Genomic DNA, 72089 nt, shown 5'->3' with positions numbered 1-72089 from the left:
TTGCATATCCCTGTCATTCAGCATACGAGAAGTATTTGGAGCTGCCTTCTTGTGTTGGTAGTAGGAATGGCAACGGGTCAGGTTCGGGCCGGGTTTTTTCATACTCGGGCCTGACCCGCGGGCCAAGACCCGGAACCCAGACCCGGCCCGATTATTAATCGGGTTTTTTTCCCGGGGCCGATACCCGCCCCATCGGGCCCCACGGGCCCCGTGGGCCCCGTTTATCTTCTTGGGCCCAAATCTAGCCCAACAAAAAAAAAATTTTGAAGCCCATTAAATTTTTTTCCTAGATTCAAGCCCATTCAAGCCATTTAGGGAGTTAGGGTTACAAATCTCAAATGTTCAATGATATATATATAAAAGGGGGGGGTTTAGTAATTTAACATAACCGGGTTTTTATCCGGGGCGGGTTTCGGATTTTTTTATAAAACCCGAACCCGCTTCGGGTTTTTTTTTTTTTTAAACTCATACCCGACCTTATTCTTTATCGGGCCGGGTAAAATCCGGCCCATTAGGGTCGGGCCGGGCCGGGTATCCGCGGGGCGGATCTAAATTGCCATCCCTAGTTGGTAGAGGAGAAAAAGCATGATTTACGCAAATCAAGGAGCAAATTTGGGCAAAAATGCAAGAGTAGAAAGAGAAGATTCTGTCTCAGGCTGGAAAGGAAGTTATGATAAAAGCAGTAGTTCAATCTATACCTACCTATTCAATGAGTGTCTTCAAATTACCTGTTGGTCTATGTAAAGATATTGAAGCAATGATCCGGAAGTTTTGATGGGGGGTAAGGGGAGACAAAAAAAAAATCCATTGGGTGAAGTGGAGTACTCTTTGTTCGTCTAAGTCAGTGGGTGGAATAAGTTTTAGAGATATTCAGAATCTTAACAATACTCTTCTTGCAAAACAGGTTTGGCAGTTATTACATCATAAAGATTCTTTACTTTATAAGGTCTTTAGCGCAAAATATTTCCCTAATAGTAGCATCTTGGAAGCGCCGAGCGGTCCTGGTGTTCAGGTGCGTTGGTCTCATCCTCCAGAATGTGTTTTTAAGGTGAACTTTGCTGCTGCTTTGTTTGAGAATATTGGTGCGCAGGCATTGGAGTGGTGATTCGAGATTCAAAAGGTGAGATCATTGAGGTGTTATCTTAGCGGATTCCTCTTCCTTTTTTGAGGGAGATGGCAGAAGCCATGGCAGCATATCAAGCAACTCTTTTTGCGCAAGAACTAAGTCTCTCTAAGGTGATGATGGAGGGCGATTGTCTTCAGGTGGTTTCGGCTTTGAATTCTAGGGTCAACTACAACACTTTGTATGGGAATGTGGTTGAGGAGACACATCATCAAGCTTGCCAATTTCATTTTTGTAAGTTTATTCATGTGCGTCGAGGTGGGAACAAGTTAGCTCATGCCCTCGCAAGAAGAGTAGTTTCATCTGTGGATTTAGATGTTTGGGTAGAAAAACTACCCTTTGATTTGGAGAGTGTATTCCAAACTGATATTTCTTAATTTATAATAGCTTACCTTTTTCTCCACAAAAAAAAAGGTGAATTGTTGTGTTAAATATCAATATTTATTTGTTCCAGTACCTAGTCACCACTAAAGTCGGACAACGTATGGAGTCAGGGTTTTGTTTTTTATAAAACTAACATGAGGCACGAGATTGAGACGAATGCCGCTCATGTTACCTTAAAAAATAGTACTAATTAATGCAAAATAGGTATGTGAAGAAGGCAGAGAAAAAGAAGGTGAAGGTGTAAGAGGATGATGATGAGGCATACCTGCATCCAATCCCTAGATCAAAGAACCCATTGTGAAAATTATACGAAATTGATATCCAAATTAAGATGCTGAAAAATCCCATTTTTTTTCTTTGATTAAAAGTTTTTTTTTTTTGAGGAAATAACAATATATAAAAAAAATTTATCATAACAACCTAACAGTTTAGTTTGGTTTAATACCAAAATGTGGATTGATCACAAAAAAAAAAAAATATATATATATATATATATATATATATATATATATATATATATATATATATATATATATATCTATTGTACGTATTACTAATTAAACCAATAGATGATAGACATGTGAGTAAATAATTATATTTTTGTACTTGATATCTTAAAGTTCCAGAAAAATTGATACTGAACCATTTATTTTTAAATATTGGTAATACTTTTTTTGGTCCACATTTGTGGAGAATGATGCCTGTGTTGATGTATATGAATGCATTATTTTTCACACACATATAAACATGGATAAACATATTTGTATACTTATGTTTGTTTTTCAAATGTATATTGCATGTGTAGTAAATCTTCATTATAATATAAATTATATATCAACTTTTAGACTTGATTTTTCTAAAAAAATGTCTAACAAAAGGTTCTCACATATGAAAAATAATAAATACATAAATATTTAAATAAGTATACAATCAATTTAATGAAAAATATCAATTACCCTTGAAGTTCATGTCATTGTAAAGAATAAATCTTGAAATCATTGAATCATATCATGTGAACTTCCTCTAAATGAGATGAAGGTAAAATGGTTTTATTTTTGTCAATTCTCATAATAATATGAAATGATGTGTATAACAATATGTTCTCACATATGAAGTAAGTAAATAAATAAAAATATATATATATAGACACAAAATTAAGATGTTATAAATTAATTCTTTTCCTAATTTAATTTAACATACTATGGTTTAAGATGATTGGTGAATCTATGATTTTTAAATCCTTTTAAAGAATTTTTTCATAGGGAACAATGACGATTTAATTTAGGGTTAAAATTTACAATGACTCAAGAAAAAGAGTTAGTCACATTTATGGTATAACAATAGAAATTAACCATACGGGGTAAATTGCTAACGAAACCAAACTTCAGGTTATAAAATCAAGTTTTTGAAATTTTGGAGTGTAAAATCCAGTCAACTCCAAACTTCAAGGGTATAATTTGCAATTTACCCTAACTTTAAAGTTAAAATTGAAAATAGTTTTTGATTCAAGATTTTAAAAAAAATTAATTTAATTAATTAAAAAAAAAAAAACTAGAATTTTATTTTTATTTTTATTTATTTAAATGCTAACATGGTATTTTTAAAAATCAAATAAATGATTATTATTATTATTTTATTAGCCACGTTAGCATCTAATATGCCAACAGTGCATTCCATCTGTCACGTAAACAATTTTTATTAGTGAAATGATAGTAGAGACCAAAATGGAAATGGTTTTCAATTTTCAGGGACTAAAATAGGTGAGTCTAAAAAATAGAAACCAAAACTGGAATCAACCCAAAATATGGGGACCAAAAGTGAATTTTCGCCTACTTAAAACACATAATATTAGATTGATAAAATCGTTATTTTTTAAAGTACAATCAAACATTCATACAAATCTTTAATCTTAAATTCTCATAATGTTACTAAGACTCTTTTACCATTAAATATAACACATGTTAAATCAAATCAAATATCACACATAAAGACCAATAATGTTACTAATTCCATATTTCATCTAGAAGTCTTTGTTAGTTTTACATTCTTTTCATTTGAAATTGTTGGTTGTATTAGATTCTGAATTTCATCCAAGAATTGGGGATTACTAGATTTAAAAAGATTTTCAAAATAAGTGAAAGCAATCTCAATCTCTTGCCTGCAATCCAGCTTCCGGGCCTCTTTTTTCAAAAAGCCTATGGCATTTCCCCTTCTCTAGCTATTGTGGTAAGGTGGAAGAATCTTGTATTGAGATATGGGGGAGGTGAGGCACTTGATTCCAAACTTTTGCCTCCCAACTCCGAAGTGTTTCTTCTCTTCTTTGTAATTCTTGTTATTCTCTTTCAAACTCCACCCCCTCTCTTCTTCTATCACCAAAATCCTACTTTTGCAGTGCACCTATCAACTCCTTTAGTATTTGTTTTTTGGATTGAGTCAAATACACTTTGTCTAGATTCTTTGACTTCGTTTGTCAAAATAAAATTGGAGGGAGCCCTAGATCTTCATTTTCCAAAGACCCTTTGAATTACAATTGAGCTTCTACTGTCCCTAAACCAAGTTTTCTAAATAAGACTTGGCTATTTTCTCAAGTACACTCCAAAAATAAGATCCAGCTATTTTCTGTTCCTCTATCTCGGATCTTTACCCCACCTTTGCCTCAGTGCTGGTCTCAAGAATTTAGCTTGGGTTGTGTTTAGACTCTCTGAAAGCCAGCCCACAGGGATTGAGAACTGTAGGTCATAATCTTATCTTATCAAAGTTTGGGTCTAAAAGGGACTTCTTGGGCCCAATCTGATTCTTTCGGCCCGGTTTTAGTCTGAAATTCAGTACCCATTCTGCCAAAAGCTTCTTCCTTCAACCCATGGTTTTTCTTTTGAATTTCATTCGGATAGAAGAAAAAAAAAACCCCTATATTTATATCCGAAAATAAATTCGTACAGATATCAGTTTCTTTTTTTCTTTTCAAATCAAAATATAAATAATAGCACACATACATAATTAAAGTTTTTATTTTTAGTTGTAGGTCTTGAGAGTGAGGACTAAGGCAGGTAATTGCCATCTTGCGACAACCAAATTTTATCAAATTAGTAACATGTTTGATACATTGTAATAGAGTTTATAACAACATTCTTATTAGGTTCAAAGAAATATTTTCTAAATTTAATATTTGATTCTCTATTCTATTTAAATATTATTTTTTCTAAAAATAAATAAATGTTTTTTCCCTCTTCCCTACCTTTACACCTACGCCACTCACCCACCATAGACTCACCTTCAACACCACCACCATCTTCACCATTATGTGAGTATGTATAACTCGAGCACATCACCAACACCATGAATTGTCCACCACGGTTCACAAATTAAGCCAATAATCTCCACAGCCACATTGCTCTTCTGGATTGATTTTGTTTTATATCTGGAAGGGTTCCCAACATAAAGAAGAAAAATGTAAATAAAAAATGAGTTAATAAGATTAACTAAACTTAAGTGTTCCCCTCAAAAAAAAAAAACCTAAACCTAAGAGTAAATAAATAAATGTTTGTAACAACTGTGAATACAAGGGCAGGCAGACTTAATTACCATATCTTACCAAAGCGGTTACATCAACAATTGTGTTTAAGTTCACATGGTTAAGCATTGATTGAACTTGCAGATAAACAAATATAACAAGACATAAAGGGTGAGTTTATAGAATTTTTTGGTTAAGTAATGAAGAAAGAAATAAACAAATGAGCCATTCCTAGAAGCACCACCATATACAAATTCAGAAACATGCAAATTTCCATTGGAGTAAGCATATATTTACATAAAAAGCCTCCAAACGGTATTTTGTATGCTGAGAAGCTATTAAAACTGACCTTCAATGATTTTGTAGAGAGCCAGAGAGTACCATCAACTATTTGTAAAAATGGGTCCTGATTTAGTGTTTATTTATAATTTAGTCATGCTTCCCCTCCAAAACTCCCTGCATTGTTATAATTGCATCCTTTGTTTTCTGGAGGATATTATATTGTCTTCAATGTGTGACCTCTGAAGGTCATCTTGGGAAAAAGTGAGGCAAACGGCTAGGCAAACTGGGCAGCAGTAGCATAGTGGGAAGAAGCCAGCCGTCTCCAATGGCCAAAAAGCTGCTTGGTTTCTTCGCTGCTAGACCGGTTTTCTTTACCTCCACGTACTAAGCTACATAAATACTGAGCATTTGTAGGCCCCGTACTTTGGACTATCCTAGAGAATGCACTTTCTATTTAATAGAAGTTCCTCTGGTGTATCATATTCTAAAACCTGAAATCAATGGTGCAAAGTCTAATTTGATATCAGAAATAACTGGAAGATCAATATTTAAGTTATCATGAAATTTGCTAGTTGATTCTTGAGTTAGGAACACTTATGCAAGAATAGCATTAATGAGGACATACCTGACCAGCATCAAGCACAAGAATTCGATCCGAGTCAATGATTGTATTTGGTCTGTGAGCAATAATGAGCACTGTGCAGGATTTATGACCTTAACACAACTCAAGTGAAAGTACTTTCTGGTTAACATTGGTTGAAGCAAAATGGCAACTAAAAATGACCCCTTGCCTTCAACTACACCTTTTCAAAAATGAAACTGGAGTCTAGGTATTAAATTGACTAACAAAATTTTTTCAATTTTGTTTCTATATATATAAATTGGTTTATATGTTTTTATATGATGCACATATAAAACTAGTTTCAATTTTATATTATATATAGATTTGTTATGTATGTATTTATTATATTGTTACAAGTTCTTTCACTAGAGTATCATTCAAAGAACAAAACTGATTAATAATTGATGGAGTTGGGTTTTGGTTCAAATCTTTTATGGAGATGATGGAGATTTTTAAAAGACGAATGGTGTAAAAGAAGTGGTAATTTTTTATAAATATTTTTTATTTTTTATTTCTCTTATTGTTATCATTATTTTTTATTTATAAGTTATACATGCAATTTGAGTTAAAGTTAATCAAGAACGGACAAGTCTTTTATTATTATTACTTTTTATTTTGATATTTTACTTTCCTTATATTAAAGAATTAGATATTTATACCTCATATCTTAATTTTCCACCAAAAAAAAAGAGAGAGATTAAATCCTTCGATTTTAGAAATTGTCAATACTCCTTTTGGTCCACACATTTGTGGAGAATGATGTTTATGTTTGTGTTTGTGTATGTGAATGTATTTATGTTTTTCACATGGAAATTCATTCACATATAAACTTGCATATATTCGTTATTGTAATGAATAATTCTTGAAATCATTGAAACATATAACATAAACTTCCTACATAAGATGACATAATTTGTACCTTAATTAAAATCTGATATAATTTTATTTAGCAGTAAATATTTGGAACAATCATTTGAATTGAAAATCATAACTGTACATTACATCTTGAACAATGCCTATATCATAGCAAAATGTCTCTACTCCACTTAAATGCGTGACTTCTTTGCCTCAAATCATTAGATCGTTATTATAACGAATATCCTTGATATGTTATATTATCTGTTTATTGTTATGTTTACATACTCCAAAATCTTCATATTCATGTATTATTACAAGAGTTAAAGTTTTAGAAATCTCACACATAACCAGCAAAACCAAATAATACTCATAACCAACAGTAAAAAGACAATTTATGACCCATAACGACATGAGTTCCAAACCTTTTGACTGAGTATTTAAATTTGAGTAACAACCCTTTCTACAAACGAATGCGAGGCCCTTAAACAAAATTTAAATGTCTTAAATTTCTAAAGCATGAGTTAATCAAAATCCTTAAAAGAAGCTAAACCTCCTATTTATTTTAATAATTAATTTAGATTAATTATTTTTCTATATTGGTTGCCCCGGGGTCAACAGAGAGGTTTATCATGTTAGATTGTAAGCTCTTTGAGAAAGGGAATTTAATAGTATGTACAGATTCTTTGTTATTTATCTACAAAGTAGCCTGTATTGAGTTTAATTACCTTAGGAGTTTAAATGCAATCAGTCATAAATTTGTTGTATGAAAGTATGAAGAATTTACGAATTTGGCTTCTTTTTTTTTTTTTTTGCTTACTAAATCACTTTTTCCTTTCATTGTATACTCCTTTATTTCCTAACAGGAATTAGAAGAGAGATGGACAATAACATGATAACCATCAAATTTGAACTCCATCGTTTTAGTTATATTGTCCAAAAAGAAAATGTTTACTATGTATTTTAAAATGTTAATCATTAAGCTAAAATCAATATTTTTCACACAAAAAAAATTCTAAAAATGGTTGTAGACATATAAATCTACGAGATATTATAAGGAAAACAAAAACAAAATTAACATATTTATAAACATATAAATAATGATAATTATATTTTGTTTCTTATACCTCACTTCCTTTAATTTGGTGGATTCCTACTTATAGGTTGAAGTTAATTTGAACAAAAAAAGAAAAACAACGTGTATATACGTGTGTGTGTGTGTGTGTGTGTGTGTGTGTGTGTGTGTGTGTGTGTGTGTGTGTGTGTGTGTGAAATAGATCATCAACCTTCTACTTACTTCTTTCAATAAACTTAATGACTGATTCTCACCATGATTCAACATAACATAAACTTTATTGGGAAAAAAAGTTATATCCTAAAAAAAAAATTACTATACAATATTAAAATATTTATTATTTAGGTAACTTGGGGGAATGATAAAGAGAGATATTGGGGTTTGGGGGAGAGAGAGAGGCAAAGCACCTAAACTCAGAAGTCAGAACGACAATTGATGGGGCTGGATTTCGCGTGAAATATTTTATGGAGATGATGGAAATGGTTTTAGAAATGATGAATGGTGCAAAAAAATACATATACATAAACATATGTGCATACTTATGTTTATGCTCCTTATGTATATTGCATGTGTAGTAAAAGACGAAATTATAAATCAACTTCTAGATTTGATTTTTCAAAACATGTGTAACAAAAGGTTTTCGCATATTAAAAATTATATATATATATGGACTAGTAAAATACTTTTTTTAATTTAATTTAACATACTATGGAGTAGTTGTTGCTTTGCTCTAATTGAGCCACATTAGAGACCATGTCATTATCATTTTCCTTTCTTAATTATTTTTCATATATTTATATTAACATCTACTCTTTTAAGGTGAATTAGAAACTCCATTATTTAACAATCAAAATATCATATCTTTTAACTCTTCTTCTTATAACTAATTTCCCAACTTAATATTACAATTTCTTCTTATAACTTATGTAGTATGTACTTACATAAATACTTGAGTTTAAAGGACTTGGGTATATACTTAGATGGTACTCGAGTTTAAGGAACTCAAGTACTGTGAACATATAACTCGAGCTCCTCAAGCTCAAGTTCAAGGTGGCATTTTTAATTAAAAAATTTCAACTCAGCCACCTCTAGGTGGCAAAACTTAAGAGGAACTCGAGTACTAAAAAGTGGTAGATTGCTATATATTTTTAAAACAGTAATAGATTACAACACTTTTTAGAAAATAAGTGGTATTTGGCAATTTTGGCCTAGCTCTTGTGCATGGACTCAATGGTTTATTTTCTTCTACTCCATCATTCTCTACACCTTTAAATTCATCCCATGGTGGTTGTTCTTTCAAAGGAATTCCCTTAATCAGATTCTCTAATTCTTTCTTAATTTATATTAGGAAAAGTTAACCAATTCCCTAAAGGCATTGATTTATTAACTATTTTAAAAAAATTATAAAGTTTTTTTTTTCATAAAGTGATATTAAAACTTTCCTAAAATGATCTATTAATAAATGTCCTAAAGGCATCTATTAACCGAACTCATTGACATAATGGCCCTTAACCATCTCAATCAACTATTTTGAAAAATCATATCTTTTTTCATTCTTGGGTTTTTTTTTTTAATGTTTTTCATTTTTTTTAGTTAGTTTTCTCTTATCTCATTCCCCGTTACCAATTTCTCAATCTCTTTTTGTACAGTATCTGAATTGGGTCCTGAAGAAGACACAAGCAAAAACATAGTGAAAGATTAAGAACGGAATTAAAAACATAATTGCTTTGTTTGAGTCATCAGACCTTGATTTGTTGCCATGGGATCATGAGTAACTTCAAAGCCGGAAACTTCTATGTGACTATCGGCTGAGCAAGGAAGATGAAGTTTTTTTTTTTTTTTTTTAAGAAGAGGAAGATGAAGTTTGAATAAATAAAATTATTTTTATTTTTTTACTTTTAATCCTAACTTCAGATTGCAAATCTAAATGCACAAACTCTTTTACAACATGATTCAACAACCAAAAAAAACACTATTTTACAATATGTGTTAGAAATTATTTGTAAGTGCACAGTTGCACCTGGCCCCAAGAACAGTTTCGGGCTCAGCCCAATGAGCCTTAAACAATGTAATTTGTAGAGTGTGGGCTTGAAACCCAGGTTAGAAGTGTTTGAGGATTAAATGGCAAGCCAAAGATTATAAACACTTAAAAACAACAAAGAATACTATAAGTCAATCTGCTCGGACGTAAGCCGAGAACTGTTCTTATATTATTTCTCTCTCTCTTTTTCTCTTTCCTTTAGGTTACAAAGAGGGGATCCCCTTTTCTGTCTTAGATTGCTCTTTAAATACTACTCTTTTGAATACTTTGTACACGTGTTGCCTCACCTCCCCCTTAGCTTAGATATTTCTTTTCTCAGTGCCTTTGAATAGTAACCAGAAGTTTCTCTTCCACTGTTCAGGTGTCACTTCCCCATAAATGCGGCCAGGGTGGTAGGTGCAGGGTCTTTAATGTGGAGGTGGCAGCCTTTATCTTTGACATTTCTTCAACATCGGTGCTTCTGGGGCATTCTAGGGTTTCCCCCTTTTAACCATTGGCTTTAACCGTGTCATCCCCTAATCTTTACTACGAAATCCCGAGTTCTTCGGTGTCCATCCGAGGGTAAGTTCACCCTCGGCTGGATCCTCGGATCCTCGGCATATGGGCCGACCCATAGTACTAACAGATTCTAAACCCAGGAGCAGGTCGGCCTTCCTTAACACGGCCCAAAAGGCCCACATTCTCATCAGGATCTTTTTGCCCCCCACATTATTGATGTGGCAAATTTTTACTAATCTTCATCTAACTTACAACAAACATTATTTTTTTACTTATTAATAACCACTCACCATCATATAGCAGTTTCTAAAAAAAATGGTGGCTTTAGCATTTTCCTTTTCCTAATATAGTAAATATTTGACTCGGCTGATTATGACATATGCCACTCTTTTATTCAGAGAGGTGTATTGGGAAAAATTTACAACATTAAAAGTACAAACTAATATGCTACTATTATAAAAGAAAATTGCTAAATGTACTACAAATTTAATAATATATAGAGCTTAATTACAAAAAAGCAATTTATATTTTCAATTTTTTTTATTAGACAAACTGTCATTCATATCTATATTTATACATTACTAAAAACTGAAGCGTAACATTTATTGTTGCTACGCTCCTATTAAGCCACACTAGCAACCATGTTATTCATTTATTTTTTATAATTTCTTTTCTCTATTTAAACATTTCTTCCCCTTAAGTTAAAAATAAAAAAATAAAAAAACTCTTCTTCTCCCTATTAGTTCACACACCTACTATTACACTTCTTCCAACCTTTTCATTTTCTTTTTGCCTCTTTATCTCCCAACTACTTTATTGTTATACTTCCTTCCTCTTTTTTAATATTTTGACTCTTCTTCTACTCATTTTATTTTGTATAAATTTGATATCGTTTTCTCATTCCATCCATATTTTTCCCACACTGGTTTTTTTTTAATATGTATTTGGTATTATCTTCTTCTTTTTTTCAATATCTCATCAAAAAGTCTTCTCTTTCTCTTTTTTAGTTTTGGTTGAATTTTAGTTTGGGTTAATATGTAGTTTTTTTGGAAAAAGGAATTTGAATATGCTTACCAATTGTTTTGAGTAATAAATTATTCTGAAGCCTATTATTTATTCCTTTAGTTTCATTTTAATTTTGATAAAATAAAATTGTAATTTTGTAATGAGTTTTGATTATTATAATAATTTTCTTATTCCTTAAGAAATGGAAATTTTGAATAATAATTTTAAAACTTATAAAGTTTAGTTGTATATTAAATAAATATAATACACTACAATAGAAGTTAGAAGAATATGGTTCACCTTAAAAAATATTAATCAAACATAATAATAATAATAATAATAATAATAATAAATGATATATTTGTAGAGATAAAAAGATAAAATAAAAATAAAAAACTTGTAGAAATCTTTTTTTTAATAGAAAATACTTCAAGAAATAATTACTTTTTATATATTACATCTCATTACATAATATATATATTCCCACGCGATGCGTGAGTCTGCAGCTAGTATTATATCATTTATATGGCACCAATTAAAGTCTGGTCACTAGGTACATTGATCAAATTGGGCAGAGGCTGAGGAAAAAAAATTTCAATCAAACTGTCATTGATGGGTTGGAAACATTCCAAATTGTAACCAACCCAGCAACTTCCAAAGCCAATAGTTTGTTTGAAAACGGTTTTGACTTGGCGGATTGGACAGGATAGCTTTAGTTGTTTTGTACACAAAAATTTAAAAATCATTTTACTATTTATACTATTTATCATTATGTATGCATGCAAATATGTTGGCAAAACATAATTTATATTTCCTATTAATATTTGTAAATCATAGAGTTAAAAAAGGGGGAAAAATAGAATAAAAAAATAAAAAACTTAAATTTGATATGGAATAAATTTACTAACGGAAGATGTATACATGCTAATTGGTTCAGGTCTTAGCGGTTTTTAAAAGGCTCAACCCGCCTGCCACCCACCTAAACCATCGCTCTAACAGTTAAACTCACCCAACCCGTTTGGTAATCAATATCATACCTTCGTGGGTTGGTGCAGGGTGGAGTGGATTGGACGGATTGAGTAAGTAGATGCATAGGCGGATGTCACATCAATTTGCAAAATTTTTTTTATAGTAACTTTAAACAAAAACAAAATTGACATGGGGGACTGGAGTTTTGGAATGGTTTCTGATTGTTGATAAACATTTCACTAGAGGAGCCTCTTGTAGGAAAATGAAACAAATCAAAACTTGCCAAAAGTGTACTTTAGTCAATCATTTATTACCTTTGCATGAAAAACTTAGAAGCTACATTCAAATTTTATTGGAATGATAATGAAACATTGCACCAGATAACAACATCTGTATAACCAAAAGTTTACAACAATAACAAGACCTTATTCCCAAAAGCTGGGGTTGGATATGGATCATCAAGACATAAACACATTAATTGGGATCAGCCACATATTATTCTACATAAATGGTTATAAGATATAGCTGTCTATACTCTATATTACTGATTCCTCCTCTCAATCAACAAGACATTGTAAGTATCAAGTTGTTGTCATTGTCCCTACATCTCAACATGATCCCAATCTAAAGATCTACCCTCAAAATCATATTCTAATTGTTGATGCTGGTCGTGAGCTAACCTGCTCATCACAGCAAGACCTGCAACAAAAAACTAATATTAGAGAAAAGCATATGTGAAAATATTTATTCTTCAACTATCAAAATTTTCCAACCAATTAAGAATTCCAATAAAAATGTCTTCTAGAGTAAAAAACAAAAGGAAACTAAGTTTTAATAATATATTCTCCATATTTGGGAAAATTCGATTCATCAAGATCATAGAGGGTTCCCAAAATAATGGAGAGGGAAAAAAAAAGATTATCTAAACTTAAGAGCTAAAATATGTTTCAACTATTGTGAATACAAAGGCAAAAAGACTTAATTAATATATCTTACCAAAACAGATACATAACAATTGAGTTTGAGTTCATATGGTTAATCATTGATTGAACTTGCAGATAAGCAAATATAACAAGACATAACTGCTGAGAATATAATAATTTCTGGTTAAGTAATGAAGAAAAAAAAAAAACAAATGAGTCATTACTAGAAGCACCATATACAAATTCTGAAACATGAAAAGCTTCCATGGGAGTAAGCATATATTTACATAAAAGCCCGCAGATGGAACTTGTGTATGCTGAGATATTAAAACTGACCTTCAATGATTTTGTAGAGAGAAGACCACCATCTATCTGTAGAAACCTGGTATTGATTTAGTGCCTCATCTATAACTTGGTCATGCTTCCCCTCCAAAACTCCCTGCAGTGTTATAACTGCATCCTTTGTTTTCTTGAGTATATTGTTGTTGTCTTCAATGTGTAACCTCTGAAGGTCATCTTGGGAAGAAGTGAGGCTAACAGCTAGGGCAAACTGGGCAGCAGCAGCCCAGCGGGACAAAGGCAGCCTTCTCCTTTGGCCATCTAGCTGCTTGGTTTCTTCTTGACTGGACTGGTTTTCTTTACCTCCGAATACTAAGCTACGTAAATACTGAGCATTTGTAGGCCCTGTACTTTGGATCATCCTAGAGAATGCACTTCCTTCATTTGATAGAAGTTCCTCTGGAGTATCATATTCTAAAACCTGAAATCAATGGTACATAGTCTTAACTGAGACCAAAAACAAATGAAAGATCAATATTTACATCAGCATGAAATTTGCCAGCTGATTGTTGTGTTTGGCTGCTCAATCTTATTTTATGGATCCTATAAGTTGCAGGGTTAATATTCTATAAACCCAAATATTCCTATCAAGTAGGAACACTTTTGCAAGAATAGCCTTAATGAGGGCATACCTGACCAGCATCAAGTACAAGAATTCGATCAGAGTCAATGATTGTATTTAGCCTGTGAGCAATAATGAGCATTGTGCAGGATTTAAATTCTTCACGAATAGTTTTCTGGATAAGCGCATCAGTCCTAACATCAACAGCTGCAGTTGCTTCATCAAGAACAAGAATTTTTGATCTTCGCAACAATGCTCTAGCAAGACTTAACAGCTGCCTCTGTCCAACACTGAAATTTTCTCCTCCCTCTGAGACCTTGACACAACTCAAGTGAAAGTACTTTCTGGTTAGCATTGGTAATACTTCTTTTATTTCAACGTACTATAGTTGAAGCAAAATGGTAACTTAAAAAAAGACCTCTTTCCTCTAACTAAATTTCTCACCGCATGCATTTTCTTTATATCTTTTCATAATGAAATTGGAGTCAACTAGACACTTCAAGCACCACTTTTCTTTATCGATTTTATTTCTTTCAAATATTTTTATATGATACACATGTCGTAATGGTTTCTGATATGAATTTATTATTCTTTTCTTATCATATAGAAAGGTAAAAAAAGACAAGTCAGTGAATGATTGGAATCTTTACTGTAATGAGGTAGCTTATTAAACTCAGGATTTCCACTGGTCATTTGCCTGTAGTTTTTATCCCCAAACTTAGAGCTTGTGTAAAAGACACCAATCTATCTTCTTCAAAATTCTGCGATTCATCCAGCCTACAAGACTACAATCTGACCTTGATCTCTCACCCTAAGAACCCTAGAATCCCTAGAATAGAAACGCAGCACAATGCACCTATTATTAGCCTCCAAATCCACAGCCATATCTGTTACAATTCATGAACTACTGTTAACATCCATGAACCAGATCTGCTTTCATCCTTTCCTTGTCTTTTTTTGAACTACCTTATGACTCCATAAATAAACCTCATTCCAACCTATTTTTCCAGCCTTTTCCACCACAAACCATTGCCTACACAATCCAAATTTCCCACAAATAACTGCTGCCAGGAAAAATTCCAGCAACCAAAAATTCTAATGTCATACAATTTAGCCCTACCATTGTTTGTTCTATATTACAAACTGTTGGTAGTGACAGGTAACATATCAAGGGGATTACAAGAAGTTTACAATCACAATAACTTGGAGTGCAATCAATGACCCACATTTAGGATGTATCCTAGTACAAAACAAATCCATTTTTAGGTTCTAAACCCTAGAAACCTTGATCATTAAAATTAAGTAAGGATAGTTGGATACCTCAGAATCCAGACCAAAACAATTCTTCCTGATGACATCCTTTAGATTTGCCCTTTCTAAGGCCTCCCAAAGGTCAGCATCATTGTGCTCACTGAAAGGATCGATATTGAAACGGACAGTTCCTAGAAAAAATAAGATAACCATTATAATGATGTATTTCAAATTTGGAAGTTTTGTGACCACATAATTTTTAAAATCAGACACATTAAATTTCATATAAACAAAAGTTTGTTTCCTAATTCAGCCAACTTGTGTAAACAGTTTGGCTGATTGCAACATGCATATGCTGAATACAGTTGGAGCACTCCTAAGTACAAAAAATCAAAACATAACCCAAGAACAAGAGAAAGAAGCATATACATAGAACCATATGCATCTAGACATACAAATGCAAATGCACCAACCCATGGGAAAGACACACTAACTCACTTCATATGTCATTAAGAGGAAAGCAATCAAATATGCACCATATGATAACCATTCAGTTCGCACATAAATATTTCTGAAAAAACTACCACAAATACATTTGTATGGCCATAAATAATAAAAATAAAAATTACAGAAATAGGAAATATAATCATTTCAAACCATTTAAAAAGCAATATAAGGCTGCCTAAGTATGCATACCTGAGAAAAGAACCGGTGATTGTGGTATGATACTAAGAACGTTCCGCAAATCTGTTAGTCCTAACTTACCAATATCACAATCATCAATCAAAATTCGTCCTCTTTCTGTTTCTACTATCCGAAATAATGCATTAAGCATGCTAGACTTCCCTGCACCAGTTCTGCCAACTATCCCTAGCTTCTCACTTGGAGGAACTGTAAAGGACAATCCATGCAAGACAGGAGGAAGTTCAGGCCTGTAACGCATGACAACATCCTCAAACACAATTGTTCCAGATGAAGGCCAGCCAGGTGGGGGACGGTTGCTTTCAATGATAGCTGGAGCCTCAGAAGGCAAATCTACATATGTGCCAACACGCTCAACAGAATTTAAACAATTTTCAGCCCTACTTGCTTGCCTCAGAACGCCACTTAATAGACTTGTTATATTTAAAGAATAACTGAGAAGTAGACCCATTTTAGATGCAAAAGCTACCCGGTTTTCCACTCTTGCATTCTGCAAGACAGCAAAAGTTGCTGTCAACCAAATCATGACGCCTCCTAATGTTTCCAACCTTATGGTGAGCCAACGATTTGAACTAATATTCACAAGAGTGAATCTGATATTATTGTCCATAGACTTCCCATTGATGTTGGCCATCCGATCATATGCCTTATATGCACGAATGGATGACAAACCATTTAACGCTTCTCCAAATTGTGCATAAACAGGAGATCTGGTAATGGAATCCAAGCGTTTCACTTCACGGGATGTGCTCTGTAGTAAAATATATACGATAAAAATAAATGAAGTGGAATAGGAATATGGTGAGGTGAGGTGTGGTGAGGTGAAATTATTAGAAACATAGAATATATATATATATATATATATATATATATATATATATATATATATATATATATATATATTGCTTGCTAACAGTTAAATATTAATGTACTAGTATGAACACAAGTTTTGTACCCAGGCTTGCACTTTCATGCCAATAAAGCTCTTCTTCGGAGGCTAGGTGCTATCACATTTTTTTCCACCAATTTTTTTGTCAGAAACAATTTCACAGGATAAAGGGAAACAAATTTACTCAACCTAGGTGATAATGTAAATAGATGGTTTCCATCCTTCTTCTGGTACGTGCTTCCGACAGGGTAGATTGGGTTTACATAGTCCTTGTTGTATGGATAATTTAATTTAGGAAACCCTTAACATGCACTAAAATGAGAAAATGAATATTTCCATGACAATACCCTAAGTGGCTGATACCTAGTGATAGAATCTCTCAGCATTAATTCTCAGAAAATCAGAATCTCACGTCCAAACAATGTCAAACATGTGAAAGAGCAAAAGACAAAATCAAAATGGTATACTGAACCTACCTGATAATATAGATAGGCTGCATAAAACAAGATCAGAAGTGGCATTATGGACCATAGCGATATTGTGCTTACAGTGCCAATCAGAACAAAAGTTGAAAGAAGCTGCCACACTTGGCCCAGAAACATATTTATAAAATTGGCTACATTGCGATCTATATCACCTAGATCCTTTGCAAACCTATTGATTATCCTTCCAGTTGGATTAGTGTTGAAGAATATCATTGGAGCTCTTAGAATAGAATGTAGCATGGCATCATGCAATCTTTTGGCACCACGAAGACTTGAAATGATCAACCAATAGGAGTTTGCAAGTGTCACAGCAACCTGAATCAGTAAAGGATGAATAAGCCTTTATAATATATACCAATCACAGATGTATTAATATTTTTCTTCTGGTTCATATTATACTTTTTAAGTTATTCTAAAATATAGAACAAAGAGAAAAGGGAAAAGATAATGTAGTTCTTTCTTCCTCCTAAACATCTAATATGTTTTCTGCCACTGTATTGGGTTTATTCATATTTCATACTGGTATTTCTTTTACCTGTCAAGACTAATATATTTTCATTGAAAGAACTTCAGATCCTTGGAGAAGTTGAAAAACAGACAGTAGGATCAAGATGGGAAAAAGGATAATTTACTTGCCAAAAAAAAAACATTTTCCAATTATTTAGTAACTGCAGACACACCTGCCCAAATGAAAGAAGGGCATAAATAAGAATGTAGTAGCCAGGTCTGTAACTCTCAGAAGTACTTTGATCTGTCCAAAAACTTAACCATGTGCTACTTAAAATTCGAAGACCTTCTGTTAATAGATAGCACATAAAGAGTATCATAACAACGCAAATGCCTCCTAGTGCAGTTTTGTACCTGCAGATAGGACCAAGGCAAACATATCACATAAAATGACTGACAAAAGAGGAAAAAAAGTCATAAAATGACAGATTAGTTTATATAAACAGTAGCTCTGGGAAAAGAGACTCATGATGATTGGTTAGTGGCTGTAATCAGGAAAAGTACATCCATGGCCCTTTTAGGTAATCCAGAAAAGAGATTGGTCTAATAATGGCAGAATGGTTCGTATTATGCATCCAATCACAACCCAACTCAATAACTTATACCATAGCAACTTGGGTTTGGCCACATGATATGTTTTCTGACATTCTTCTCTATTTGGAGCTGCATAACTGAAAATTTCTAGTTCATGCTTTCTAGCTACTGCTGATCCAGAAAAAGAAAAGGCACTAATTTTTTTTTAAGTTGGCTACCTCATTAACTTGTTTAAATATATTTGTTTTCATACAAGAATCGATATATGTCCTAGGAAATGAGTTCAATGTGAGATACCATTTTCTGCTTCGGACTTAAAAAAAGCATAGAAGCTGATTGGAATTGGGTTTGGAAGGCTCCAGGGGAGAAGTAAAATCCCAAAATTAGCATACATCTGCTACACGTTGCATAATAGAAGTAACACATATTTATTCTGCAGGAGGCAGATAAAAATTTCTCCTCTCCTACTTCTCCCCATCCTATTCATTCTGTTTCTTTTCTTTTTTATGACTCTTTTATGTATACATATGTACATACATCTATGTATCAATATGTATATATAAATATATACATACACGCATATGTGCACACATAATTCTTTGCCGCCTTCATTACTGGACCCATATGCCACACTTGTAAGCCAGGTATCTGTCACTAAACTATGTAATAATTTTAAAATTTTCTGGTGTATGTCTAGCATGTATTGAACATGCTGGAGCTTTTTTGTGTCTACACTGATATTACTATTCAGCAAAATATTTCCAATTAGATTAGAGACCAATGGTTTCTGAATAATGTTCTAGGGCTGATATATACGGGTAAATGCCAAAGGTTGTATGTAACAATATTACAGAAATTAACCAGAGCATAGAATTGTTTTATCTGTTACTTGGATTATTATTTCTAGGAAAATTCAGGATCAACATTACAGATTTGGGTTTATTCCAAGAAACATGAAATTTTTTTGTTTACACTCATGTAGTATCCACCTTGTGTTCAATACTGACATAGCTTTTTCCATAAGTGCATGTTCTACATTGAACGAAATGTAATATTTTAAACATTGAGTCACATCAAGGTCCAAATTAGACTAGCAATGGCTTCACTGCCATATCTGGATTATATTAGGGTGCTCTAGAGTTCATAATTTAGAAAATGTAAGGTGCAGAAAAAGGGATTTATAAATTAGTTTTGTGCTAAGTTTTGTTTGTTGTTGTAGCAGAAAGACCCAACAAAAAAATTGATGATCTTCCATAATTTTGGAAATTATCAAAGTATTAAAAGTTAAAACTATACTACCTCATCAAAACGTTCCAGCTAACAACACCTGTTTCTCGTTCTTCTTGCTTGATAAGCACAGATTTCCCTCCTTTCCCTTTCTTTTTCAGGCTTGCATCTTTTGGAAAATCATTTTCTAGCCCATTGACAGTTGGTTTAGTGCTTTTCTGATCATAGGTTTTGTTGTCTTCCTTTTCATACTCTTGTTCTTCCATTTTACCAGCATTTTCCATTAGTTTCTGGAATAAAACACCATTTTTTGATAGCTCCTCAAAGGTTCCGTCCTCTTTGATCATGCCTTCAAAGACCAGGATAATCCTATCCACTTGAGGCAGAAAATGTAGCTGGTTTGTGACAAGAACCCGGGTTTTCTCTCTCAACTCTTCCTTTAAGCAGCTATTAAAAACCTGGAAACAACTATGGCTTGAAATAATACAATATGGCTTCAAGAGCATATCACTTTTAAAGATTTTGGTGGAAAAAATATTAATTTTCAAAATTTAAAAGAACAAGAAAGCAATAAGACTGCATAAGAAACAAAAAAGTAGAGAAGCAGATTAAGAATCTCTTCAGTTCTCTGCTTAGCCTTTCAAAAGGATACTGATTTGGGTGTTGACTCCTAGGCTTTATCCTTCTTCTCGTCTTTCTTTTTATTCTAAATAATCCTAAGTGTTGATTCCTAGGTTTTTCTCCTTTTTTTTTCTTTTTTCTCTGTTTGTTTCAACAATAATGTTTTCTAGAAAATGAGTTATTTTCCAAAAAGTATTTTCTATAAAATTATCTCATTTTCTTATGTTTGGTAGCAACCTTAAATGAGTGAAAAACAATCTCCTCACTTTCCTTATTTATTTTGCTATGAGATAGAGTTGCTTTACAAAAAAATTTAGTGGAAAACAATCTCTAAAAATAAGTCATAATTTTTTTGTTGACCAAAAATAGTTTTTCATTGAATTTTTTTTTTTTTTTTTTTGACAAAAACTGGAAAATACAGAAAACTATCTTTACAGAAGGTTTTCTATCAAAACAAATGGAGTGTATTGTTTCCCGCAAATCCCTTGGAGAATTTGGTGTTGCATCAGATTTTTTTTTGCTTAAGAAACAGGGAAATTGGATTGACTTCAAGTATTTCAGAACTTTATTACTTTCAAAATTAATGGTGTATCTTTATCTCAAGGAATTATAATTATGGCAATATACTAAGTAGGAATACAAGTAAATTTAAGGTGATCTTATACCACTTAACAAAATATACTACCTGTCGAGCAACATGAGCATCAAGAGCACTTAAAGGGTCATCAAATATATATACATCGGAATTGGAATATACAGCCCTAGCCATGGAAACTCTCTGCTTTTGCCCACCACTAATATTCACCCCCCTTTCACCAATCTCTGTGAAATCATGGCCCTAAGAGAAAATATAACAGAAAGATATAATTTCATTAATAGGACTTTTTTTTTTTTTTACAATTTTTTGGGTTTATTAATAAGAAGTAAATGTAAAGATATGACTTTTTAAATTCACTTAACTGGAAGTAAGTCGAGATCATGCTGCATTGCAGTTACATCAATAGCTTTCCAGTATCGTGTGGGTTCAAATTTTGAGCCAAATAATATATTTTCACGTACCTGAAAGAATGAATTTGAAAGTCAAGAGGTTGCATGGTAGTAAGAGATAACTGCGAGTAAAACACAAGGAGAACTTCAAAGCAGTAAGTAGATAGGACATGTAATATCAATAAGAATATAAGCAAGCTGCAACTCACTGTAGCATTGAAAATCCATGAAATTTGAGGTACATAGGCGACAGTTCCTCTGATAATAACACTTGAATCTCCCACAGGTGGCAGCTCCCCTAGCATTGCCGATATTAGTGATGTCTTTCCTTCTCCGGTGGCACCAACAACTGCAACTAAACTGCCAACTGGTATGTCCAAATTGATATTTGATAATGTGGCATTATCTGCCTGTATAGGATAGGAATGTTAAGAATGCTAATACAAATGGGAAAGAAGCACATTTGAGAGTCAACAAAGTCTAACATTATCACAAAAATGAGAAAAAGTAATGGCAATTGGCAAGGGGTAATTTGGTCTTTGTGTAGAGATAACACCTTATGGAGACTCAAATTGAGTAGTTAGTATAATCTATACGGACAACACTTAACACACGAAGCTAAAGCCTATGAGCTTGGGCCAAACTATGTTATATTAACTACTCGCTCCTCATTATTATTTAATATGAGACTTCACTCACGTGTGTATGGCCAACCATCTCCCCCTCACATGTGAGTCATTACCTCTCTGTGGGCCACGAACAATTTCTACTAGCTCCCCCTTATCTATGGTCAGCCACATGTATTCTTTTCTACCATCCTATTCTATCCAAAGTTATACTTTCTATTACCTCTCTAATTGACATGTCATTTATTATTATTTCTTCTAATGTTATTTTAGGTCTTCTTCTACCTTTGTTCGTTCCCTCACCTTAAATGAACTCACTGCATTTCACCGGTGCATTAATGCTCTCGTCTACACAAGACCACACAACATTTCAAGTGACTCTTCCTCATCTTTTCATCAATATGTGCCAACCCTATTTTTAATTGAATTTCCTCATTTCAAAGCCTATCTTTCCTTGTGTTTAACTTATCCAACTTAACATTATCATTTCAGCTACATTAATTTTATGAACATATTGCTTCTTAACAGCCCAACATTTAATACCATAGAGCATAGCAAATTTTATAGCATTCTTAAAAAAATTTCCCCTTAACTATAGGTATTCTATAATCACATAATACTCTTGATGCACTTCTCAACTTCATCCACCCTACTGTTATCTTATGATTCACTACCTCTTCTAGCCATGCATCTTGTTTACCTCTCGTTTGACATGATTTTCCATATTGAGTACTGAAACCCTAGTAGAAATGTGGTCCAAATGAATGAACATATTTTTATATAAACCATAAAAAGAAAATCTGACATGATTACTAAAAGTACGAGGTGTTTCACTTAAAAAATAAATACTACTAAAAGTTGACCTTTGAATCCCATGAAAAGTATCCATCCTTGATAGAAATAGCTGGAAGCCCAGGTTCAAGAGGTGGATTTGGTTGTAGAACTCTCTCCTCAGCTAATAATAATTCCTCCAAGCGTTGTAATGACACTTTAGCATTTACAACCTGTCAAACTAGAATAGCATGAGTAATTCAAAGAATAACTGCTGATATATTGGTCATGTAAAAATACAATTTTTGCTTATAACTTTGTATCAAGGCAAAGGTCAAAATGCACACTGAAACAGCAAAGGCTAGCATAACCAATGAATTTGCAGAACTATATCAATGGGATTTAATCCCAAAAGGCAGACTATATAATTGAAGCATAGAATTTTACACAAATGCTATATTAGTTGTCTCGTAGGATGCATGTTACATACAAAAGGTATAGATACAATAGACAGACCTGACTTAATAAGTTGGGAAGCATGTTCAGAGGAAATCGCAGCACGGAAAACAAAGAAAGCGATGTAAATGCCCGTGCTGGGGTCAAATTCCCACCCAGCAAAGTGAACAAACCAAAAGAGGTCACTGTTACGACAACTGGGATGCTGTTCAGTATAAAGCTGTTAAACTGCAAAGAGGGCATTTAGCTGGTCAGAAGAACATAAAAGCTAAGAATGAAGACATACAGAACACAAAATGCAAGCTCATTTATACAGATTATGAGATGTCATGTTGTATCCAATGCAATTTACTGTTAGAACTATGGTTAAATGACTAAATTCACCACATTTCCTAATAACTTAAGCTTTTGGGAAAATTAATAATTTAACGCGGTATCAAAGCAAGAGATTCTAAGTTCGATCCTTGTCTTTACTGTACCTCCCATTTAAAATGTTAAAAAACCCAAGTGTTAGGCTCTTGTTTTTAAGGGGGGGTTTAGACCCCGCATGTGAGAAGGACTGTTAGAACTATGATTAAATACACCATTTCCTAATAGCTTAAACTTCTGAGACAATCGGTAATTTAATATTTACAATACCATGTAAAGGAATTGATGCATATGCTGTTGCTGGTTTCAAATTGCCTCATCATTGGTTTTAAATTGATCATAGATCATGAATTTAGTCATTATAAGTCAACTATGGGTAACATTTATTGTACCAATCAAGATCACTATGTAAATGTTACATTTGCGAGAACCAGATCACGTTAACATATGCATCATAATTTTTTTCTCAACAACAATAAAGTTCCGGTGTTCCAAAATAATATATCTTCCCAGTACTTTATATATCTGCATATGCAATCTATCAGGTGGCCCTAGCATTTAACTATAACGACCAATTTCACTGCACTCTAATCTCACTCTGACATTGGCTGAGAGGTGCAATATTTTTTCTGATCATCATGCTACTGTGGAAGCATAGTAGTAGCCAGACAAAATAATCAATTTTCTCTACAGCAATCATACTTGCAGTATGCAGTCAGCCAAATTTGGTTTCTAACTCAAGCAGTAGTGCTAAATACACTTCATGTCAACAGTGATGATGAGGAATTTAAAAAAACAAATAGTATCATCATGCTTCCGACATTCTTGAACTAGATATGAGCAAGAAGAAATTTTCCAAGATTATGTTTTGAGCCATACAGCTGATAGTAATTGTGCTTTGCGGAACCATGACAGCTCGTCATTCCTTATGCTTTGAACTTTAGATAGGAAGCTTGTCTCCCAAGCATAACATCTGGAACAAATTTCAGCATATTATCAAAACAAACAGTGTCATGCACTGAACAACATAAAACTTTCTTAAATTAACCATACTTCACAGTGTCCATAGCCGCCAAAATTTCATTCATGAGGCCAACTCTCTTGTCAGTCCACTGCAGTGCTTCCTTGGTCAGTTTCCGCATTTTGCTAAGCACAACAGTCTGTTCTCACAAGTTAAACACGAAACATGAGCTTTCATCAGAGACATTGTATGAAATAAGGAAAACTCATACTAATTACAATTCAGGTAGAAATTAACAAATTCAAGTTCCATTGTCTATATAAACCATAATAATTTTTGCAAAATTGTTAAATTACTGATTTTCCCAAAAGCTTAAGCTTTTGGGCAGAATCGGTAATTTAATATGGTATCAAAGTGAGAAGTCCTAAGTTCAATCTCAGTCTCCTCCACTCTATCTCCTATTTAAAATCCCTCGTGTTGGGTCTCACCTATTAAAAATATAGTTTCAGCCCACACGTAAGAGGAAGGTGTTAGAATTGTATGGTTAAATGATTAGATTTACCATATCTCAATAGCTTAAGCTTTTGGGAGAATCAATAATTTAACAATTTAAAACAATAATGTAAGACTTTATAAGCAGTTAATATGAAAACAGTTTGTAACCAATCAAACTAAGCATAAACTAAAACCCCTCTCAAAGTAGGCCCCCTGAGTAACTATCAATCCAAATACAGGCCTCACATGTTGCATGGCAGAAGAAATTACCATGTTAGGCAGTGGGCCAATAATGTGTATCAAGCTTAGTACAAATTTAGAGTAATTCATTGCGAAGTTATAAGAATTTCTAAATTTTTATAAACATATAAATAGAAAAACCAATTAGTATCACAAATCTAAGTGAGAAATATAGTGTGAGTCTGGATACAGCTGAAATCCAATTTCAGCTGCGTTCAGTTTTTTTCTGCGGGTCCCGTGCACTGTTCACGGGACCCACAAGTATGGAATTCAGCAAAAAAAACTTTAAATCTGGGTCCACGGTACTATTCACACATTTAAAAACTATTTTGTTATAATGTTTTCAGTTTTCAACAATAAACGGTATCCAAATAGACCCATAATCTGCAAATATAAGGTTTAAAAGTACTAAATCATCGTTGTTATCAAACCCAGAATGTTTTTGCAGTACGCTAGAAAACTATATGTGACCTTACAGATAGAAAATTAAATTGTATTATATGATTCATGCAGCAAGCACTAAAGGTGTAGGTGCCATTATGAAACCAGTCCTTGACAGATCAAGTTAGTCAGAGTATAATTAGATAAAATTAATGTCTACTGTCAAAGAAATAAAAGAGTCCAAGGGACAGAGTCAATGTCCTAAGATATCTTATTTGTTGTTGTTGGTAAAAATCATATAAAACTGTACTAATTCTGTGTTATCTCTGAGCACCTAAAAACTGGACTTCAAATTTCAGAGCTGTTCTTCAGTCTGCCTAAGGATCTCAAAGGGCTTTTGTTGAAGATTAAGTCTGGTTTGTTTTCTTTTCTCAGAGGCTGAGGACTGGTTCCTTTTTGAGTGTCTATTTAGTGCCAATCTATGAACCTCTTTTCATTGTTCTCTCAATTTTTCTACCAACACATTAACTTTCTTTTGTCACTAGTGTTGAGTTCATTGGGTTTTCTGATAAAAACATTACATTAATAGCTTTAGGATTAGGGATGCATCAGTGGCACCAAATAGTTCGGTAAATTTGTGCTAGGGTCAGATTATGGAATTTGAAATTATAAATAAAGAATATTTGCACAAAATTACTTCTAGGAAAACAAACAAGCAAAAAAAAAAAGATCATCACAAAATTGGAAAAATAGTAAAGAACCATGCAATCAACCCATTTTATCAAAATAGGATAGAAAATAAGGTCTTCTGACCTGTGTAGGGACCATGAGAACTAGCAATAATGATCCCAGAAGTGAAGCTACACCTAGTTGCTGATAAAGAAGTACCATAGCTACGATAATACGAAATGGAGCTGACCATAATCCATGAAGTTGTTGACATATTTGCTAAACAATATAAGGAACATATTAATTCAGTCATGCCCCTTCCCCAAAATAATTATAATATGGTCAAATTTTTTCCAGCATGCTTATTCACTGAGTTAGAGGATACCTGAAGTGCATTAGCATCAGTCGTCACCATATTGGTTATCTTTCCAGAGGAAAAATTCTTGCGACCCTCGTGTGTTAGTCTTAAAGACTTGCGGAAAATTGCAGCCACCTATAATTAGAAACAATCACTTCTTCAACTGAAACTTGAGTCGCATGGCTAGACCCAACCAAAGAGGCAATTAAGGCTGAAATTGTACAGAAACAAAAGCGCCATAGACAATAAGATTTCTAACACAGAAAAAACTTTACCAAAGTTGACCTCAGCCGAAAACCAACACGCATAACATTCTGAAAATACTGAGATTCGCATAGCACACCAAGTGACTGAAATAAATAAACAATTAGTCAATCTTCTTTTAATCTAAATATAGACCAATCACAAAACAATGCTCCTAAGTCAACTACTAGTATCTTTTCTCAGAGGTAAGCAAAAGTTCTTTCTACTGCCATTTGACAAAAAAATAATAATAATAAATGCAGTTGTCATCTCACCAAGCCATAATTTGATGAGTGCAAGTATAAAAATCAATGAATAATAGACACTTCATTCAATGAGTAATAAAATTTTTAACCAACCAGAAAGCAACATGCTTCACTATAATTATTGAAGTAAATCTACCATATAAAAAAAAGAACCATACTTAATTATTATACATTGTCAATGAAGTACAGCCATGCTATTGATTTACAAGAAAATTTTCCACACAGAAAGATTTCACAGAAAATCCCTGCAACACCCCTACCTCCAGAAATCCTCGTAATATGTTGAAGATGAATGATAAATGCAACTTAAAGAAACAATCCCAAAATGTAATCCAACAATGTCCATTACGTATTCAAGGTACACTTCTTCACATAAACATATCTTTAACCTACAAGTTACACACTCTCCCAGTGGGTTATGAACCCACAACCTCACCCTTCACCTTACTCTTACAAGTGGAGGTGCCATTTGAGCTAGACCTCATCTGCTACCCTTCATGTAATACATTTAAAACCATTCTCATGAATGCCTTTTACTTAAATATATGTCTCCCCTTCTGACTAATGTTGCTGATCAGCTATAATTTTCAACAAAAAACCTAGTCACAAGAGCAACTTTTCAAATATCAATATTGATAGTATGAGTAGAAGTCATACCACCCCAGCGAAAATTGAGAAGGCATAGATGTAACCAATCCAAGCTGGATCCCCTCGTTGCATGGACTGCAGGCAGTAACAAGAAAGTTATGAACTTTTATGGTCCAAAACCTCAGAACAAGGTTCATCTTATAGCTAAACCGTAACAGAACTGAGAATGCAGAATAATCTCAAAATAAGGTAGTTTTATTCATGTCCAATCTTTCTCATCATCACAGAAAATAATGTCAAGAATGAATTGATCTTAGCAACCAAAAATGGTCTATACTTCAACTTGATAATTCTTTGGATATAAGGATTTTGCAGGGTGCAAGTGTTATGGGCTAATAGACTTTTTTTTTTATGTTTCTGAAATCATAACTTTTCATTTCCTTCCTTTGCATGGTCTGCATTGTTTTATTTTATTTTTCATAATTCAATAGTTGGGGGAAGGGGGATTTGAACTCAAGAGGTGCCTATTGAGCTACAAGGCACTTGACATCTACATTATTTATAGACCATCTTTCTAACAACCATTTCAAAATTACACACTTGACTTAAATTTCTTGGGAAATGAAGCTCCTAATTTTTATTCCCCTTTAAAAATTGTTAGAAGTATGTGATTTAATGATTATATTTACCATATTCCAATAATTTAAGCTTTTGAGACAATCGATACTTTAACATGGTATCAGAGCTAATATTCAACATGGTATCAAAACAAGAAGTCCTAAGTTCGATCATTGTTTCCTCCACTCACCTCCCATTAAAAATCCTACATGTTGGGCCTCACCTATTAAAATGATTAAATTTACCATATCCCTATAGTTTAAGCTTTGGGAATAATAATTTAACAGAAATGATGACCATTCTTGCTTCCAACTTCTACATTATTTACTAGATCATAAAAATTTCCATATTCATTATGAAACTAAGGCTCATAAACTGAGGTTGTAAGCTTGTCCAATCATAAGACCTATGAGGTCTTAAATTTGATCTAGTAAACATGGATCAGTGTTTAATGCTTCAGATTTCAACAAACACAGCCTTTTTATATGAGAATTAATAAAATTTATATAGAAGACAGACACCCTTTTTAGGCGGTAAATAATTTGAAATAACATCATTTATCAATTAAGTTGCAAAAAAGTAACAGACCTGTAAGAGATGGTTCAATAGAACTGGCCCCACAAATTGAGAAAGATCATTGCCAATCTACAAAATGTTCAATGAAAAATTAATTAGTTTCCAAAATGTCGTCAAATACAAAATTATGTTTCACTTTTAATACTGTTCCCATTAAATCTTTCTTGTTGCATTCAAAAGGAAACTTTAAATTTTATATAATCTACAAAATAAGATAAGTGCCAGATCTCCATGTATCAAGATCAATGCATGAGAATTTATTGAAATTATTTTATTTAGTGAAATTCTATTTGATATACGAAATTTAAGATCCAATATCCATTCATGAGTAAACTTTAGAACAGATGCCTATGCATAAGCATCTATAGAGAAGTCCTCATTTAGTAATATCTAATTTACATCTGTCGATGCACACCAATATCCATTCAATTATTTCAGTTTATGAATTATATATCATACAAAATCATTTAACAGATTAAGGCATTATTCAAATTAGTTGTGACCTTCAAATGTTGAAAGATAAAAGATGATTTTTTGCAACAAGACAGTAGATTGCATACACACAATTTCAAGATATATTGTATGCAGATAATGAATAAATTGGTGAGCAATAATGCCATCCTGAACAATCCTTGACAAAATGGAAAAGGAAAGGGGGAGAGGGGGACAAAGGGAATGAGATCATTACCTTGAAGAAGCCACCACGCCAAAACCTACATAAAACATTTAAAATCCAATCACATATCAAAAAGCTTAGAGTGTCATCAAAATCTAGAAAAAGAAATTATATATATATATATATATATATATATATATGTCATACCTTCCCCCAAGGCTATTATTCAATGCTCTTAAAAGCCTTGGTTTTGACTTTTGAGATTCTTCAATCCAACATCTCTGGAACCTGCAAAATCAACACTGTCAAACATGTTTCACAATGGTTATGAATTTGTTAAGAGGCACATAAAATAAATGCATCATGATGCTAACTTTCTACTAAGTGTCTCGGTCCGATCCCATGTGTCCAACTTCCAGATATCTTTTTCAGTGATAGGTTTCCTGTAACCCTGCTGCATGAGTGGAGTGATCCATCCAAAATATATTCCTACGGAAAATTAACCAAAGGTAAGCAAGTCAAGGTAATTGGAGGTCCGATCTTCCATCATGGTAAAAGTGATGAAAGTACGAAGAAAACACTTTCTTCCATCCTAAGACATCTCTATCCCCTCCTACCCCACCCACCCCCACCCCCCCCCCCCCCCCTCTCCCAAAAATAAGAACCATTAAATTTAGAAGAACCTGGAAAATGCTTATATTGCCTGTTTCACAACATTATTTTCATTTACCAAGAAAACACGAGAAATGACTAGATAGGTGTAAAGACACAACAACTAGGATCATAAATGGGTTCACTCTTTTTTTCTCTGTTCTGGTGCATCAAATAGAACACCTAGAGATTAAAGTCCTGCACCAACACAACTGCCAAGTGCGTACCACTTTTTAGTCTATTATGTGTATTGCTTTAATTGCTCCCTCCTCAACAAAAAGCCAATAACTCAAGAAGTGAAGAACCAGTAGGATATCCTATAACTCCTGGCATTAAGGACCGTTTAGTTTTAGTAAGTACTCACTGGAAAATATATTGACATGCCTCTCAGGACAAATTTGCTCTTCTCCAGGAATAGCTTCATATTCGCAGTTGTCAAGAGGCTCAGCATGCATCATACTGTAACCCGGATAAGGATCCAGATTAGGAACATAAACAACAAGAAGAATTCCAAACAACACCTGTATCAGAACAATAGATACAAGTAAGAAATGTATTGACATGCTTTGGAATTATAAAGAAAAGCCAAGATTCAAAATATCTACTGAAGGTAATTGTTTTGTACCATGGTAATATGTAAAGTGACTATCAGTGACAAAGATAGGATCTCTTAATCCAAATGTTGGCTCAGTTTGCATTAGTTCTCAAGAAGTTGTTGTGATGGCCTACTAAGTATAAAGTTGGAACTAGTCCAGGTCTACAGACCTGTCAGAATTGTTAGTATTGGTGTGTATGTGAGCTCCCACTTTGTTATTGCTTCAACTTTTGAGATAGCTGGTTTCTAACATTAAACCAAATCTAGATTGTCATTGAGGCCCTTGGTTCAAGTCTTTGTGACCCCCATCCCGTTAAGTTCTTCTATTAATTAACACGTGCAAGGCTCACTGTTTATTTTGTTATTGGGCAGCCCTGATGGATAGGGGGATGGTGTATATGTGAGCCTGATAAACATTGTTGATCTTAGCTTGTGAGACAAATAATTTCTGATAAAGACGGCTTAAGAGTGGGTTCAGATATGCAAGGGCCAATTTCCTAATATCTTATGCCTTTCGGGATACAGTTTCTAATCAGAATTTTAAAGACAAGGTTCAGAAATGCAGGCCAGCTTGCCTTAAGGACCCAGACTAGAACTTCCAATCTTATTAGCACTATCCTATAGATGTAAAAAGATGCCAAAATCCACGTGTCCAATGCCTTCAGGAACCAGAAAGACTACCTAAATGGCCACACTAATATTTTTCTCACAAATTCATTTTAAAAAGTGGAGCATAGCAAGGAATGATACAACTTTGATGCACTTGTTACGAATTCATGCTTACACTTTCCATTATAAATCCATAATATCATCATCCATTTTATGCTCATATTTAGATTAAGATATGTAGTTGCTTCCTTTATATTTCTTTAGTTCCAGGCCCATGTCCCTGAAGCCTTCCAAGCATTGATAAGTGACTATTAACTGCTTGACACAGAGCCTAAGATCTGTACAAAGCTTCTAGAGCCAATTCTTAGCCTTCATCCACAGACCATTTATAATTATGACAGGGTAAACAGAATATATGAAAACTAACATAAGAAGAGGTTATAGACCTACAACCGTTAGAGGCAGTAAAAGAGAAGGAACAAACCTGGCAGCAAACTGTACTTAAGTACAAATACAGTGTAGATCTGCATGATTAAAATAGAATTGTAAGTATGCATTGGCATCTAGCATGAATAAAAGTTATCCCACTCCAGAAAACAGTGCCACCAATAAGACATGTATCCTATATGCAATAGCTATAATGATTACTTAAGTGGAACCCGCTAGCATTCTTGTTGGGGTGAAAACTGAAACTTGTTATTTTTGTAGTAATGATAGGTGATAAAGGTGCAAAATTAAAATCATAATGTTTGTGTGTGTGTGTGTGTGTGTGTGTGTGTTTATATTTAATTAGCTCTTAAAAAAATACTTATGTTATTTAAAGTTTCTAGTGAATTAACATTGACCACTGATATTAACATGATGAAGTAGCCAAATTGATGGTCAGGGACTAAACATGATATTAAACTATAATTGTTACTATTGTTTTTTTTTTTTAATTATTGTCCCTGTAAGTAAATATTTCAAGGGTATATATGCATAAATATTGTTCCAGATCTTTGATTTACAATGAGAAATCCCAGAAATCCCACATTTTTTGAATTATTCTGGACCACTTTAACACAATAACCATCCATTTTTCAGACAAGCATTACCTCTCTTACTCTAAAATCAATCTTGGATTTTCCATAGATAGATTATTCACAGCTGATTTCAAATAATTCCTCAATATCAAATCGTCAAGAGGGTCACGTACATGCAACTTTCTCAAGACACTTGAGAAACCCCCCCCCCCCCCCCCCCCCACCAAAAAAAAAATAAAAAGAAAAGGGAACTAGCATTTCTTTAATAAACCAGAGGCCACTCCGAATTTTCTATGTGAGGATTGCACTAAATGAATGAAAGAAAAACCAACCTACTGTAGTAACTGCTCACTGAAAGAATAAGATTGAGCAGCACAGCATCCCCTACCAAAACATAGATGACTGCAAACCGTACAAACCACCGAAATTGCCGAATGTAAATTTTAGTTTCCAGGCCAATCATTATCAGCATGGAGCACCAAGCAACTGCCTCAATGATCAAAGCAATTATCTACAAGAGGAAAAGAAAAATCATTTTGCAAATTCAAGTCGACTTACCATGTTACTATCATAATATTACAATTGCCTCCGGCCAGAATTAGAGATAAAGATTATCAAACTAACATTTTACAGGTTAAACATTTTACAATGAATTGAAGCTAAAAGATATCAAATTTCAAATATGTTTAATTTTGCATAACATGCTAAGATTTGAAAGTGCCATGTTATGAGGAAGATAGTATGCAACATTATTAAGACAATATGAAAACTCACCTCAAAAGGAGCAAAACCAGTGTGTCCATCCAGATTAAAGATTGAAAACCCCATCATCAACCTTAATAAAGGTCCAGCAGTGCAATAACCAGCCAACAATCCCAACATGTAATTGTAATAATTTGACCTCAAACGATACCAAATGGCTTTGGAATTGTTCTTTATCAGCCATATCCGATAAGAGCACACGCCAAGGAGAACCAAGTGAGAAATGGCGATCACTAGAGAGTCAATTGCACAAGGTGTGTATGAGCCAAAAGCACTATCTACTGCTCTGGTCCATACCCCATTTGCCACAGGCTGACAATACCAGATTAACGGCTCGAAAGCCATGTTCAGTCCTTATTTCACAAATCTTCAATTGCAAGGCCACATTACAAACTCATATTTACTTTTGCTAGAAACAACTATAAGGGTGTTTGATAGAGTTTTGTGCTAACTCAATTCCCTGCAACAATAGAAAACCATACTCATTCAAACCAGAAAGAAGTAATACAACACCAAATATTTTAAGTTTGAACCCATTAAATACATGAAAGAAAAGAAACCCATCTCTATTCTGCAAATGCTAATTTAAATTCTATCAAAGAACAGACAACAGAGAAAAAAAGTGAAAGAAAATCCAATCATCTTCCATTTATTGCTGACAAGAAGACAGAGGACAAGAAATGAATACAGAAAACTGATTCATATGTTTTCTTTGGTTTATGCAATGTAGTTCCTGTTTTTACATAAACCAGTACAAAAAAGAAAAAACAAGAACAAAAAAGCCATAACTGACAATGAGAGCATTACCTCACTCCACTACAGGAATGGACCAAACAGAATGAAACATACCCAAGAGATTCTATAAGCGACTTTATGGCATGCATAATTGATCATATATAATCTTAATAATGTTGTCCGTGACCAATGTTATTTTTTAAAGTTATGAATTATCTCTAAAGAAATGTTAAGCCTCGTAAAAAAAATAAATGAAAAATCTTATTTCATGTCAGCTAATAATACATACTCGGCACAAACTCTTTTTTTAAATCATGTTTTAGTAACACGATTTCGCACTATGTGCCCATGTGCACAGTCAGTGTCCAACTATCATTAATTAAAAATAAATAAAGGGTCTTCTTGAGTATCTCAATTCTCAAGGCTACATGTCAAGTAAATAATAAATTTTTATTTACTTACGTGTTGTAATACACACTTTTCCAAAGAGAAAAAATGTGTCAATAATTTATTGGTTTGCATACATAAAATTATCATATTTATACACCTTTTTTTATTATATTTGTAGTTTTGTACACAATTTCACTCTATTTAAAGAAAAAGAATTTAATAAAAAAAATTGACTAAATCATAAATAAATAAGGAAAAATATTAATACACACCCTCTATATTTTTTTGGTTGAGAAACTTCTATTAAACACATTCTTACACAAACCTGTAATGCATTAAAGCGTGGACAGCATAATAAACAGAGTCCAATCAAATAATGATAGTAGTAATAGATGACAAATCAGAAGCAAGCAAAGCAGAATATGGCGGTGTCAATGAGGCAGAGCCGCAAAAGTACAAATGCAAACGTCAGGGCTTACGAAGGCATTTGTATTTTATAAAGGACTGGTGAAGAAAACAACCACTAGTACATTTTTTTCTTTTTGCTAAACGACAATCACTACTACATGATTGTAGGAAAACAAGTCAACACTGATGTAAACACATCAACAACCATGGCCACTCAAAATAACCATTTTTTAATAAATAAACTCACTAAGAGTAAGGCCCAGCAACCTCCAGATTTTAATTATCTATCCGGACTGAGTTTTTATTCTATCTAGGGAAACTTTATTCATACATTAATATCCCAAGAGTTAGATTAGAGCCTATTGATTGAAGTAACTATTTTGTATGTTTCTCAATTAAAATTTAAAGCCCTGACCGACCATATAAAAAGTTACATATTTTTAAATAGGTGAAAGTTATGTATCTCCAATCATTTGAATGGAATCCAGCTTTTCTAATCTACCTAGTGGAGGAGAGGAATCCGTGCATTTTGTCGATTTGAAAAGGAGTCGTGTCTGTGGACAACTTTATGTCTAACAATCCAAACCTGCCCAAAAGTAGCGCATTAATTATTTGAGTTTTAATATCATACTCACTGTCAATTTTACACTTATTTTTACCACCATCTATTTTTTTAGGAAATTTTAATTTATGAGTTACGCTCTTGATAATAATACTTTATCCCTAATTAAAATAGCAATTGATTATTGGCGTAGGCAAGAATTAAACTCTTGATTTCTTATTCAACCATTAGAGACTTTACCAGTTAAGTTAACTAAGTCTCATTTTTTACAACTATCTTACATGACAAATTATGATAGACTATTTGTACTTTTTACATGAACCCACTATTTTTTTTTTACCACTCACAATCGGTCACATCAGATAGTAATGAAATTGGTTGTGATACCAGTATTTTTGTGGATGCTGGGTTAAAATCAGTGGCAGTGCCAAAGGTTAACTAGGGTGGTCACATAACCACCCTAATTTTTTTTTTTTAATACACTGAAAAAAAATTTTGAGTTTTAAATTAATACCCTAGAAAAAAAATCGACCATCCTAAAAAAAAAAAAAAAAAACTTAAACCCCCTTAATAACAATTGAGCCCATTACAAATAAAATTCAACCTCTTCAAAATTTTGGTCCGTTGAATGTTAAACAAAAAATTTACAAGAAATGTTATGTTCATAATATTTTCGCAATATTATCATAACAAATTCTAAACAACAGGTTGTTACTGGTGAACAAAATATAATTTCAGTAATAAATTCAAATTAGAACCAGTAAAAACTTACCACCTAAATTTTGTTGTGAAAGTGTTGCAAAAATGATGCGGACATAGCACTTATCAAAAATTGCCCAACACAAACAAATTAGCCTAAAATCTCAAGTCAAACGTTTTATTGTGATTTTTTAAATTATGTTTTCAAATGGTATATTTTAAAATTGCTATTTTTTATATAGAAAAATGTACACTTTTCAAATGGATAGTCTGTTATTACTTGCTTTAGTCTTTAACCGAATTTGTTCGATTTATGTGATATATTTTTTAAAAAAGATAATGCACTTTGTATATATTAGTAATTATTTAGAAAATATGTTAGTAATTGAATGAGAGATCAGTAGCTTAATAATTGCTTGGTTGTGTATATTGGACCGTAAGTTGTGTCAGTCTACCTCAAAACCAATTGGTGATAAGAAAAACACACTCGAATCTTTTCTGATCTTCAACATCACACCATACGGGCATGTTTTTAGAATGATTGTAAGGAGTCAAATTGTGGTCTCTCCAATAATATATATTGAAAAAAATTGTAGCTAATAATATTGATAGTAAAACTATCATATCACACGACAATTTCAAAATATGAAAAATTAAGAAAAAAAAATTTTAAAATTATGTATTTGTGCATATTTTTATTTTGTGATATTAATATATTCAAATTTTATAATTAATAAATTTTTTTAATTTAAGTGTTTTTAATGATCACTCTGAAAAACCTTTCTAGAGACGTGACCGATTAAAATAGTTCATGTTGATGAATGTGGATGGAGTTTTGGAATTGTTTTCGATTTTGGGTGTGAACGAGACGAGATCATGCCACAGCGAGGTATGAATGGAAACGAGTATATAAGGCTGAATGTGGGCCGTGTTGTCGGATTTGGAAACACCTGTTTTTTTTGGATGGATTCTTTTTTTTGAGAAACTTTTTAGAACGGATTCGGTCCACGTGTTTTAGATTTTTTTTTTTTTAGTAAAGTTTTTTAGATTTTTAGTATACAAAAAGAGTTTATAAGAAGAGATGACTGACGGGGTTTTCATTGTAATAGATGATAAAATATTGGCAAAATTACAATATTCATTACTATGTGTGCGCAATTGGTCTTTCAAGTTTGAAACATGCGCAATTAGTCCCTCAAGTTTATAAAATGAGTAATATAAGTCTTTTTAGTAATTGTCATTAACGGTGTCACTTACGCGACTAACAGACAATAACTTGACATTTTATTTTAATGATGTGGCATATCTATCTATATCTATACTACTATTTAAGGGGCTTCTCATGTTTGGATTCCTCATTTTTTAATTCAAAAATATCTCTAGTCCTATGTTTAAGTAGAGACAAAACTAAAGGAAAATCTAGTAAAAATGCAACTCTAACTCCCACTAAAACATTGCCTGAAAAATAAGACCATTCTCCTTTTAATTTTTAAATTGATTTATTCACTTATAAATTCAATTTTTAAAATAAAAATTATATATATATAATAATTAAATACAGTTTTTTTTTTTACAAAATAGGACCACTAAAAAAAAAAAGACTCATCGCACGCGCGAAGCGCGTGTGATGAGGCTAGTTACTATTTAAAAGGCTTCCCATGTTTAGATTCCTCATTTTTTTTAGTTCAAAAATGCCCATACATCCTATATGTTTAAGTATGACAGTTCGGTAAAAATGTAACTCTAACTCTCACTAAAACATTGCCTAAAAAATTGGGTCACTCTTCTATTAATTTTTAAATTGCTTTATCTACTAATTGTCTTCTTCTTTCTTCTTTTTCTGTTTCTTTTTATTTCCTATCTCTCTTGCATGAACCCACACATTGGTGGTCTAAGGTCTTCTTCTTCATTTTTTTTTTTTTTTTGGTGTTTGCTGTTTACCCATTCGAGTTTAACCCTCACCCACAAAACACAAACCAAATCAAACATTTAAAGAAAATAAAAGAAAGAAACAACAAAAGAGAAGCAAAGATGCTGCGAAGTGCTATATGAGACATGCCCTCCTTTTTTGCTGCTATGCCTCTACTGGGATTCCATGGGTTTTGTTTCATCCCGTGGAATGTCTGCAAATGTTTAGCTATTTTAGTTTACTATGTTTCTGTATTTTGTTGCAATTCTATGTAGTTGTTGTGTTAATATATGTCTTGTTAGTGTGTGTATCTTTATCAACCCGGTTGGGCTGTGAAGTTTGTGGTTTTGTAAGACTTTCTAAGGTGTGTTTCTTTTTACATTTAATAAAATCCTAGTTTACGCACACAAAAAAAAAAAAAAAAAAAGATGTTGGGACTTGTTTCTGTAATTTTAATTTGTAATTTTTTAATTAAAATATGCCACATTATTAAAATAAAATGCTAAGTCATTGTCCGTTAGTCACATAAGTAACACCATTAATGACAGTTAGTAAAAAGACTTATATTGCTCATTTTGAAAACTTGAGGGACCATTGTGCATGCTTCAAACTTGAGGGACCAATTGTGTGCGCATGGTAAATTTGAGGGACCAATATCATAATTTTGCCTAAAATATTATAGTAGGATACAAAACATAGTTTATAGTTTATTACCAGCATTATGTAGTTCTTTCTTTTTTTTTTTTCTGATTCTCAAAAAAAAAAATTATAATACTTTTTTCTAAATAAAATTTTGCGTTATGGGTCATTGTTAGATTTTGGAAAAATTATTTCGTATCAAATAATACCATACCATTCATATCAAAACTCAATAAATGAGTAACATATGTAAAAATAACTACCTACTAATCCATGTCTTTCATTTGTTAGAGGGATAGTTATTTTTTGCTGACGTTTCTCATACTTATTGAAATTTGATACTATTGACATAATATCATTTAATACTAAATACCTTTTCTAGATTGTGAGGTGGCTCATGTGGCAAGAATAATGTTAGAACCACAACTTATTGTACAATTTTTGTCACAATTTGCCAAGTGACGAGTTATGAGTAGTGAAAAAAAAGTTTTGGATTCATGTGAGACTACACCTCCACCACTCACAGCTAACTACGTGACGAATTATGACAAAAATTATACAATAAATTATGACCCTAGCATTACTAGTATGACAGTTATAGCTAATTGCTAAACAAAGTGTGATTAATTAGAAGGGCAATAATGATATCTCCATTTTACATTCATTTTCATGTTTTTTGACTAGTGTGTTTTTTGCTAAATGTAAAACAAATATAAGAAAATATTTTTCCTTAATGAAAACAAAAGAGATGTGATATTATAGAAAGGAAATGAGAGAGATTTCCTTATTTGATCAAAGATTAAATTGAAGGGAAGGAAAGGAAGGGAAGTAGAGTAAGAAAAAATTGTGTGGGGAGAGATGAATGGGATTTCAATCCTAGCCCCCACCCCCCCCCCCCCCCCCTTTTTAATTAAATCCCCCTAAATTGGGTGGAAAATGGAGGAAGAGATGAGTTTTAAGTAAAATTATTATTTTTGTTGGAAATTAGATAAGTTTGAAGTGCTAGCTGAATTTTACTGCAATACATTTGACGTGTTAGCTGGACTTTACGGTAAGAAATTTCCCAATTTCAGCCTTCTACTGAGCGGCATTAGTAGTAAATTTCAGCTCTTGGTACCACATCAATTATCTAATGGCATTCCATTTGTTTCAGCACATTTCTTAAAACAAGTTTATCAAAAAAAAACATATCTTAAAACCAACGACATACTAGAGGCTATATATATGAGAACTTTTTCCTTTTTTTTTTTTTGAGAAAATATATATACGAGAACCTTCTTGTAAAAAAGTGTTTTTTTTTTTTTTGTTGAGAAACTTCTTGTAAAAAAGTGGATATAACCTTTCGATAGCAAAAAGAATAGCAAAATTAATGATTGTATCTTTTGGCAATAATAAAAGAAAGTGGATGACCACTTAAGTATAAAAGTTCTACATACAGTTACTATTAGCTTCATTTGTTATAGATTCTCAAAAAAAAAAAGTTTCATTTGTTATATCTACTACTTTCCTTTTTATTTTATAACAATTCTGTCCTTTATGTAACTCATTTTTTATGTTTTCCTTCTTTTTCTTTCGCATACCAAATAAGTAACCTACAAGCACTATTTTTCCTTTCTTTTCCTCCCTATACATCCAAAGATTCCAAACACAAGTAAGAATATATATATATATATATATACACATATATATATATATATATATATATATATATTTTCTTTCTCTTAATTCTTTCCTTTCACTTTCCTTACCTTTATTATAATAGCAGAGATCTCATGTGGAAAAACATGAAACTCTACCATATTACACTTTCTTTAACAATGAATTTGTTCACATAAATTCTTTATTCAAGCAGGGCCGGCTCAAGGTATTATGGGGCCTAAGGTGACAACTTTAAGTGAATTCTATTCTTATACTTTGAATATTAATAGAATATTTATTTAAATTTTGGTTTTTTTTTTCCATTTAAAATCTATTTTCTTAGAAAAAAATTACAAATTAAAATGAACCCATCGCATTACTCAATGACTATTTTAAGATTGATGAGTTCTTTTAACATTTATGCGAGAGAAATTAAATAATTGGCCCATCCAATGAAAATATTTTTCTTTAACTGGTTTTTGTTTTATAAAAAACTACTTTTTTTTATTGATGAATATTTACGGCTTAATTAATACTTTTATTAGTACAAGAATATCTCTATTGGTAAAAATTTAGGGACCTTTTTTTATTGGGGGCCTTAGGCGGTTGCCTAATTGGCTCACCCATTGAGCTGGCACTGTATTCAAGTGCCACATCAAAGATGTGAACTAATTATAATTCAAACGATAAGAACTTTTTATTTTCTTAGATTCGTTATATCAGGACATTTATAGATAAGGACTAATTCAAACTTCTTTTTTTTTTTTTTTTTTTAAATGGCTGGACTAATTCAAACTTAAAAGATAAGGAGTCTTTATTTTCTTAGGTCCATTGTTTCAAGACTTTTCTCTCTCTTACAAAACACAAAACGTTTTGTGTTTCTACTCACCATTTTCACCTCTTGCACTTATGCTATTTTATATACACCTGCCCAAAGCCTTTCATCTTCAAGCCAAAGGTTAGGTGCTTTTTGATATTGTTTTAGCCCTCATAATTTCTTGGTTTCTTTGTCATTTTTTACCACTATTTAGAGTGGTATTGGTATGAGCATCGACCATAAAAGTAAAAAGTGATGATTATTTTGGAGTTTTCTTTGTTGTGAATCAAGATTATCTCAACTTTAATTGCAACCTCAAGAGCTATTCAAGAATAGTGTGCAAACGGTGTCCAAACCACAATCATATTGTTAGTTCTCTCCATCAAAACTATAATTAAGCAGTTTTTCACATAATTTTTATGTTCTTTCTCATGTATCTTTAACGTATAGTACTTATCCAACTGTATCTTTTTTTTATTTCTTCTAGGGTTTGGCTTATCTCCAGTATTTTTTTAAAATGAATCTCCTTTTGTTTTAATGAGAGACTGTCACATCACCCACTAACTAAATAAAATGTGAAGATTAAAACTAACTACCACTTGCCATTGTATGTTTAAAACAAATGGACATGTCTAGTTAAAAAAGTACTAAGGTAAGCCAAACCATTTCTTCTATTAGTGTTGTTAATTATAAATGTTGTGGTTTGTTAGGATTAGTTTCAAATTATTTAATTTTTTTTGTTATGGTTTTAATATACGATTGTAAGTTAATTAGTGTGCTCTACTTCTCTGTATAAAGAAAAAACTCGTGTGTAAAATAAATAATACAAGATTAGTTCTCCCAATTTTAGCTTATACTTTTTTTGAATTTTAGTATTCTCTTTGTTTTTTATTTTTTATTAAAAGGATATAAAGGCCACATTAGAGGCAACTAAGTATTGATAAATAGAAGTATATTTAGCCAAATTTTCTTTGTTTGATTACATTCTCTTATTTTAGTACACAAATAATTTTGTTTCATATAGATTATGAATAAAGCGTTTGAGATTGGGGTCTTGGAATTTTGTGGTGAGAATGAAGTGGTTGAGGAAGTATTCAGTATTAGAAATAAAGTCTACCTTTTTACCTAGATGTTATTTTATCATTTTAAATATTAAATTTATTACATGGTGTAGGCTCCTATAAATTTCTAACATTAATGCCATTACAATCTCACTTATTTATATAAATATATATATATATATATATATATATATATATATATATATATATATATATATATATTAGTAAAGAAACCCACTCAATATTCAGAAACTACTTCTAGAATAAAGAAAAATTATAAAATATGAATTTAAGAAATTAAGTTTCAAAACATTTAGCAATATTATGGGAAGCATCATAATATTATATAACAAAATGATTTTATATATGGGTCTTAAAAACATAAAAATTATTCTCAACTGAAATTACTAAGCATCTGCGTATCACGTGGGAAATTATCTAGTATTTTATAATTGTTTAGGTGACAAGTTGTTAATAGTAAATAATAAAATGATATCATTTGTGAGTTATGAGAACCAATAAAAATCTACCAAGGGCATTGCTAAAGGCATGTGGTCCTGGCTGGGATGCTATTCCAATTAGCAAGTGTCCGAGGGCATTGCTAAAGGCATGTGGTCCTGGCTGGGATACTATTCAGAACCATTTCGAAATTGGAAAGGAACCCGTTAAGAACCATACAGATAATTGCAATTGAACCCATATACCTATACAAGCATAAGCATCCAAATTGTTCGCGATCAAACTTCCTTGGGCACCTATACTTCACTAATGTTCAACTTCTTAGTAATAAGGATTCATATGGGTTATAGGTAATGGAAACAAAACGCTACTTTGGTTTGATTAAACTGGCTTCCAATTGGGCCTATCTAGAACTGTTTATCCAGGACTAGTGTAGCTGCTTTATTATCTCCTCATAGTGGATGGGATTAATACAAAGTTTTAATTTACCTCTATTCCTAACACAAATATACTTGCAATTTGGATTGTATCTAATAAAATGGAATTTAAACTGATACTAATGAACTTGATTTTGGATTGCAGATCCCTATTAGGGCAGCCATGGAAGGTGAAAATTAGGCATATCTTGAGGGAAGCCAACTTGTTGACTCTTTGTTTTGGGACTCTATGGACTTCTCTACTGCCCAGGCTTATAATTAAGTATTGTGTTTTAAGCACATTTTAGAGGCTGATCTCGTGCTTACTCTACCTTCTACTATCAGTTAATATATCCACCTTTTAAAAATTGAACCATATGGAACCCACAACTTATATATAATTGTGGATCCAGTTAGTTCAACGGGTAAAATCTTATTATTATGAAAATTTTAAAAAAATTATTATTATGACCTTAGAACAAAAGACAATACCATGCAAATTTTTTTCTAATTAATTTACAGGCGTATAAATTAATTTAGAAAAAAAAAATTTATATTTATACTCCCTCTAAAACTCATTATGTACCATTAATTAACACCTTTTTACATAGTACATCTTTCCATATAAGTTGCCCATTAAAATTAATAAAAATTGATTGGATTTAACCAAACTGCTGCTATTAAACAAAAAAATGAAAACACAAAAAAGGTACTAGAGCTAGTGTACATAAGGTCAGGTGTACAGAAATAGCGTGACATATAATGTCCTGCATTTCTATCACCATTTATACTTAGTTTGAACAGGTATGAGAGATACATTACAAAAAATATAGAGTTGCAGCACTCACTACTGTGTGAGAATGCGTAGTCCTAGGTAGTGCTATGAAGCCTGTTAACTAAAACAGAGACATTGTGCCCTACATTTCAATATGGTCCCAGTCTATAGATCTTTCATCAATATCATATTCTGATTGTTGAAGTCTGTTCCGAGCTAACCTGCTCATCACAGAAAGACCTGAAAACGAGGACAACAAAAATGTTAGAGATAAAAACTTGAAACATAAAACATAAAACATATTGTCGCATGAATTTCTTCTGGATTTCATGCACAATCTAGTGCCAAGATAAATTCCATTTTTTATTAAAAGACAAATTCTACTTGGTACAACCACCTAAAGGCCAGAAATCTCTCAAAAACATTTGCAAAAGATCATGTGGCGTGAAACATTTATTGAAACTACAGGACACGCCAATTAGCAGCCAAAGGAAAAGATGACCAAAACAAAAGTTTTAAATTTAAAATGTATAAGAATGTAGACTAATTTAACGGAAAAACATCAATTGAATCAGACAATCATGACTGTGGTCATGCTGATTTTAGGAAAAACATCATGGGCGTATTAGGTGTTTCTAGGAAATGCTGATTTTCTTTTTTCTTTTTTTTTTTTGGCTGAGAGTTGAGAATTATAATTGCATTTATTCTTGGTATCACATTTATGTAACCAAAATCAGTTTCCCACAACCATAAGTTTTAGATCTTAAAACTAGTTTAGACATCATTCATGCTGGATGCTCATTCCCCAACTAATAAAACTAAGCAAAACTAAAAATAACAATGAAAAAGATAGATAAAAGCTAAATGTATAAAATGCACCGATTTAGTAAATACATGCATGAATATATCCACCAGATTAAATGAGAGAGGCTAATGTAAATGGATGATGGAAACAGGGATTTCAATTGTACCTTCAACCATCCGGTAAAGAGCTGACCACCATCCATCTCTAGAGACCTGGTATTGATCAAGCGATTCTTCAATTACTTTGTCATGCTTTCCTTCCAAAACTCCCCGTAGAGTTATTACTGCATCCTTTGTTTTCTTCAGGATGCTGTTCTCATCTTCGATTTCCAGACGTTGAAGGTCATTCTGTGACGAGGTGAGGCTAACAGCAAGGGCAAACTGGGCAGCAGCAGCCCATCGAGAAGAGGCCAGCCATCTCCTCTGTCCATCTACTGCCTTCTTCTCTCCTTTTCCCATCTTATTTTCTCCTTCCCCTCTAAGTACTAAGCTGCGTAAGTATTGAGCATTTGCAGCCCCTGTACTTTGAACCATCTTCGAGAAAGCACTTCCTTCATTTGACAGAAGTTCCTCAGGAGTATTATATTCTAGAACCTGAAAGGCACAGAAATTCCATATTAACCCCCAAAAAAAAATGAAAATCAAAGACTGAAGATCAAATTAAACCAGATTTAAATAACTCTCTGGATTCTCACATTTGACTCGTCAAAGTTGCAGTATTTATCTTCTCACCAAACAGAGTTATTCTTCTCATAAAAAATAAATAAATAACACAAGGAAGAAAGAATGAGCTGGCAAAGCTCTGAACATTAAAGGCGTACCTGACCAGCATCAAGCAGAATTATCCTGTCACAGTCGATAATGGTATTCAGTCTATGAGCAATAATAAGCATTGTACATGATTTAAATTCTTCTCGAATAGTTTTCTGAATAAGAGCATCAGTTCTAACATCAACAGCTGCGGTAGCCTCATCAAGAACCAGTATCTTTGATCTCCGCAACAGTGCTCGAGCAAGACTTAATAGTTGCCTCTGTCCAACACTGAAATTCTCCCCTGCTTCCGAAACCTTTACCAGTACACAAGGAATGTCACTCTACTTAACAGTCGCATTTTGCTTCAAGTTATTTCAAAGCAGGATAATATAAAGCATTTCTATTGATTATTATGGCTATGGATCTCACAGATTCGGCTATTTTAGTCAAATGAAATATTAAAGACCATCTATTGATGGAAAAGGGAGGGTAGAAACATATCAAACAATCAAATCATCCTAAATGGAGAAGTTATGAGACATTGTTTCAATCACCAGTAATTTACCCATTGAAAAAGACTCAGAATTTACCTCAGCATCCAGACCAAAAGAATTCCTTCTGATAACATCCTTCAAATGTGCCCTCTCTAATGCCTCCCAAAGGTCAGCATCATTGTGTTCATTGAAAGGATCAAGATTAAATCTCACAGATCCTAAACAATGAAATAACTTCAGATTAGAATAAAACAGACTTCATCATTTCTTTTTTATCAATCATAATATTCAACTTGGAAAGCAAAGATTCATTAGTACAATATTTGGAAGTTCAAGGCATCGGTGACAATATGAGTAAACATTCATAAATTATATAAAAAAAAGAGGATATATGGTTGTAATTTACACTGAATAACCCACAATCAATAAGTTGTACTTAAACACATTCTTAATCTTGTCCTAGCCATCAAGTATACCACTTGCATCACCATCCAAGACTGCCATATTTCAAATCAGTAAACGTATGATACAGCAATTCAATTGTAAAGGCCTTTTCTTCTTGTTTTTGACTATGGTAATATAGGTTAAGAACAAAGTTCAGCCAGATTTGGCTGATTTTTTTTCAAGGCAAAAAAATAGATGGATCAATCTAATAAGACCAAGTCTCAAAAATTCCCCCTTTGCTTGAAATGTGATAGGTTCAAAGAAAGACCACAAGATCACTTTTCAGACTCCTTAGCTAGTTGCCCAGTCACTATCAATTGTGAAATTGGCAGGTGTGGAATTCATCCAAATCAGTCACACCATGCTCGGATAATCCCTTAGAATTCCCCATATATTTGAATATAAATAACATAATCTTTTGAGAGCTCTAAAGCAGAATAGACTAACATCAAACTCATTGCATTGATGTCACCAAATATATATTTAAGTAGTTTACAAGATTAATTAAACATGTATGCAGACATTAATGATACAAATGTTATCATATAAAAAACCTAATTTACCTACAGGGTAATAAGTATTAACTCCCCAGGTCCTAATTAACTTTCCAAACTGAATATTTTATTGTGGTAATTCTTTTCATAAAATACCTTAACAGCTCAGGATTCTTGCCAGTTTTGCTTTCCATGTTTGACTAAACCAATGGAGGAGAAAATAAACATGTGACAGGAAAAAATTGAGCATTATGAATAAAAAGAAAAACTGAGCATTGGGACTTGAAAGTTGGAAGTGTTATGGCTCCATGTCAATCAAGCATTAGGGCATTACAATTATAAAAAGAAAGAGGGAGAAGTGAGCATTGGAAGTCCTCTCTTTGACATTGAAAACTATGCTGACATCAACACAGAAAATTGAATGTGTAGGACAGATTTTATATTTCCATAATGCTAGGGACAACTTTTATCACAACAAATCTCAAAAGTGCTGAAATGGTCAACTATGAGTTGTGGAGAAAAAGTGATAGGTCCAGGAGTGTCAGTTGTGTCCATCACTCACAGTCAACCACTTTAGCAATCATGAAATTTGTAAAGTTGTGCCATAGCATTACTGTTTTTTTTTTTCTTCAAAGGTGGGAAGTTTTGTGAGGAAAATGGTTTATTTTAAGGAAGTTTCATGTATTTTGGGACAAACCCAAAAAGGTAAACATATCCTTATTGTGCGACAAAGGAGGTATACAGTAACACCAAAATATACTAATTTTAAAATACTTTGTTTTTTTGTTTTTAAGGGTATACTTTGAACCCATAGAATCAACCAAGTACACTAAGCAAGTACATGAGGAAGAGATTGGAGAATCAGCCAAGTACACTGACCAGTCATCCCAATATAAAAAAGAGATTGGGGTGGTGTACCTGAAAAGAGAACTGGTGACTGTGGTATGATTCCAAGAACTTTACGTAGATCTCTGAGTCCAAACTTTGCAATGTCATAATCATCAATCAAAATTCTACCTCTTTCCAGTTCTACAATGCGAAATAAAGCATTGAGCATGCTAGATTTCCCTGCCCCAGTCCTTCCAACAATTCCCACCTTGTCAGTTGGAAAAATTGTGAAAGACAATCCATGCAGGACTGGAGGAAGTTCAGGCCTATAACGTAGAACAACATCCTCAAACTTGATGGATCCAGAAGAAGGCCATCCAGGAGGGGGGCGGTTGTTCTCAATAATAGGTGGCGCCTCTGAAGGCAAATCTATATAAGTGCCAACCCGCTCAACTGCATTTAAACTATTCTCGGCCAGACTTGCAAGTCTCAGTACACCAGTCAACAAACCCGTAATGTTTAAAGCATAACTAAGAAGAAGACCCATGATGGATGCAAATGCCTGCTGGTTTTCAGCCCTCCCATTCTGCATTACAGCGAAGGTTGCAGTAAACCAAATCATGAGACCTCCCAATGTTTCCAAACGGATAGCAAGCCAGCGGTTTCCACTGATGTTCACAAGGGTAAATCTAATGTTGTTGTCCACAGATTTCCCATTGATGTCTGCCATCCGATCATAAGCTTTGTATGCTCGAATAGTTGATAAACCATTCAGTGCTTCTCCAAATTGGGCATAAACAGGAGATCTGCTGATCGAGTCTAAGCGCTTTACTTCACGTGCTGTGCTCTGAAGAAATTAAATGATGCCCACATTAATAAATTTCCATTGCAATCCGCAAAAATTAAATAATGCACACCACTAGAAATATATATCAACGGCCAAGGACACATATCTAATCCAATTTATTGTGATCTTTGAGGCACTTGGAATTACCACCTGTCTTTTGACCCAAGTGGTACCTTTCCTCATCATGGGGAGAAAAGGAAGTGTTATGGATTCCACAAGGTGGGGTGGGGGGGGGGGGGGGGGGGGGGGATTTGAGTGGGGGATCACTGTGTTTGTATGAAAAATGGAAAATCAATGGCTGCACCAGCAACATGGTGACTTGCTACATGTTGTTGAACTTACTAAGACACAAGGAAGACTTTAAAGTTCAATGAGGGAATAAGAATATATTGATATGCTCATACATGAGCAGAATGAGAGAAAAGAGGTACAACCACCAACCAAATTTTAATCAATAAGACTTTTGAGTTCACCTGAATGTTTACAATTTGTTTATAAACAATCAAAGAAACATTGTTGCATCCATTATTTTCTGTTGCCAACAAACTTAAACTTTTTTTTAAACTAGAGCAACATTTCTTAATTTACACAACATGAATTTGATCTATCACTCAATATTTTTAGAATACAATTTTTGACTACCATAAAAATGAAGAGAAAGAACAGGAATATAAGCACTCACACACCTGGTAGTATAGGTAGGCCGCGTAAAACAAAACCAAAAGTGGCATTATGGCCCATAAAGACATGGTGCTCACAATTCCTATCAAGATGAAAGTGGAAAGAAGCTGTGACACCTGGCCAAGAAACATAGTCACAAATGGAGCAACATTCCGATCAATGTCTCCTAGGTCCTTTGCAAATCTATTGATAATGCGTCCAAGTGGATTGGTTTGGAAGAAGACCATTGGTGCTCTTAATATGGAGGTAAGCATGGCATCATGCAACCTTTTGGCAGCATAAAGACTTGACATGACCAACCAAAAAGAATTCGCCAATGTCACCAAAACCTGAAACCAGAAAAGTATGATAAGCAAAGAGAGATTTAAATTTCTTTTCCAGACAGAATCAAACAAAAAATTATAGCATGCAGACATACACATACAACTTCTCAGAGTAGCTGGACATAAAACAACTAAGCTAACAGGAAAAAAGGGGCAGCATCTGTCAGAAATGAATAAATAGGAAAGTTCACAATACAGCTTTGAGCCAATTATCATTTTACAGTACTTATACCTGACCAAATGATAAAGCTGCATATATCAGGTTATAGTAACCAGGATTGTAATCCATTGACATGCCTGAATTAGTCCAATGGCTTAACCACGTGCTACTTGAAACTCGCAGAGATTCAGTCAAGACATAGCATGTAAAGAGTATACAAACCACCCAAAGGCCTCCTAATGCATCCTTGTACCTGTACCCAAGAAACTGAATCAAATCTATATACAAATGAAACAAGAAGAAAAAGAAAAAAGAGCCATGAAAAACAGGTTTAGCTGATAGATCATCAGCACCTTAGTTTGGGATTTTTATTAAACTCGCCAATGTCAACAGAAACTCATTCAGCACATGTTTTAGCCCATATAATAGCAATCCTAGGAGAGGTCCAATCTTGATTCTCCCCCCATTCCTATTATAATTATTTTTAATTTTTTTATCATTCTTATTTATCTCAATCCCTCAGTCTATATTGTTTTATATGTTTTTATTCTGTTTAGCTCCTTATTTGATTCAATCTTTATCCTAGATTAAGTGAGATCACATCAAAAAACAACTGCCAATTGCTTATAGTTTCCAATTCATATGCAATTACTGCTTGATTTGGATTCCTCAAAAATTGTGAAGCTTCCGAAGAATTGCATTTTCGACTTATGGTTTTTGAAATACTCCTTTTAACGGTATTGGAATACTCTGGGATACTAGTCCTTGAAAGCTATAGTTTTAAAGGTTCCAGGGTTTGATTCTATCTGGAAGAAGGGAAAAAAGCCACATAAAAAAAGGAATTTTAAACATAGTTCAGATTTAGAGGGAATAAGTTAATACATTTATAAACAGAAGCACTACAACCATGTTGCAGTTGGAACCAGAATTCTTTTCCATGCTTCTTAAGATATAAAAACTGCCAAGGTTTGTCAAGATTTTAAGGGCAGCACCACAGCACCAAAATCATAATTCATTATCTATAAGGATGACTGCATAGTCCATTGAACAATTCAAATTGTTGCCCTTTTCTTTGGATGAAAAAGAAAAAATTTGAATTTTCTTTTGCTAAAGTAAAACTTATACGTAAAAGTTATATCATTGAAGCATATAAATGAATGTGACGTTTTGTTACCTATTCAAGACATTCAAACTGACAACACCTGTTTCCCGCTCTTCCTGCTTAATAAGAACAGATTTTCCTTCTTTCTGTTTATTTTTATGGTTTGCATTCTTTGAAAAGTCATTAACATCCCCATTTGCAATAGGTTTCAAAGAGGTCTTATTATCAATATCATCCTCTTCCTTTTGTTCCTCATACTCTTCCATCTTTCCTGCATTTTCCATTAGCTTTTGGAACAGTATGCCATTACTAGAGAGCTCCTCAAATGTTCCCTCCTCTTTCACCATACCTTCATGGACCAGAATGATTCTATCAACTTGTGAGAGAAAATGCAGCTGATTTGTAACAAGGACTCTAGTCTTCCCTCTTAGTTCTCCCTTAATGCATTTATCAAAAACCTGATGAGTATTGGCAGTGCAAATTAGACCAGTATAAGAAAATATTAAAGAATAGTTCAACTAAAACTCTTACAAGGCAAACATGATTCTATTCATTGTTTTTTTTTTCTTTATAAATGTAATCCATAAATAAGCAAAAATATATATATGTAACACCCAAAAAAAAGGAATAGAAATGGTGTCAAAAGCATCTGATAATTCAAAAAAAATCACAAATAAAGATTTAACCTCAATATTAGACAGGTCAACAACACTGCAAACACTGTTTCTTTCTCCCAATTATGCACATAAGGCACATAGGGGCTGCATTATAAATGAATCTACTCCTATGCCACCCTTCCAACAAAATTACACATCATCCATCTTTTCAGGCATGACCCAAAGAACCCCAAAAAAAAAAATTATAAATTTTTCACTACAGAACATTGAAGCAAGTAATGATAAACACACTTTCTGATGCACATGTGACTGTGAATATATATATATATATATATATATATATATATATATATATATATATATATCAATCTCAATAATGACAACAGAAGTTCTAGAAGTCAGCCTGCCAGATGGCATATTGTTTACTTCCATTTCATGATTTTCCATGCTAAGCCCAAAAACCCCAAAAGGCAAACTTAAAGAAAAATCCAACTTTAAGGGCCCATAGTTGAAATAAAAAGGATGGCCTAAACAACAACAATAACAACAAAGCCTTGGTCCCAAAACTATGGGGTTGACTATGGATCCTCAACAAATTAATCAAGGCCGTCACATGTATTTAGGATCCATTCGTGAGAAGTGACAAATTTTTCATTGGCCATCAACCTACTTCAACCCTCCTCCTTTGTTTAGGCTTGCAATCGGTTGTGAACAAAAAAAATCTGACACTAGATACCAACACAGTCAAAGTTGATGGCCCAAAATACTTACTTTTTATTTTAAAATGGGCCCAAGGCCATGCCAAACAAGTGTCCAGTCAAAATTGTTTTTTTTTTTCCCTTCAAAAAAGGCAGCCCAAACTAATAGGCCCAACCTGAGAGACTGAGACCCCACCTCCCAAACAAAAGCGGTTTATGGGCAGTTTTTTCCGGCCCCTCTAGATAATCGTCATCCGACCGGGTCAGTTTGAGTGGTGGGCTTGTATGCAACCTGACCATGACCCCCCCCCCCCCCCCCAAAAAAAAAAAACCCTCACCATGATGCAACAACTGTTTACCCAACATTGCTTGGTCAAAAGTTCTCAATTTATAGTGTATGCATAGACATAGACATAATTAAATAAGAAACAAATAACTTTACTAGTAAAATAGTTCTCTATTTTACTAGTAAAGTTATTTTACTGACTTTCTCACGAGCTATAAATATTTTTTTCAAAAAGGAGGGGGGAACATAATTACAAATGTTTTTCTTTGTTTGTGCACTTGTGAGTGTGAATATTAACTCTTCTAATTCATAGAATCTCATAGCATTCCAATCCATCCTACAATATAATAAGATTTTAGGAATCTAATCGATAATCCTGCTTACCACAAACCAAACATAAACTATGTTAGAAAACATTATATGGCACCAATAGATTTTAACATGACCATAGATTATATCATGTTATACATTCAGCTCGAAATAGAAGGTAGAATTAAACAAGGAACATAAATTATAATGTGAATTAATATTCTCTAACATGAATATGTTACCTGTCGAGCCACATGAGCATCCAGGGCACTTAAAGGGTCATCAAAGACGTACACATCAGAATTAGAGTACACAGCCCTGGCCATGGAAACTCTTTGCTTTTGCCCACCACTAATGTTGACACCTCTCTCACCAATCTCTGTAAGATCACCTCCCTAATTATTAAGCATGTAAAGCACGTTAAATTTAGTCCACAACAGTTGAATAACATGTGACCTAAGAAGCACAGACACTCCAAAATCCACGCAACATCCATGTCAAACATACTAGGGACACTCCTGCTTGTGTGTCATTAGTGTGTAGAGAGGAAAAAAATTATTTTGATTTTCAATGTTTTCAAAAATTCTAATAGTTATTATTTATTATAAAAACTTAAAACAAACATAAAATATCCCTGTAAATAATAAAATATGCCCGAATATATTAGTTAAGTTTGCAAAATAAAATAAACCCAAATATATTAATTAACTAATTGATTAATTTCCATATCCCCACTGCATCACACCCTAATGATTCAAGAATTGTCATGTTGTTCTATACCATGTCAGGTCCATGTCTGAGCTTCTAAGTATGTGACTATGTCAAACATCCTTGAAAATCAGTGACATTATACCACAATGTGAAAACACTTACAGGTAGTAGGTCAAGGTCATGCCGCAAGGCTGTCACATCAATTGCCTTCTCATATCTTGCTGATTGAAAAGCAGATCCAAATAAAATATTATCGCGCACCTACAAAGATTAAATTATGAAGGTCAGCACATTCACATGATAACAAGGAATGACCACAAGGGCTAAATTGATCCATCAAGCCACCCAAACCATTTTAGTTTACACAACAACAGAATAATCACTAATATCGCCATGATTCCAACAGCAAGGTTTGTAAGATTGACATGAAACCAATTGTGTTTTACAATATCACATATATTTATATTACTCATTGGTACCAATGTAATATTTCCGAAACTTACCGTTGCATTGAAAATCCATGAAACTTGTGAGACATACGCAACTGTTCCTCTCACAACAACATTAGCATTTGAGATTGCAGGAAGCTCCCCAAGCATTGCAGAAATAAGCGATGTCTTCCCTTCTCCAGTACTGCCAACAACTGCCACTAAGCTACCAACGGGTATATCCAAATTGACATCTGACAATGTAGGGCTCTCTGCCTGGTAAGAAAAAATAAACTTCAAGGACTGCTAGTTTCTAGACAATTATTTTTTAATAAATAATGAGTTGGGTTCAAGTTACACCTACTTAAACAAATTTACACCACCTAATAACATTTTATTGGATTAATAATTTGAAAATCCCACTATTAGATTACATGTTCTCTATGTTCTTGACATGCATGCAAAATTTTGTGCCAAACAACTTTATATACTATTTAATCCATAAACTCATATTTGATTCATAATTTGAAATTATAAAAACTTGAACTTTAAACATTTTATTGATGACATAGTTATTGATCTTTAATTGTCTTGAAATTTTGCAAGTACAGAGAATATATGAAGATGATGTAATCCAACCATGGATTTATTAAAATTCACATTCACTAAAAGAAATATTAAGGGGTGCAACATTGCTTAAAGATATATTAGGTATAACTTGAACCCAACCTATTAAAATATAAATTCATTGAACAAAGTGTAATCCCAATAGTGTAATCCTAACACACAGGCCTTGTACAGAAAAAGACAAAAAAAAAAGGTACAAAAACAAGAAACAGAAAAACTTTGGCAGTGACCTCTTGAGATCATTGCTCAAGTGGTCTCATATTCTTGGCACTGGTGACATACAATCTGTTGTAGACTAAAAACTTTGTTTCCTTTTGAATGTAATTCTTATATATTGTAATTCTTTTGTGGCACTGCATGTGTATAACTCGCGTACTTGAGGTTTCCCTACTTTATGAGATAAATTATTAAATAATTATATATATGCACATGTTCATTTCTAAAAATCTATGTATGTACTTATATCACACACACACACACAAAAAGGCAATAGCATTAAATATAATGACCTTTGCATCCCATGAAAAGCTTCCATTCTTGATTGAGATGGCTGGAAATCCTGGATCCAGAGGTGGGTTTGGTAGAAGAATTCTCTCTTCAGCTGAGAGTAGCTCTTCTAGACGCTTTAAGGATACATTTGCATTTACCACCTGCCAAAGTAAGGCAGCATTATAAGACAAAATATTTTTCATAAATTACATGTCAAACTAAGGCAGCATAAAAGCAAAAAAATACCATTTAAGTACTCAGTGGGTCTCAATCTACACCACACCCTCTACCCCATTCTTAAAGTTAAAATAGGTGCCTTTTGAGCTAGAACTCAAGCCAAAATGGTACATACAAGGAATGTTAGGCTACAATATTAAATAACGTCCCATTAGAAAGGACAAAGTTTAGCTACAATATTTGAAGTCCCATCCGCCATATCCTTATGATTAACATATGGTGAAAATATACAATAGTTTGGCAAATATTCTTTTCCCACAAGCTTCCTTGTTAAGATGACTGAAAGGCACTACATGGGATATGACTACAATGCCCTCATTTATTCACAATAAAGAGACTAAATTTTGAGTATACATGATTACTTAAAACAATAGTGAGAATGTTATGAGAATATCTCACCGCTTAAAAAGATGGTTAGGATGTAAATGAGTACACTATAAGTTGATTATAAAATGCACTTGCACTTATAATGGCTTTAGGAAGAAATTGATCCACTCAAATTAACCACTCCAGTAAACCAAGCCCCAAATTCCAGAAAAGAATCTAAATTTTCTTCAGTATCCAATAAAGCTAACTTAACACTCAAGATGGAGAGATATTTCATATTCTAATTAGTAATAACCAATTAGTACCAGAATTTGTTTAAATTTGCATTATAAGTACAACTGAGAAATGCAAGTTAAAAGTGTATGTATTAAAAAGTTATGTCTAAATATCTTTTTTTAAGGATCTGCCAGTTGAATGTACCTAGCCATACACAACACTAAGATTAATTATCATGGAGCAGAAAATAAGTAATTAGTGTAAGTAGAAAATGATTATCTGCCCCCCCTACATGCAAAAATGGCATATAAAATATTTCAGCAGTATATGAGATATGACCAAGGTGAAGAAGACAGAACCTGAGTTATTATATTAGGAAGCATGAATAGTGGAAAGCGAAGCACAGCAAATAGAGAAATGGCTGTAAAAGCTCTTGCAGGTGTTAGATCTCCCCCGAGAAAAGTGAACAACCCAAATGAAACCACAGTCACCACAACTGGGATGCTATTTAGTATAAATCCATTGCACTGCAAAACAAGGGAAAAGGTTAAGAACATGAAAGAGATAGCACTGAAGTGGTCCCCATCCATGCCATCTACATTCATAGATAGGCCCAAGTCCAACTTGCAAATCATATGCCCAAGTAGGACTACAAAAATATAATTACCAATGGGCATAGTAATTTTATTCATGGAAAAAACAAAAAAAAAAACAATTAACTACAATATACAAAGTGTATTTGAAAAAAAGTGATGATAGTTACACATTGCATAAGAGATAGCTGAAATCATGTTTTGAAAACACGATTTCAGTTATAATTGTGAAATGAATGGAGTGTGTACAGCAGTGTGTAACTTAGCGAGTGCAACAATAGTTAACGTTTGAAAAAAAACTGGAGCAAAAGAAAAATAATCCCAAATTTATATTTTTTGCATTCTTCATATAGTAAGAAACAAGTAATTTTTTATGTCTTATGCCATACCGCTGCTAGTAGTGATGCTCTACGAAACCAAGATAATTCTTCAGTCCGAACACTTTGTACTTTAGATTGGAAACTATCTTCCCATGCATAACATCTGAGCCATTTTCAGCATAGACAATCAAAAAGAACATTAAATGTCTAATATCACATAAAAATCCATGAATAGCTGCACTCAAAATGAATCATACTTCACAGTGTCCATGGCAGCCAAAATTTCGTTCATCAGACCAATTCTCTTGTCTTGACGTTGTAAACCCTCCTTAGACCATTTCTGCATTCTGCTTATCACCAATGTCTGTTCCCACAAAATAATTTACACAGATTATGGACAATCTATTTCAGGAAAGAGTTAATGTAAGATGCACAAATGTAAAACAAAATAGAGCTACAATATCATCAAACCAAATGACAAAAAGAAGCATAAACCCATTAGATTCTATGACTGCCCAGCCAGACTCACACACTTCAGATTACCAACCAACCAGCTTTCTTGATCCCAAATGAAACAGGGATGGATAAGCCTAACATGATTTATTTGTCTTTAAGTGAAAGTTTTCACATATATTATGACAGAATAGCATAGAAGTCAAAATGCAGCAAATATGGGAGTTAATTCGTTTTCAGTTTTTCTTTTTATTTCTTGTAAGCTTTATTTGATGAAAAAAAGCACCAAGTACACAAAAGAGTATCTTATGAGAAGGTCTCATGAGGCCTCCCTCTCACATGTGTGGGTCCCACAATCTATAAGAGGGTAGTCACATGAGACTGTCTCATCAAGTGCACAGTTCATATTCTATATAACCAAAATTACCATGATCACTAAAATCTAATAAATTTGAAAAAGAAAAACTCCCCAATGCTGTCCTCCATTCAAATAGGGTTCTAAGAAACTGCAATTTCAGGTCTAAAACTATCCATTCACACCCCCTAAAAGTTTCTACAATTTCCTTCCCGCCAAAGGCACCACATCAAGCAATAAGGGATGGCCTTCTAGATCTCACCATTCCAATGTCACCCAAAGTCACCTTGCCAACAAGCTAGTAAGTCTACAACCACTCTAGCCATCATCCATTGAACCCCAAATAGGGCAAAGGCCATATCCCATAGCTCTTGGGCAAAAGGACAATGAAGAAGCAAATGATCAACTGTCTCTCCATCCCCCCTTGCACATACAACCCCAACTCACCAAAATAATATCTCTTCTTCAAGTTATCCATAGTTAAAATCTTCCCCCAGGAAGCAACCCAAATAAAAAAAATTCAACTCTTGTTGAGAATTTGGCATTCCAAATGCTTTTCCAAGGGAAATTCACAACTCCAAAAGGGGATAAAGTCCTATAATAAAATCTAACCTCAAATCCGTTCTAAACCATTCTTATCCCCCCTTCCCCAAAACCTCGCACCGATGCAGAATACAGTAGTTCTCGGATTAACGATGTGGACTCCAACTCCCAATCATGCACTGTTCACATTAAATTCGACCCCCAAATGAACAGAACCACTGCAGAATTGCATGACATTTGCAACTAAGGCTTCCTTATCAACAATCAGCTTGGAGCTGTTGATTCAGAGGCTCATCATTATTCTCATTGCATAAGTTGTGCCTCTGCACCATTTTAATTAAAGCATTTATAGACCACTGCATGTTCTCCAACATGCAGGTAGGCTGATGAACATGAATCTTCTTGCCATCGCTCTAAAGGCTAAATGAATGTTTTGCTAAATTATATGAAGCGTTTCAATTTTAAAACCAATTTTTCCATATGAGAATCGTAAAATTCCAATATACACAATTTGAAAGTTCCACAAGATATTATTTACAGATGCCAGGCTTCTCTCTTATCCTATTTTTTTTTCTAGTTCTCAACAACTAAACCAGAGTTTAAAAGATAAATTCGAAGTGAAAATTGAAAACCCAAAGATAAATTCAACATTCAATGCCAACAAATTTCGATTCCAATTATTTGCGAACAGCTGCAATATTTAGGTTTTTGCAATTGGGCAACATTCTTAATTAATAGGACACCCCTATATGTAATTTTGTTCACTCTCCTGCAGCCATTTGCTTTGAATTTTCTTTTTTTTTTCACTCACCCTTTACAACATATTAATTCACTACAGGTAAACTAGAGAACATGTATCTTGACTTTTTTATCTCAGCATGAAAAATATCCTCCATTTCTTATAAATGCCTACTCCTTTCATATAACAGTGTCAGTGCTGACTATAACAAAATCCAAAATATTCCACTTCCAATATCATGCTCAATTTTGCCCAGCTTATGGGTGATTAAGCCATTATGTTATATTCCAATATCTGGAGAAAGAATGAAACAGAAGAAAATTTAATAGAACACCATAGGACTAGATAAAGTCAAAGACAAACCAAACAAAAAAATAAAATGTGTGAGACATGATAGTGATATTGTTCTTTCAATAAAAGTATGCAAAGGTAACTCTTGAACCTGTATGGGGAACAAAAGAACTAGCAATAATGCACCAAGAAGCGAAGAAACACCCAATTGCTGGTAAAGAAGAACCATAGAGATAACAATACGAAATGGAGCAGACCACAAAGTGTGAAGCGATTGGCATATTTGCTGTACAAGGAAAGCAACAAATTAGTCATCAAATCAAACAATTTAGTTTCAAAAAGAGAGACGACCCTGACAAGGCTTTAAATAATCAGTCTGGTAGTACCCCTAAATGTACAGTGTCCAAAGTTTCATCAATTTATCCATCTAAAACCACAATGCATGGTAACTCTTAATTTTTGATAAGTAAATATTTCATTAAAAAACACAAAGGGGCAACAACAGTGCATGGTAACTTGTACAATAAAGTGTATACCAAATGGTAAAGAGAAAGCAAACCTGAAGTGATTCTGCATCAGTTGTCATCAAGTTGGTTATTTTCCCAGATGCAAACTTCTTGCGAGCTTCATGAGTTAGCCTTAACGATTTACGAAATACAGCAGCAACCTGCATAAATTAAGAACCATATATATATATATGCAAACCATCAATACCTTCAGCACTGGCATGAAACATAATAAGAAAGTGAGTTCAACTTTGCGTAGCGTTAGTAGAACTGGGATCTTATAACTTCACTGACTCTCTTGCATATGATCCAGTAAAATATGACCACACAACCCAAACAGTAAAAGAGAAAGAGGGAAACCTTCAACTACCTAATATTATGAATTGCAATGGGTTGGGATCGGGAAGGAGAAAGCATTTCCAATCCCAACCCCTTTATTATTTTACATACCAAACCCATACCAAAATGTATTAAATTTAAAGAATTACATCCTGTTTACATTTGGAAAAACCAAACTAACCCCTTTATCTTACAATGAGTTGGGACGGAATAACCTAATTGTGAACATCTGAAATACTATTTAACTAAATTTAAGCATCAATCAGCTCTTTGTACTAAATTAAACAATGTTAATAGTATGATCCAAAATCAACAAGCACTATAACTACTCAATTGTCATAATAATTCATTATGTTCAAACCACTAAAAATATACTGAAACTTCAATACAATATTTTGAATTGTTAATCAGGTAGGGTACAAGTATCTAATGTACAAAACCCAAAAACATTCCCAATGTACTGACTTTTTTGTTGTTAGGAAGATCAACCCCTTTCTCACTCTAAATATACAAACATACCAATTACAACCTGGCCAAAATAAATCTATGAACTACTACAATTTCCACTCAAGAAATTAATAAGGCCAGCCTGTTTGACACCAATAAGTGAAGCTTACAAGAAACGCTGAGACAATGAGGGGTAAAACTAAGTAGAATTCTCCAGGTATGGTACCTTAGGTTTCTCAATCAAATTCAACCATGTGATTGTATTGACCACATGGTTGCATTGAGTAATTAACCAAATGATTGCATTTAATTGCCATTTGAAAATAAAACACTGTTTTTGCTGCATTGGTCAATACAACCATGTGGATAATTTCACTTAGGGAACCTAAGGTACAACACCAAAGAACTATACCTTAGTTTTGTCTTACAAAGAATGAGTATGTTTTCATCAAAGGACTTGCTGCAAGCTCAAATAGTAACAAATCCAATATGAAACCAGAGATCTAATTTGAAAACTTCATGGATAATAGTTAGAGGTAAGAAGATAAGCTAGCAAACAAAAATCTGAATAGCACCAAAACTGGCAGTAATCAAAAACATTAAATTATACTATGCTTTTAGTTATTTTTAAGTCCAAGTCCTTTCTTTTTATAGGTATGATAAAATTTTAACCTATAATGTCCGCTCCATGATAATTACTCTTTATCATTAGGCCAAGACACCTATTGATTTTTGGTGCAGGCGGGCTACAAATTCCAAATCTCTTATTCAATGACATAAGAGAGATTGTGTCTTTCTTGGCTTTAGGGTTTAGTGAGACCCCTAGAGCGTGAGCTGAGCTTTGTTGCAAATCCAATTTTTTTTAAACAATACCAACCACTTACTTCCCCCCCTCCCCCCCTCCTCCCCAATAAAATAAACCTGTAAGATATTGCAAAAGAGGCAAAGCTTATTGGGAAATACATAAATAAGCACCAAAATCATGTCATGAGGATTAAGAAGAAAAAAAAACCATTTAAACAAAAAAAATTACCAAGGTTGACTTCAGCCGGTAACCAACACGCATTACATTCTGAAAATACTGGGCTTCGCATAACACACCAAAAACCTGGAGAAAATTACAGTGTCAGAAATTCTATGTGTTTCTTGATAAGTCAATTATTCCAAGTTTTCAGCTTATATTATGAAGCTTTTATGGAAAGAGGCTATGCCAATAGTAGAAAGCGCTACTTATTAAAAGTAAGTAGTAGATAATTGTAAGGCATAAGTTAACTTCAAGATGAAATTACCGAGACAACAAATGTTTAGAAAAAAGTCATAAAAATGACAGGGAAAGAGCATAGGAACATTAATGAAGCCACATAGATACTTTTTCCAAGGCACCGGCATTATTATTTTATGATTAAATCATTAAGAATAAAACAGCAGGACATGCCACGATCACTCTCCTTAGAAATCCGAGGATGAAATGTATTACAAAACCTACAAAATATCCAAAATTCTATACAAGAATGCCTTACTTCAGGAATCAAATCAACCATTTGTATGATCCTTTGATAGAAAGAAATCACAAAACAGGTATGTTGCTGACATTTTTAATGACAAATGGCTAACGATGGCTCTGATGGGTGAATGGGACATGGATGGAATATAATGAAATAGAGCCACTTTGAGGTTCCCTATGGAATGAGGCATGGAACAGAGCCACTACGAAGAAAGTTATATCCTCAATAATATCATTTCTTTTGATGGAGAAGGAGGCCTGCCTTCTTATATTTCTACATCAAGGATCTGAATTTTAGAAAAACCAAGTCAAATGGATTTAGAGAGATCATGAGATGAGAGTGAAAGAATAGCTTAGGAGAGAGATTTTCAGCTTTGCCATTTTGCAGAGGCACTGAAAATTACATGAAAATTTTCTGTAAATGAAATTCATCACCAACAGAGAACTTTCAAACACACAAAATAGCAACCTAAAAGGCAGTAACATCCAGAGATATGTGTAGAACCATATTCAAAAACTCTAACATCTACATGTTTAAATGTATAACATTTGAGTTCTTTTAACTGAATTTAATGACAAATGAACACAGTTCAGAAGAAAAATGTTCGATTTAGTCCAACAAATTCTTAATGCATTATCAAACTGCATTATAATAATTTTTTTTAGTTCTTGATCAATTGTCAATGTGGCCCTGCAAGAGTCAGAAAAGAAACAGAAAGCTAGAAACTAAATCAACGAAGTGGCTCTCATCAATTCACGAGACATGGGATCTGCACCATGCATATGTGATTAAAGCAGCAATACTATGATAAGCATACATGAAAGTTAAAGGCAATCAATATCTTCACATACATAGATAGTGAAGAAACAAAAAGAGAGGACTCGTGTCATACCACTCCAACAAATATTGAGAAGGCGTAGATGTACCCAATCCATGCTGGATCACCCCGTTGCATTGACTGCAGATAATTCATCAAATAAATCAAGTTGTATACTTTGAAGGAGCATTTGACAAGGCTGTCATAATGCTATTTTTTTACCAAGTTTAAATATATATAAAGAATTGATTTGACACTGTTACAGTACTCTAAGGACATATACATCCCACCATGAAGTAGCGTCTTCTAACTAACCCAACTAACAAGATAACTTAATTAACAGCAATCATAATATCTGCAATTTTTTTATAAATAATGAATTTTAATAAGACCAAAAAAGAGAGTCGCCCAAGTATACATATGATGGGGAAATATAATCAAGCCCAAATTACGATGATCTATTAAATCATAAACAGAAGACACAGAGTATTTTCTTCCCACAACTGACATCCAATCCAACATATTTTTAAAGAAAAATAATTTAAGATCTGGCAAAGATCTCTCAGAATCCTCTCAATCATAATATCTGCATTGTTACAGTTGTGCATGGCAAACCTGTTCATCCTTGTCCAATAAAACATTAACAATAATATAACCATTGTTTGCATTTTTCATTTTGGCCCTTATTAGTCACTCATCTAAACTTAATGCATCATTCCTTTTGAGACAAGGTCAAGCCTTCATTTCAACATTCATTAGATCCTAAGAGCTTCAAGCAGCAGTATGCACATATAAAAGCTCAAATCTGTACAGATACATAGTTTAGTTTTTATATATATTGATAAATAGTTCCATATTCAAATAGAAGAACTTTCAAGACAACAAGTTGGTAGGCCAGCCAATTGTTTTGCAAATGGCTCAAGACATGATATGTTTGAACATTTAGATCTCATTTATCAAAGGGGCACATAATAATTTAAGGATCCACACAATCAGAAAATCATGAGTCCTGACCACAATAACTTGAACTCATAAACATGATTAACATCACCAAAAATTGATGAGTACAATTACTAATTCAATTAACCATCTACATGTATGCATATGACAAATACATGCACACACCAAATTTGTAAATTGCAATGAGGTGCATCTTAGATGTCAAATAGAAACCCCATAAAACTAAATGATTTACCCAGTAAAGCATTGATAAAAACCAACGAACCTTGAGGAGTTTATTTAAGATGAGTGGCCCGACAAATTGGGAAAGATCATTGCCAATCTACAAGTTGAAAATACATTAACGAAACGTAAAATTTTATATATATTTATATAACTTACAGATTATAATAAATAAAAATAAAAACAAAAACAAATAGGTCAACCAAATGCTGCAAAACTTCATATAATATTTGACATGTCAGCAGCCATGGCAATACAGTAATAATAAAACATATACATGTGTGTGTGTGTGTGTGTGTGAAAAATGAGAGTAACTGCACTTTTCCAAATGCATATGCTCGTTACCTTCCAAAAGCCACCCCACCAAAACCTACAGGTTGCAAAATGAGGATATCAATAATATGCTTGCATATAATAATTACAGAGGAAGGAGTGTGCTATTTAGACAAATGGCATTTTTTTATTATAAGTAACAAAACTTAATATCAAAGTGCAGAAAAGGGACTCAACTCTATTACACAGGAGGTATCAAAGGAGATGCCCAAAAAAATAGATCGTACCCAATGCACAAAGTTCCCCTTTTGAGACATTTAGGAGAGGTGATTGGTAGGCAGCTTTATCCCCAAATTTATATAAAAATTATTATCAATAAATAATCAAAATTAAAAAATAAATAATAATAATAATAATAATAAAGGTTTTCAAGGACTCTAAGCAGTCCATAGCAGTGAAAATACAAGTCGAGGTCAATTCATAAAAGGTTTTCAATTGTAAGAACTTCCAACTTAACTAAGTCTTGTTCTTTGCCTTCAAAGCAACAAGCGCTTCTTTCCCTCAAACACGCCACATTTAGCATAAGGGAGCCACATTCCAAATGCTCCCATTAATTCTCTTACCACAATGACCTTTCCAACATGACTACAGCTCCAGCGCATATTAAGGCATAATCCAAGCAACACCAAACAAGTAAAAAATCAAAGACCATTATTTGTGAGCCACCACACAATGGAGAAAAAGTCACATAAAACACCAGTACATAATAATCATTCCTCTTTTCCTTAGATTATCCATAGTCATTGTCTTCCCTAATGTTACACACCACAAGAAGAAAGCTCCTCTTGGCAGTACACAAGGTTTCTAACTGTTCTTCCATGGACAATGGCATGATTCTACCTGATTTCTTCCATGTTTAGAATCCAACCCTCACAATTATTTATACAGTCATTCTTCCGAACTAACTAGCCCAAGCATCTCTTTTTATTAACATCATAGCCTTAACATCTCCTCCAACATGCAATCGCTTTTCTATATTTTCAATAATAGCGCTCCAAGCCATTCACGCCTTGAAAGATGAATGCAAAAGCCAACCAAGGAATGCTCTACAATATCACCTATTGGCACCAACTCATTTTTACTCAAATTAACCAATATGCCTTACAATGCCTCAAAACAGAGTATGTGCCAAATTTAATTAAGTTGTTCAAGATTCACCTAACAAAAATAGAATTGTATCATTGCAAATAGCAAGTGCAAGGTTTCTTCCTCCCTCTATGTGTAACCCAGCTAAAAATACACCAACACAGCTTTCTGTAACATCATACTAAGAACCTCCGTAACTAGTGTGAAACAAGTGCAGATAAAGGGTGTCCTGTCTCAACCCTCTCAAACTACCCAAAAAATACCAGTGGGACTACTGTTAACAGAAATAAATAATTGAACTGTTGAAATATAAAACCACAACTACTTCCTCTATTTTCCATCAAAACCAAATTTACCCAACAAAATAAATCTAGTCCCAATTTGCAGGGTCATATGCCTTTTCAAAGTCTAGCTTGCAAATAAACCCAAGAATACCAATCCAAATTATGCTATCAAGGAATTCATTCACAATGAGAATTGAGTCCAATGTTCGACAACCTTCAACAAAAAGTTTCCTTAACGTTTGACACAAGAATATCAATTTCACTCCTTAAACAATTAGCCAGCACCTTTGCTTAACGTTTGTACAAGATACACACCAAACTAATAGGATGAAAATCCTTAATTTTAACAGCACCATTCTTCTTAAGAATCAAAGTGATGGAAGCCATCTTCAAGGAATTTTCAAATTTACAAAAAATCAAAAAACATTACCATTCATTCATACTAGATGAATATCTCTAGTATCATTTTAAAAACATTACCATCATCATACATACTACATATATCTCTCTACTATGTTTTTTATTATATGTTTTTTTGTTAAGTTAAAACCAACCAATTAAATTTGCTTTCAAAGGAGCAATCATTTTCAATATCTTGAATTAGTAATTTATTACAAAAAAAAGGGGGGGGGGGGGGATATTGAGGCAGATACGGTCATAAAATTTGACTAAGCCGAAAGGAAGTGAATAAAACCAGTAAGTTAAAAGGAAAATTAATAAGGCCATTATAAAACCAGCTATGCTCTATATACCAAAGCTTGGGCTATAAAAAAAGCAGCATGTTCATAAAATAGGTATAGCTAAAGTGAGAATATGAAGATGGAATGGGAATACTATGATAAAAAGATAAGGAATGAAGTCATCCTTTCATTGACAATATGGGCCGTTATTGAAGGAAAGATGAGGAAGCTGCTTGAAATAGTTTGGCCATGTTCATATGAAGAATGATGAATTCACACCTAAGAAGCAACTTAATTTAAGAGGAGAAAGAGCAAGGAAAGCAAGGAAGCTTACAAAACAGGCAGACGCACTGAAAAATCTATGACAAACAAAGATGCAATGGAGAGGAATAAAACGGAGAGAAACTTAATGATTAAACTCTCTAGCTTTCATAATTAACTTGCATTTCATTACGTCTAATTCATGAGCCTCTTATATGCAAAGTGAAAGAATGTCCCTGGTGTGGCCATTGTATTAGAAGGCCAGAAATGTAAAATAAAAAGGAGATATCCTAAAAATGATTTGGAATGATATCTAACTGAGTTCCTTTTGCCTCAAATGTAACCGGGTATAAAACAAAAAAGCCATCATCAAGTTTATCAAAAACTAACCTTCCCCCAAGGCTATAATTTAAGGCTCTTAGAAGCCAAGGTTTAGGCTTCTGCAATTCCTCAGCCCAACATTTCTGGAACCTACAATGTTAAATAAAAGCCTTGATGCAACCTTAATATAAAAATATTTCAAGAAGAAAAACAAATTAAGAAGAAAATGAGCACAAACTTATTGTGCAATGTTTCAGTTCGATCCCAAGAGTCTAATTTCCAGACATCTTTCTCTGTGAGAGGCCTTTTGTAGCCTAGCTTCATTATGGGATTCATCCAGGAAAAAGATATTTCTGGCAGGAAAAAAAACAATAAACAAAATTGAGTTAGTCAAGTAATTTAAATTGGTCTAAAGAGATCACAACATGATATAATTAGCATGCAACAGAAAAATGGCAGTGGGGAAAAGACAAATGGAAAGATCTAATTACTTCCCCCATATGTCTCTTTAAGCAAATTACATATTAAGTACTTTAAACAAGTTTTTAATGCCATTATAAACAAAGATAAGAAAGCATTTAGCATGATGATAGCTGTTAGCCTGTTAGATGGTATAACATGGGTGAAATCACCTTGACTAGCTGACATATGATTTAAATTTTTTTCATTCCAACACTAATGATTTCTATCACCGTCAACATGTATGGTCCTTTGAGATTTTCTAAGTGACAGGCATTCAGGTCATGTAAATTGATATATACATACTTGAAAATACATTGACATGTCTCTCAGGACAAACTTGCTCTCCTCCAGGAAGTTCTTCATATGCAGCATCATCAACTGATTCAGCCCCAATTGGGATATAACCAGGATAGGGATCCAAGCGAGGAACATATACAAGTAAAAGTATTCCAAACAAAACCTGCATTAAAATAATAATTAAACCTTACTATGATAAGTGGATGTTATCCCAAAAAGAAGAGAATGCCAGAGTCAAAGTTCACCGAAAGTACAGGAAACAATAAGCATATGTCAAAATTTATTGTAATGCTTTGCAATGTAGCTGAGTATTAAAAAGTTTAAATCGCAAGGAATACTATTGTTCTCAGTCATTCTTGGGTCCTGTATTTAGACCATACTTTGATTTGGCCATCTTTGTGCCTATATTACAAACAGTTTCTTTATTGGTTTGCACCCAGTGGATTTCGAAGACTCAAATCCATGAACTCACTCTCTATCCAAATTATGGGAGGAGGAAGAGTCATATGAGCTACAGCACATATATAAATTTGTGTGTGTGTATCTTACGGGTAAGTCAATGTGTGTGCATGTACATATCTATTTGAACGAATTAAGTTTTCATTACTAACCTTGCAGATTAACAAGCTAGGGATGCCAATTACTAGGTTGAGAAAAAAAAATCAAATATGCTATGCAATTTAAAATTTAGGTTGAAAAAGTATAACATGAATATTGTGTAAATGATAAAAAGGAGAATCAAGATCAACCAACCTGGACAACAACCTCACTGATGTACAAATACAGTACAGAGCTGCACGGACAACACAACTGTTAATAGGTCTTGTCCCACCAAAAAGTTCAAAAATTCTACTCCAAAACTTAAGATTTTTTTTTAACAAGATTGGAAGTTTGAGCTTCAGCAAGAAATAAAAGTAAGAGCTCAAAAGATATGCTTCTTCTTCTTTTTTATAAGTAATATATTTTATTCAAAGAAAAGGACATACTTCATATACACTAGAAGTTTACAAAAGATACTCATAAAAATAACACAAGCATATCATTTGCTACATGCATATTTTCTTGTGTTTCTAAACAAAAGAGAGAGAGAGAGAGAGAGAGAGAAGAGAGAGATGAAAAAAACAATCATATCATCTTTAACCAATGAGGGATCCACTTCAAAAACCAGAAAACACAAACCTATTATAGAAGTCCTTCATGGAAAGAACTAGATTGAACATCACAGCATCACCAACTAAAGCATAAATGACTCCAAATCTGACAAACCATCGAAAATCAGAGATGTATACTTTAGTTTCTACTCCAATCAAGACCAGCATTGTACACCAAGCAAGAGCCTCAATGAGCAGAGAAACAGTCTGCAAAAAGAAGATAAAATTAAGATACTTTGAATTGAAAACAACCAAAATAAGTAAATACTGCAACAATTTAACAAACCTTACATGTGCTTGAATTATTCATGACTTCTTAAACAAATTTAAGTGTCAATGTATAAAACACTCAAATTAAACTAAAAATGAAACTGAAATCCAATGTCTCCAAAAACATAGGGTGAGTGGATTTAAATAACTGAAATTTTCTTATTTATTTTGAAGAGTGACAACTAGGAATCTTTGGATAAGAAATTCCAATTATGGGTTTAAACCAAGATTAGTTTTTTCTTTTTTATAAGTAATAGAATTTTATTGCAAATGAAAAGGATTACTCTATGTTTATGATTAACAAAAAGCACCTTGAAAAAATGCAAGCAAATCAATTAGAAGATCTAAGAGAGTTGGAAATCAAAAATGGAAGTACAGTTGGTAAAATTCCATGCTCAAGACCAATCAAACATAGTAGGGAGCAGAAAGGACTTCAATTGCTCAATAGGTCTCACACTCTCCTCAAAGTATGGCTGTTACGCTCTATCCACACTAACCACATCATGCACTCTGGCACCAAGTTCAAGATTACGTTTGAGAGTTCAGGCCCAATGATCTGTTTCTTTCTGTTTTTCTATTTAGCAGGTGGTGACCAAGTAAGATTTTCTTTCAATAGTCCCAAAGGTATCATGTCAAATGCAATTTTATACATCCCATTTGTCTTTCAACAGGAAAAAAAAATGATAATATGCCTCCTAACAAAAAAGAAGTAATTTCAGTTTAAGATCAAAAATAATTCTCCATCAGGTCTTGTACGCATGACCTCACCCTCCAACCCATTATTTTGAGAGGAGGAAGGGCCTGTTGAGCTATAGCTCATTGGCCCATAGACTTTAGTGTTCATTCACAGATTCTTCCCCAGTTCCTCTCTCTCTCTCTCTCTTTTGAATAGGTAAATCTTCACGTATTACTGTACAAACAGAGTGCTGCAGATCATCCGTTCAACCACGGAGAACGGTAAACAGAAGAAATTATATATAGTTCACAGCATTCTGACCAGCTCAATTTAAGAAAATTTAGTAGAACTTTTGTTTGAAGTAGGAAGTACTACTGGTAAATACCACTCTTCTGAACTATAACTTGCCGAGTAATCATTTTTACCAAAAAAAAAAAAACTAATCATCGTTATCAATATCCCATGTCTGAGCCATTAAGGAAGTTTACAAAATGGTGAAGGAGACAAGTGAAAAGTTCAAAGAAGCCAAATTGTATAATTAAGCATGTACAGACCCCTAAGAGAGTAATATTTTTACCTTGCTTATCAGGAAAAAAAAAAAAACGAAACAAAACAAACACTTTCAACGAGCTTACCTCAAATGGAGCAAGACCAGCCTGCCCATCTAAATTGAGGACTGAAATTCCCATGATTAATCTAAACAAAGGCTCGGCAGTACAATAAGTAGCCAATAACGCCAACACATAGTTATACAACTTCGACCTCAGGCAGGACCTCTTGGCTTTGAAATCCTTCTTGATCAGCCATATCCGATAGCAGCAAAGACCCAGAACAGCCAAATGAGAAACACAGATAACTAGAGTGTCAACAGCACATGGTGTATATCCACCAAATGCATTCTGCACTGTCCTTGCCCACACCCCATTTGCCACTGGCTGACAATACCAATCCAGTGGCTTGAAAGCCATTTTTTTGTCACTCCTCCCCCAGAAAAAGTTCCAAGCTTAGAAGTACATATACTCTCCCTCCCCTAATGGAGTTGTCTTTTCACAACTGATATGAATCCAATGCTTCTAAGTTTCAACAAACTAAGCTATATCCTGCAATACAATTAAACCATATTAAGCCTCATAGGAAAGACTAGCTATCAAATAATACACACACACACAAAAACATGTTGGACTCAAGTGAGCCTAGTATAAGTGTAAATTGTACAATAGTTGGAATAATTAGCCAAGGTTTTCATGTTTGCTTAGCCTTATCAACAAGCCTTGACGGTTTTGAACATTTTAATCCAAGAAAAAAAAAAAGCTAAGCTTAAAACAAACATGAATCTATAAAAGTATTGAATTTCAGAATTTAAACACAAAGAAAATCAGAGTACAATAGCCTTCTGAAAAGTCAGAAATACAGCAAAAGTCAACACAAAAGCTTATGCTTTCTTGGGTCCAAAATTGTTTTTTTTTTCAATATCAATCAGGTTTTGCAATTCACCTATATTCTTGCTCATTTTCTCAGTTTCCAAACAGAGCACTAGACCCAAGAATTTTTTTTCAAAAAGAAACTCAGTTCAAATGCAATAAAACAGGATTCAACACCAAAAGAAAAAAGAGCAGAAGAAAATGAGAAGTAAAAAAGGAACCCAAAAGTCAACTAAAGAAGAAGAAGAAGAAGAAGAAGAGGAATGTGAAGAAGTGATTGAAACCAAAAAAAATTAAAATTAAAACTATACCCAATTATCAAAACTAAGTATTTAAGAGAAAAACAATCGTATTAACACAGAATAAAACCATTATAAGATTACCTCTTAATAAAACTTACCAAAAGAAATGCCTTTTTTCACTCAAACTCTGACATATGGACCAAAATAAGTCAAAATCACCCCAATCAATCAAAAAAAAAAAAAAAACTTTACACTTTTTTCCACAATCAAAACACTTTCTTCACAGAACAGAAAACCAAAAAGAAAAAATTTGAGAAATCATAGAGACAGAAAAAAGCACTTTCTAGCACTGTTCAGGATTAAAAAAAGGTACACCCAACAAAAAAATCTAGAAAACAAACCTTTATTCAGCTGGGTATGATGGAAATAATAATGGGAATTGGATTCTCGGCGAATCAAATGCTCTGCAATATCAGAGAGAGAGAGAGAGATAGGGAGAGAGACCAACGTAGCACTTGTTCGTAGTTGCGAGCTGGTCCTCGGTTTAACCCCAAAAAAAACAAAAGAAGCGTCACGGCTTACGACAACTATTTTAATATTTCATTTTTTTGTGGTATTTATTACAGGGTAGGTTTTTTTTTTTTTTTTTTTTTTTTAAAGAAGAATTTAGAGGGTTAGTAGGTAAGTATGGTCTAAACTCCAAAGTGGAAGAGAATTTAGAGGAGGCCCTGGAACTTGGAATATTGCAAGAATAGAGACAATTATTGCATTGGAGTTTTCATTGTGTTTGGCTTTGGCTTTGGCTCTGGCTTTTGGCTCTGGCTTTGGCTCTCTGTACATTATAAAAATGTGAACACTTTATAGGGTT

At 33.3% G+C, this 72089-nt stretch overlaps 2 protein-coding genes across 4 annotated transcripts; both read right to left on the bottom strand.

The window, feature by feature from the left end:
* Positions 1–12644: 12644 nt before the first annotated feature.
* LOC142636553 (ABC transporter C family member 12-like) lies at positions 12645–34211 on the bottom strand. Of its 3 annotated transcripts, XM_075810808.1 has the most exons (28): positions 34072–34211; positions 33277–33724; positions 32835–33013; positions 31965–32004; positions 30641–30797; positions 30000–30114; positions 29833–29913; positions 29698–29722; positions 29022–29078; positions 27885–27950; positions 26994–27068; positions 26746–26853; positions 26505–26639; positions 24668–24774; positions 24494–24587; positions 23306–23473; positions 22882–23022; positions 21602–21802; positions 21366–21464; positions 21091–21243; positions 19857–20242; positions 18197–18377; positions 17508–17831; positions 16137–16893; positions 15510–15631; positions 14260–14505; positions 13625–14048; positions 12645–13064 (listed from the first exon to the last, which is right to left on the bottom strand). In XM_075810808.1, the coding sequence occupies exons 2-28, from the start codon at positions 33607–33609 to the stop codon at positions 12967–12969; spliced, it is 4872 nt and encodes a 1623-aa protein (XP_075666923.1). In that variant the 5' UTR covers positions 33610–33724; positions 34072–34211; the 3' UTR covers positions 12645–12966. The 3 variants fall into 3 exon arrangements, with proteins under 3 accessions (XP_075666923.1, XP_075666925.1, XP_075666924.1); XM_075810810.1 differs by lacking the exon at positions 26505–26639; XM_075810809.1 differs by lacking the exon at positions 27885–27950.
* A 9428-nt stretch (positions 34212–43639) lies between these two features.
* LOC142636861 (ABC transporter C family member 2-like) lies at positions 43640–71810 on the bottom strand. Its single transcript, XM_075811152.1, has 28 exons — positions 71623–71810; positions 70194–70658; positions 68641–68819; positions 68215–68254; positions 67468–67624; positions 66941–67055; positions 66772–66852; positions 64083–64107; positions 63781–63837; positions 62631–62696; positions 61267–61341; positions 59501–59608; positions 59093–59227; positions 56818–56924; positions 56630–56723; positions 56007–56174; positions 54888–55028; positions 53827–54027; positions 53486–53584; positions 52855–53007; positions 50775–51160; positions 49673–49853; positions 49123–49446; positions 47680–48436; positions 45920–46041; positions 45398–45643; positions 44744–45170; positions 43640–44012 (listed from the first exon to the last, which is right to left on the bottom strand). Exons 2-28 carry the CDS (start codon positions 70524–70526, stop codon positions 43915–43917), a joined length of 4875 nt encoding a protein of 1624 aa, XP_075667267.1. The 5' UTR covers positions 70527–70658; positions 71623–71810; the 3' UTR covers positions 43640–43914.
* Between the last annotated feature and the right edge of the window lie 279 nt (positions 71811–72089).

This window comes from Castanea sativa, chromosome 5 (assembly GCF_040712315.1).
Source record: "Castanea sativa cultivar Marrone di Chiusa Pesio chromosome 5, ASM4071231v1".
Classification (NCBI taxonomy): Eukaryota; Viridiplantae; Streptophyta; class Magnoliopsida; order Fagales; family Fagaceae; genus Castanea; species Castanea sativa.
Note: the sequence above shows the minus strand (reverse complement) of the source record. Positions and strands in the feature narration are given on the sequence as shown.

Coding starts and splice junctions, on each gene's coding strand:
- LOC142636553 (XM_075810808.1), bottom strand. CDS start 33,609: ATGGCTTTCGAGCCGTTAATCTGGTATTGTCAGCCTGTGGCAAATGGG. Junction 15,632..16,136: donor ATCACCGGTTCTTTTCTCAG/GTATGCATACTT, acceptor TATTTTTTCTAG/GAACTGTCCGTTTCAATATC. Junction 14,049..14,259: donor TTGTACTTGATGCTGGTCAG/GTATGCCCTCAT, acceptor CATTGATTTCAG/GTTTTAGAATATGATACTCC.
- LOC142636861 (XM_075811152.1), bottom strand. CDS start 70,526: ATGGCTTTCAAGCCACTGGATTGGTATTGTCAGCCAGTGGCAAATGGG. Junction 68,255..68,640: donor ATGAAGGACTTCTATAATAG/GTTTGTGTTTTC, acceptor TTGTCCGTGCAG/CTCTGTACTGTATTTGTACA. Junction 45,644..45,919: donor CTTTTGGTCTGGATGCTGAG/GTAAATTCTGAG, acceptor GTACTGGTAAAG/GTTTCGGAAGCAGGGGAGAA.